Source organism: Lactuca virosa, chromosome 7, assembly GCF_052849685.1.
Source record: "Lactuca virosa cultivar CGN04683 chromosome 7, Lactuca_virosa_CGN04683_v6, whole genome shotgun sequence".
NCBI classification, from domain to species: domain Eukaryota; kingdom Viridiplantae; phylum Streptophyta; class Magnoliopsida; order Asterales; family Asteraceae; genus Lactuca; species Lactuca virosa.
Window position 1 is genome coordinate 243,966,718 of NC_136432.1, and position 72,089 is coordinate 244,038,806.

General features: G+C 36.0%; 4 protein-coding genes and 1 non-coding gene across 6 annotated transcripts; 2 read left to right on the forward strand and 3 right to left on the reverse strand.

Annotated features, from left to right (window-relative positions):
* The first annotated feature begins 16,530 nt into the window (after positions 1–16,530).
* Positions 16,531–16,603, forward strand: TRNAR-UCU (transfer RNA arginine (anticodon UCU)). The gene has a single exon. It is a non-coding gene; the product is annotated as a tRNA-Arg (tRNA).
* A 248-nt stretch (positions 16,604–16,851) lies between these two features.
* LOC145127679 (RAF-like serine/threonine-protein kinase 24) lies at positions 16,852–17,940 on the forward strand. The gene is made up of 2 exons (XM_079062829.1): positions 16,852–17,047; positions 17,285–17,940. Exons 1-2 carry the CDS (start codon positions 16,852–16,854, stop codon positions 17,938–17,940), a joined length of 852 nt encoding a protein of 283 aa, XP_078918955.1.
* Positions 17,941–20,975: 3,035 nt separating this feature from the next.
* PUR2 (Glycinamide ribonucleotide (GAR) synthetase) lies at positions 20,976–23,708 on the reverse strand. The gene is made up of 4 exons (XM_079061044.1): positions 23,499–23,708; positions 22,321–22,935; positions 21,582–22,112; positions 20,976–21,475 (listed from the first exon to the last, which is right to left on the reverse strand). The coding sequence occupies exons 2-4, from the start codon at positions 22,912–22,914 to the stop codon at positions 21,062–21,064; spliced, it is 1,539 nt and encodes a 512-aa protein (XP_078917170.1). The 5' UTR covers positions 22,915–22,935; positions 23,499–23,708; the 3' UTR covers positions 20,976–21,061.
* A 3,439-nt stretch (positions 23,709–27,147) lies between these two features.
* Positions 27,148–31,435, reverse strand: LOC145125761 (FAD/NAD(P)-binding oxidoreductase family protein). Its single transcript, XM_079061184.1, has 9 exons — positions 31,128–31,435; positions 30,711–30,934; positions 30,441–30,551; positions 30,209–30,262; positions 29,745–30,032; positions 29,356–29,547; positions 29,111–29,269; positions 28,477–28,713; positions 27,148–27,720 (listed from the first exon to the last, which is right to left on the reverse strand). Exons 1-9 carry the CDS (start codon positions 31,315–31,317, stop codon positions 27,406–27,408), a joined length of 1,770 nt encoding a protein of 589 aa, XP_078917310.1. The 5' UTR covers positions 31,318–31,435; the 3' UTR covers positions 27,148–27,405.
* Positions 31,436–32,140: 705 nt separating this feature from the next.
* Positions 32,141–36,844, reverse strand: LOC145125760 (regulator of nonsense transcripts UPF3-like). 2 transcript variants are annotated; one of them, XM_079061183.1, is made up of 13 exons: positions 36,298–36,844; positions 35,389–35,495; positions 35,196–35,291; positions 35,013–35,111; positions 34,840–34,919; positions 34,650–34,769; positions 34,447–34,567; positions 34,247–34,320; positions 33,856–34,171; positions 33,656–33,727; positions 33,091–33,194; positions 32,948–32,999; positions 32,141–32,790 (listed from the first exon to the last, which is right to left on the reverse strand). In XM_079061183.1, the coding sequence occupies exons 1-12, from the start codon at positions 36,435–36,437 to the stop codon at positions 32,961–32,963; spliced, it is 1,368 nt and encodes a 455-aa protein (XP_078917309.1). In that variant the 5' UTR covers positions 36,438–36,844; the 3' UTR covers positions 32,141–32,790; positions 32,948–32,960. The 2 variants fall into 2 exon arrangements, with proteins under 2 accessions (XP_078917309.1, XP_078917308.1); XM_079061182.1 differs by having other exon boundaries at positions 33,091–33,206.
* Positions 36,845–72,089: the final 35,245 nt, after the last annotated feature.

A 72,089-nucleotide genomic window follows, 5' to 3' on the forward strand; every position in this document is an offset into this window, starting at 1 on the left:
TGGCTTCAGGACTAAAGGAACTCGGCGAGTCGCAAGGTTGACTCGGCGAGTCGCATGAAGATGAGCCTGGACCCGACGAGTTGGATGAACAACTCGGCGAGTCCGATGAAGATTGCCGTAAACTCGACGAGTTGTATGAACAACTCGGCGAGTTGGTTGAGATTTCCCCAATATATGTATGCGTGTGTAACCGTCGAGTTGCAAGAAGGAAACTCGACGAGTGGCCTTAGGGTTTCGATCGTAAACCGAACGAACTCGACGAGTGGACCGGGTGGACTGAAGGCCCGGTGCGGGCGGTCCAGTCATACTGTAGACTCGGAGAGTGGACCGGGTGGACTGAAGGCCCGGTGCGGGCGGACCAGTCACATTGTATACTCAAGATGCATGGTTGTTCTGTTTTTTTTGATATGATATGATTATGGTTATATGAGGTTGGTATATTGGGGGTAACTCACTAAGCTTTCGGGCTTACAGTTTCAGTTTATTGTTTCAGGTTCAGCGGAGGGTCGCGGGTAGGCGAAGGCGTGACCGTACACTTCCTCGATTTACGATTATGATTTCTGGGAACTCTGATGTATAAACTATTTTGAAAACAAATTGTCATAATTGAATGGTTTCAAATGAATCAAGAAGTTTTAAATTGGCTCGAATTTTTGGGATGTTACAGATCACAAACGAGATGTAAATAACCATTCAAGTTAACTTGGTACTCTCGATGTCATTTATCATCTCGTTTTAATGTGTCGATTAACCACGCGCGCTCCATTAATCAACGATAATTTTCGAGACACCCATTACCATATTTATTAGTGTGTCGGTTAACCACACACGTTCCACTAACAACTTATAAAGTTTAATGTGCATTTTCATGAATTAGCATACAAATTCACATTTTTCCTAAAGTAACTATGATGATTCACTAGATCTTTTCTAATTCCGCACATGTCATCATAATCAACACCACTACAATTGGTATCAGAGCGGGTGTTCTTGATTTGATTAAGAATTTATCCATGATGGCATTCTAGATTTGGTGATTCTTCATGTTCTTATTTTTCTTCGTGATTAGAGAGTGTTTTGTGTTCTAGAAATCTAATTTTTCCTTGATTTGATCCATAATTCGATTTTCTCTCTCTAGAATACTTGTTTGTACCACTTTCTCTCACTAGAATTTGGTACATATTCACTTTCTCTCTCTAGAGATCTCCTTGATTTTCACTTTCTCTCTCTAGAAAACCCAAGTTTATATCGTTTGATTTAAAAGAAAAGAAGCAATTATGGAGAAATGGTTGATTCGGAATGAAAATTTTCTACATGAATCCACTTCTTTTGAATTCATTCTTTATCGCTTAACTGTTGGATTGCAAAGTGAATATGCACTCATTTCAAATGGATAAAAGAATGGGAAGCAAGAATTAATTGGTCATCCAATTTATCAAACCAAAGATTTGTTTCATCGATTGATTACAATGTATCAAGAAAGATGAAGAAATAAGAAAGAAGGTGAAGTCATAAAAGGAATTTTTCTTTCTGAATGTAAATATGGAAGCAATAAACTTGAATATTATGCAAATTGTCGTGAAGCTCAGGAACATGCTCTTGATGATCATCATCGTGTTCTTGATGTTCTTGATGTTCAAGAAAAAGAGTTCAAGTTGATCCTCGTGATGAAAAAGTTTTTTGCTCGATTGGAGTTCAAACCGATGATATTTTGTGTTCTTGTGATTCTGAAACATCCCAAAAACACAGTCTGAAAATTTCGTTTTAAATCAGTAATAAACCATATTCATCAAACGTCATATAAGAATCATAAACAATGTATCTCAAAATATCATAACAACTGTCAAATATATCAGAGTATAAACATCCCAGGCTAAACAAATGGTGTGTGCACTGCAATCTTTCCGAGCTCCTCTTTTGAGAACTGAGTACCTGAAACCAAAACTGAAAACTGTAAGCACGAAGCTTAGTGAGTCTCCCCAACTACCACATACCATACAATAACATATAAATCACATACTGGGCCTCGCCCACTGCATCGGACCGAAGTCCGGAACTAACCAGGGCCTTGCCCTCTGCATCGGACCGAAGTCCGGAACTAACCAGGGCCTTGCCCTCTGCATCGGACCGAAGTCCGGAAACTGCATCGGACCGAAGTCTGGAACTAACCAGGGCCTTGCCCTCTGCATCGGACCGAAGTCCGGAACTAACCAGGGCCTTGCCCTCTGCATTAGACCGAAGTCCAGAACTGATTGAACATAGCATAGCATAATCATAACTACTAGCATAAACACAGATACTGCATACTGCATCGGACCGAAGTCCGGAACACATAACACAAAGTCATACTTGAATCACAAAAACATCAAGCACACTGAACTACTGCATCAGACCGAAGTCTAGAACTGACTGAACATAGCATAACATGATCATGACATATAATATGAACACATATACTGCATACTGCATCGGACCATAGTCCGGAACACATAACACATACCATGCCTGTATCACAAAGACACCAAGCATACTGAACTACTGCATCGGACTGAAGTCCGGAACTACTGCTTACTTAAACGGGTCGGCATTGTGGCTGTAGACCCGTTTCTACTGAAAGGAAACTCACCTCGCACTGCTGAAGTCCCGTAGACACAATCCCATACTGCTGAAGTCCCGCAGACTCAACCCCAGCTGCTGGATGACAGATTCCCAAACTGTCAACACCAAAATAACACCCAATTAATAATTGGGTTCCAACTCATAACCATAAGTCCATACTTGGGTAAAAGACTACTTTACCCCTATCTTAGCTTGACTCCAGCCCAAGGCCCAAACCAAAGGCCCAAAAGTCTAATAATGGACCGAGGCCCAACTATGGCCCATCTATGGCCCAATTTTCCAAATTGGGCCCAATCCTTTATATGGGCCTTACTCTAAAGCCTAACTAATTACTCTAGTCCATTTGATTATTCCTGGATGGTCCATTAATAAACCAATTACCGAAACCCAATCGAAAGGCCCAACTCAAGGCCCAAGTGAAACTAGGGTTTCACATAAAATGACGATTAGGGTTAAATGTTTCATACTTAACCCATTAAGGACTTAATCCATTAAGTCCTTTACTCTACTAGATAAGTGCTATGAAGTGATTGGGCTTAATACACAATCCAATCTCAATGGCCCAAGAGTGGGTCCAATAAGTCTAAGGCCCAATTACTCACAATTAGGGTTTTCTAAACCCTAATTAGGGTTTCCACTCAAACATGGCCCAATAGGCCCAAAATTAATCTTTAAGCCCATTAGGGTTTTTGCTAGTAGGGCACCACCCACTACCACCTCGGGTAGTGGTGGTCAACGGCGGCACACGGCGGCGGCCACCACCTTACGGTGGTGGTTACTATTATTTTTATTATTATTGCTAATTACAATTACAGTTACAAGGCTTTAATCCAAAATTACACACACACTAACTAACACACACACACACAGCCACTCTAGTGGTGGCCGGTGGTGGTAGAGGGTGGCAGCCACCACCCTACGGTGGTGGCAGCAGCTTTTCCGGCCAATCTAAACTATACACACACTTCTCGGCTTATCGTAGCACCCATAACCTCACATACCCCAAGTTGAATCATGAAAAACGCACCCACAGCCACCCTCCACGGTGGCTAGTGGCGACAGATTAAGGCATCACAGCGGCAGCGACATCAATGGTGGTTAAGAGCGGCAACGATTGGCGGCAGGTGGATCTGGGGAGCACCGGTGAAGCAACGACAGACGGAAGAAGGAGGGAAGGGGGTCCGACGGCGCTGTCAAGGACTAGAAATGGCAGCAGCAGCGAACTCGGGATGGCACTCGTCACGTGATACCGACGACTGGATGAAGAGCTCAGCCTCGTGGATAGCAGCACCAGCGGCCACGGTCATCAGCCGGCGACACCGATAGGCACGACCGACGACCGGTTAGAGGAAGGAGGGGTTACGCTACCTCCGACGGTGGCAACGGCAGCCACCCCGATTCTTGACTTCATTGGCGGCGGGAGCCGCAGCGGTCTCCGACGGACTCTATGTCGGCAGCGGTGTTGTGGCTAGGCGACTTCAACCTCAGCAATGGAGGTGTCGGAGACGAAGAGGGAGGCATAAGGTGGAGAGGTGTGGCGGCTGAAAAATGGTTGGCTAGGGTTAGGGTTTGCGGATCCTTAATACCCGCCTCCATTCATAAGTTTGCCATAATGGCAAGATAGGCCCCTTCCCATCCGAGTTCCTTTCATATTTAGGCCATATATTACCATTTAAACCTCATCCATGTAAATCCTTTACAATTTAAATCCGGATTTTACTAAAACAGCCCCCATCTTCTAAAATCTTCACAAAACTAATCCAAAATTTATTTAAATAAACGGGGCGTTACAACTCTCCCCCACTTAAATTAGATTTCGTCCTCGAAATCACTTCTTACCATTCCTTATACACCCAACCACTATAGTAACATGGTCACTATTATGGGTACACCCTAGCCTTCACAGGGTGGCTGTGATCAATCTTCGCAAAGCCCTAAAACCTGCAGGCGAACTAATTTCCCCGTAACAGATCACATCTACTCATCTGAATTCTGCTTTCTCGAGATGGTCTGGATCCATAACCGACCACTCTTACTGACTCATTATTGTTGAATCCAATCCACTTGTCTCTCAGCTGCCTACTCATCTTCTGATAGTTCAAGGTTCCCACTAAAAAAACAGGATCACAGACCTAATTATCTCTGCAGATCACTTGTACCTGGCCAAGGCTCAGATACTCCTGCTGTGAGTGACTTGTCACTCCTCAAATCACCTAGCTATTCTGTCCGTACTCGCAACTTGTAGCACAAATGCTAACACTACCCAAACGCTGAAACTGCTCGAACACTAAACTGCCTGAAGCAGTATGCTGCTACATAGTTGCTTCCCAAAATCTCCTGAGGCCTGCCTGGCCTCAACTCGTTCGCCAATCATCTGAAATACTGGGTTCCGGCCCGGCTGCGGAGCTAAAGGACTCCCTACTTAGTCGTCTCGCACGACTTCTGATCGAAATCCTTCTTTGGAACTCGTTGTCACTAGTTAACATGCCACTGCGGTTCTAACAACCTCCCGGTCCAATCGATCGGGCCCAAGCGTCGAATCTTGACGTCACCAAATCCAAGACTAAAAGTGATTTCTACCTAACCAATGGTAGCTCTATAACACAAGAAATCTCATACAGTCCATTGCTTCCCTGATCTAATAACTGTAGTGTCACTCCTACAATCGTGTCACTGGCTCAACCTGATCTAATCCGTCTAGGTAACCCCGAAATCCAATCCGTGGATTTCCATATCCTCACTGCTACAGCCGAACTGGTGGGTACTACTGTCCTTCCCGCGTCCTAACAACGCACTCACGCTATCTACCAACCTAGTGAATGCTACGGCTACATCCGGAGACTTACAACACTCTATCACTATCTACTGCTAGTGAATGCTACGGCTACTCCCGCAGACTTACAACACTCTATCACTGTCTGCTGCTAGTGAAGGCTACGGCTACTCTCGCAGACTTACAACACTCTATCACTATCTGGCTGCTAGTGAATGCTACGGCTACACCCGCAGACTTACAACACTCTAACACTGTCTGACTACTAGTGAATGCTACGGCTACACCCGCAGACCTACAACACTCTAACACGATCTGGCTGCTAGTGAATGCTACGGCTACACCCGCAGACTTACAACACTCTAACACTATCTGACTGCTAGTGAATGCTACGGCTACACCCACAGACTTACAACACTCTAACACGATCTGGCTGCTAGTGAATGCTATGGCTACACCCGCAGACTTACAACACTCTAATACTATCTGGCCGCTAGTGAATGCTACGGCTACACCCGCAGACTTACAACACTCTAACACTATCTATATTGGATCGAACACGCGCTTGAACCGCACTCAGCTGAACTCATGTCCTGTCTGCAATCCCCAACCTGATTCCCTAAGGCTTGCTAGCAAACATTATGGGAACGCGATCTCCTTATTGGCAAGTTTTTCCAAACTTTCATCTCACACTATCATCAAACCATACAGCCGCTTGAGCTGTCTTCCTTCCAAACAAAGATGCGAAACTTATCCCAATTTCAAAACTGCTCCTACTTCTGAATCCTTAGATGATTCTCCCCCACTTTGATTCAGCTAATGCCTTATAGCCCCCAAAACTGGAAAAATTCTCAATTCTTCCTACCCTCCAGTGACCAATCTGCTAGAACTCACGCTTATCCTTGCTAGGGTTTCAACACCAGCTAATCCAAAAGATTACACAACTTCTAAAAATCCGAATAAATCTCCGGTAATAACCCGCTAGACCCAGGAAGCTCCGAATCTCAATTGGAGACCTCGGAATCTCCCACTGCATCACGGCCTCTATCTGGGCCGGATCGACTAGAATATCCTTCTGATTGACAAGGTGCCCAAGAAATTGCACCCCGCGCAACCAGAACTCACAATTGAAGAACCTTGCGAAAATTCGCTCCCTCCTCAAAGTCTCTAGCACCTCCCTCAGGTGCTTCTCGTGCTGCTCCTCAGTCTTGGAATAAACCAAGATGACGTTGTGCTTTCCCAATCCCGTAATCTGGGGAATTGGTCTATCACTATTCACTAATGATTCTCGGTATGCAATTGGCATATGACATTTCTTTACAATATAATTCAGACACAAACCGAGGATAACTCAGGGCTACACTTACTCAAACCCTTAAAACGAAAGACTCCATCGTGCAGTTTCCCGCATGTGCTGTACTGAATCTAACCCTGCTGGTCCCTCGAAAGCTGATCTAAAATCTAGGGTCTTCTCCCGAGACACCTCATTATAAGCAACTGATCTAATTCCCTCTTACCAATGTGCTCCAAGTCCATATCTCGTTCTCAAGCTCAAGAAGCCATATCATTCAGGGTCTTGCACCCCGAGATACTCATGATCTCCCTGCTATCATTCTACAGTATGTTCTGATAACTTACCTTCTTCATTTTCTCATCTACTGCATACTGTGGTACCATATAAGCTCTTTTCCGAGACTTGGCAGTGACCTCTGCCACAGTCTCAGTCGTCTGGTGGAGATCTAACGACTCATTCGCCAACTGTTGCGCCTCAATCGCCTGGGCACACTCTGCCCAGAATCTGGTCTAAAAGTCATCCCATGACACAACATCAACCGCATCATCACTCAACTCACTGCCAACCTCTTCCTATCAATCTCGTGCTCTATCCCTTAGGAGACAGGAAGTAAGTAAGATCTTGTCTCCTTTCAAGACAACGTCTGGTACGAAAAGTGTTGGTGACATCTGCCAACCATCTACTACTAACAATGGGGTTCCTAACCCCCATGACAATCTGAAGCCTCACAAACTCTGAATTCCCGAAACATCAACGTACGGGTCTCTATCATGACTGATATCTCAGTGCAGAATGCACTCGGCCTCTCATCACAAATCTCTATAATGCCCTCCTTGATCACACTGAGGATCACAGGAGTCTGGTCAATGATACTGCGCGTAATTCTCAGATGGAATGAACTCCCTCATCTGATCATCAATCTGCCCGGCTCCAGAGTCTGCGTCTGATCCCTAGTCGACACCAGAACTACCATCTAGTCTACCACGTAGTGTCACTATACTCGGCAACATACCATCACTAACATCACAATACTCATCCAAACTCGAGGGATCTCACACACTACAAGTTCCCTGGTCTTATCTCAGCCTTCCTTGGTTCGAGTACGGATCCTCTGCTTTCAGTAGTACGGGCCCATACTACCTTCCACATCTATCCGTACTTTCCTCAAGTACTGCCTCAACTCCACCAAGTCACTACTACTGCTACTGATCTCTGCTACTCTCATCCTAGGCTTGCCCTAGGGAAATCTCTAACTTCACCCAAACCAGTCCTCAGCTGCTGAAGGCCTCCTTGTAATGCCAATTAGCCATCACCTGAATACCATCACATGTGACGAGGCTCAGATAATCCTTCGAGTAACAGACTCGTCCCTACAACGGTTAGACTCAAACAAGAGCTGCGCAATAGGGCCAAATCCAGCACTCTGAGATTATTCAACCCTGATCACATGTGACGTGACGTATTCACCTAACGGCAAACTCCCATCACTCAGATTCCCACAAAGCACAAAGCAAGCAGCATTCAGACACGGGAAACTATTCGAGCAATTCTATCCTCGTGACAAGAAACTGTACTAGCATACAATGCTAAGCTCATACTTATCAGGCATAACCTAAACAGGCTATCCTACTACTGTCTACTCAATACTAGCATGCAATTCTCATAAAGCTGGAACACATAAAGCAGGCACATAAGGCATCCTCCTAGATCCTTAGTCCTATTCTAGCATGTTGTTCTACTAAAACTGAAACTGATAATCATAACATGAACTTGTATGGGTAATTTGGGAGTACTTACTTGAGCTCGGCTGATTGCATGCACCACACCCTTTTCTCTTTTCAAAATTCTTTTCGCTTTTTCTAAAACTCTTTTCTTTATACTTTTTCTAAAATTGTTTTCTTTTCTCAAAATTCTTGTGTAAACATGGTTTTTCTCTTGAAAACTTTATACCACTTCCTTAGTTTGAGTTCAGACACACCTAAAAGTGTGCCCGAATCCCTCAAACCAAGGCTCTGATACCAACTTGAAACATCCCAAAAACACAGTCTGAAAATTTCGTTTTAAATCAGTAATAAACCATATTCATCAAACGTCATATAAGAATCATAAACAATGTATCTCAAAATATCATAACAACTGTCAAATATATCAGAGTAGAAACATCCCAGGCTAAACAAATGGTGTGTGCACTGCAATCTTTCCGAGCTCCTCTTTTGAGAACTGAGTACCTGAAACCAAAACTGAAAACTGTAAGCACGAAGCTTAGTGAGTCTCCCCAACTACCACATACCATACAATAACATATAAAGCACATATTGGGCCTCGCCCACTGCATCGGACCGAAGTCCGGAACTAACCAGGGCCTTGCCCTCTGCATCGAACCGAAGTCCGGAAACTGCATCGGACCGAAGTCCGGAACTAACCAGGACCTTGCCCTCTGCATCGGACCGAAGTCCGGAAACTGCATCGAACCGAAGTCCGGAACTAACCAGGGCCTTGCCCTCTGCATTGGACCGAAGTCCGGAACTAACTGAACATAGCATAGCATAATCATAACTACTAGCATAAACACAGATACTGCATACTGCATCGGACCGAAGTCCGGAACACATAACACAAAGTCATACTTGAATCACAAAGACATCAAGCACACTGAACTACTGCATCAGACCGAAGTCTGGAACTGACTGAACATAGCATAACATGATCATGACATATAATATGAACACATATACTGCATGCTGCATCGGACCATAGTCTGAAACACATAACACATACCATGCTTGTATCACAAAGACACCAAGCATACTGAACTACTGCATCGGACTGGAGTCCGGAACTACTGCTAACTTAAACGGGTCGGCATTGTGGTTGTAGACCCGTTCCTACTGAAAGGAAACTCACCTCGCACTGCTGAAGTCCCGTAGACACAATCCCATACTGCTGAAGTCCCGCAGACTTAACCCCAGCTGCTGGATGACAGATTCCCGAACTGTCAACACCAAAATAACACCCAATTAATAATTGGGTTCCAACTCATAACCATAAGTCCATACTTGGGTAAAAGACTACTTTACCCCTATCTTAGCTTGACTCCAGCCCAAGGCCCAAACCAAAGGCCCAAAAGTCTAATAATGGACCGAGGCCTAACTATGGCCCATCTATGAAAATTGGGCCCAATCCTTCATATGGGCCTTACTCTAAAGCCCAACTAATTACTCTAGTCCATTTGATTATTCTTGGATGGTCCATTAATAAACCAATTACCGAAACCCAATCGAAAGGCCCAACTCAAGGCTAGGGTTTCACATAAAATGACGATTAGGGTTAAATGTTTCATACTTAACCCATTAAGGACTTAATCCATTAAGTCCTTTACTCTACTAGATAAGTGCTATGAAGTGATTGGGCTTAATACACAATCCAATCTCAATGGCCCAAGAGTGGGTCCAATAAGTCTAAGGCCCAATTACTCACAATTAGGGTTTTCTAAACCCTAATTAGGGTTTCCACTCAAACATGGCCCAATAGGCCCAAAATTAATCTTTAAGCCCATTAGGGTTTTTGCTAGTAGGGCACCACCCACTACCACCTCGGGTAGTGGTGGTCAACGGCGGCACACGGCGGCGGCCACCACCTTACGGTGGTGGTTACTATTATTTTTATTATTATTGCTAATTACAATTACAGTTACAAGGCTTTAATCCAAAATTACGCACACACTAACTAACACACACACACAGCCACTCTAGTGGTGGTCGGTGGTGGTAGAGGGTGGCAGCCACCACCCTACGGTGGTGGCAGCAGCTTTTCCGGCCAATCTAAACTATACACACACTTCTTGGCTTATCGCATCACCCATAACCTCACATATCCCAAGTTGAATCATGAAAAACGCACCCACAGCCACCCTCCACGGTGGCTAGTGCGGCAGATTTAGGCATCACAGCGGCGGCGACATCAATGGTGGTTAAGAGCGGCAACGATTGGCGGCAGGTGGATCTGGGGAGCACCGGTGAAGCAACGACAGACGAAAGAAGGAGGGAAGGGGGTCCGACGGCGCTGTCGAGGACTGGAAATGGCAGCAGCAGCGAACTCGGGATGGCACTCGTCACGTGATACCGACGACTGGATGAAGAGCTCATCCTCGCGGATAGCAGCACCAACAGCCACGGTCATCAGTCGGCGACACCGATAGGCACGACCGACGACCGGTTAGAGGAAGGAGGGGTTACGCTACCTCCGACGGTGGCAACGGCAGCCACCCCGATTCTTGACTTCATTGGCGGCGGGAGCCGCAGCGGTCTCCGACGGACTCTATGTCGGCAGCGGTGTTGTGGCTAGGCGACTTCAACCTCAGCAATGGAGGTGTCGGAGACGAAGAGGGAGGCATAAGGTGGAGCGGTGTGGCGGCTGAAAAATGGTTGGCTAGGGTTAGGGTTTGCGGATCCTTAATACCCGCCTCCATTCATAAGTTTGCCATAATGGCAAGATAGGCCCCTTCCCATCCGAGTTCCTTTCATATTTAGGCCATAATTTACCATTTAAACCTCATCCATGTAAATCCTTTACAATTTAAATCCGGATTTTACTAAAACAGCCCCCATCTTCTAAAATCTTCACAAAACTAATCCAAAATTTATTTAAACGGGGCGTTACAGATTCGTTTGAAGGAATGATTCCTTATCGGAAGCCGGTGATCCAAGAAAATCACAAGTATCAAACTCCAAAAGATTTTATTCAAACTCACAAAGTTGAAGTTGTGGAAAGTGGGTTTGTTCATGAAATCAAATCTTCAAGATGCAAAAAGATGAGAAAGAAAAAGAAGAATAAGATTAAATGGAAAAACAAGCGGGTTTATTCACAAAAATCGTCGAATATTGTTGTGAATCCAAAATTCGTGAAGCAAATTTGGGTTCCAAAGCAACAATCTCCAAATGTTGCATTGAATTTGAAGTCAAAACCCAAAAGTGTTGGTGGTTCTTATGAAGATATTCTTGGATCGTTAAAGAACACGAATAAGAGTTGTACAACACGTATCGTGGGTGGTACAATGTTCAAATTGAAGATTTTCTCATTCCAACAAAAGAACCAAGATCTTCTAAATTTAATTCGTTCGTTGAAAATGGAACTCGATTCGTCAAATTTATATGGTTTTGAATTTATATTTTTTGTATTAAACTGTAATTTATTGTAATAATAAGCTGTGAATTTTATGTTTTAACATTTGAATTAACTGCATTAAGCTGTGAATTTTTTTATTTAAATTGTGAATTGACTATATTAAACTGTGAGTTTTTTATTTAAATTGGAAGAAATGATGGTTACGATGCTGATACAGATGGTTGGTGGATTTAGGTAGATACCATAGTATGTTCCTGTTATCCATGCTACTTGATTTATACTTGGATTTAGATCAATATAATATTCAAATCGGTATATTACGTTGCATAATGCAATTATATCAAGATGAAAGGCAAATGAGCTATAAGTTTAGCCGCTAACCCTTGTTAGATTAATAATTTACTTGTTTTAATACCGTGTCAATATATTTTATGGTTATAATATTATTATGAATGAAAAATATGATAATTTATTGAAAGGGGCGGATTTAGGGGGTTTTTAGGTGGCTGGTGTAACCTCTCAAAAAAATTTGCAACACAAAGTAAATTCTTTGAAAAAATAATGTAAATTTTCCGATATACAACCTCTAAAATTATGTGTGCTACCCCTGAGATTTTGTTCCACATCCGCCACTGCTTACTCGTATATATACGAAAGATATGATATATACACCAAATCAATCAATATAAAAAACCGAACACATAGCATCTAAACCATGATTATGTCATTTTTAACAAATTTAAATAATTGGTTTTGAAAAGTTACTTCTTCATATACCCTCCACTCACCACTCCGAAAGAGAAAAGAACAACAACAACAAAGGAAGAATGAAAGGGTATTCAAAGATGCAGCTGATCGACGACAGTCCCACAAGCACCAGATCCAAACCCCCAACAAGTTCAAATTCCCAATACGACGACTATAACAATCATCATGAACTGCAACAAAAAGAAGAAGATAAGAGCTTCCCCAATGCAACAAGTTCTATTCCTGATACCAGGTTTAATCGAGAGAAAAAGATCAGTAGTAACCTGCAAACAACAGTGAAAAAGGCTTTCTCCATGAGAAGATCTTCATCTATTTCTGAAAAGTATTGCAGGATCCATGATCATTCTTTGAATCTTCAATCCGAATGCGAAGATGAAGAAGAATCGCAGGTAAAAGGATCTACAAACAAGAAGGGAAGTGTTCTAAAAGCCTGTAAGCGCATTTTTCGAATTTGATTTCAGAGATCAAACAAATTAATAAATAATAACTTTGCATGTTAAAAATTACTTTTAAACACCAATCCATCTAAAACTACATGTTTTAAATACATGACATGCCATTTTATTTATGCAATGAAACTAATTAAAGCTTGTTATTATTGTAAGAGAATTCCAGCTAAGTTTTAAATGAATCACAATAAAAGTTTTATGTTATCATACAGTTTTTTATTCTATGCTGTAGTGATTATAAGTTGTAAACTTTTGTGGTTTTTTTTTTTTGGGCTAAATGTAACGCTTCAGTTACCCGTATGCTAATTTCATTTCTGCTTCCCATGTTCATTTTGTAAATTCGAATGATTAATAGTTGATTGATCATCCATGAATATTATACATTGTAATTGTAAAGTTTTATACAATCATAGTGTTTTCATGTCTTTATCTAAATGAGTGGTGGAATCAAAATTGAATAAAATGACGCACATAAGTTTTTTACAATTGTATTAGATATTTAGAACCATAAAATTGATAGATCAATAACTTGGATTAATAATTAAAAACAGTTATTACAATATTAAGTAAACAATAGTCAATTATCTTGTTTACAACGTTATTTGAACCTATGACAAAAGAAATGATTCAAACAACAAAAGAGAATGCTACAAAAGTCAAATTTGTTTCTTTCAACTACTTTTCCTGGCTTTAATTCAAACAAGAAGAATTAAAAATTAGTAATATATTTCAATTAAAACATATTTTAGTTCAAACTAATCTGAATTAACTAAACATATTTTTTCTTTCAATTAAACCACAAATTGAAATTAATAATAACCTTTTAAACAAAAATTAATTCGTTAACTTATGATCATACTAGACGAATTACAATCTTGATTTTTTTTAGTGGTTAGAAGTTAGTATCACCAAGTTAGTAAAATTGATCACCGTCCGGATTACTCGAGACCTCCAATTTAAAATACAAAGTCTCTATCAAGTGGGCTAGTCTCACATTGACGTTTAATTAAGTATACAGAGCTTTTAACTCAATGGTATCAGGTACTGTCATATTCCTTGAGGTTGAGGGTTCAAGTCTCTTTGGAGAGATAGATATGGACTTAGGAATAGTTTATAAGATTAGATTAGTTTGTTGTTAAAAAAACGGTTAGGTTTTAGATTTAAAAATATAAAAAAGAATAACTATTAGAAAAACAGTCTTAAGATTATTTTGATTTATGGTTATTTAAAACCATATTTATTTCAACCATTAAATTAAGTATATATTAGTTTAAAAGTTGAAGAGTTAGTTTTAACTTAGACTAATAAATGATTTTAATGTATTTAAAAATCAAATTAACGAGGTTAAAGTGAATGATTAAATTAAGTTACTGATTATGTGTGGTTAAGTTTTTTTTTAGAACGGCAAATCTACACTACTCCTAATACCACCTATGTCTCCAATGAGACTTGAACCCTCAACTCTAGGAGGGAGGGCAACACCGGTGCCGCTGGGCTAGAAGCTCTTTAGTATGTGTGGTTAAGTAGTTGAAAGTTACCAAATGGCTTATAGCCCAGCGGTATCAGGTGGTGCCCTCCCTCTTTGAGGTCGAGGGTTCAAGTCTCATCGTGAACATAGGTGGAATAGGTGTTGTTAGCTTAGGAGTAGATTAGATTTGTTTGTTCAAAAAAAAGTAGTCGAAAGTTTAAGAGTTCGTGTAACTTTCAAATGAATATTATGCATTAAGATGACATTTGTTATAAAATAAAAACCTAACATTGGTGAATAATTGAAAAAAATACCCATTTTAACAATCTTGACATTAATATTTCTTCTCAGGTGTTTGTTTTATAGTTTCGACATTTATTATCATTTCTATTATTAATTATTAACAATTTTTTATAGGTTTAAGTTGTGCAAGTAGGTTGTTCGAGCTATGTGTTTCTTCATAAAAGCCCAATTATTGTTTTATTGCAACTCATGTGTTTAATTCTTTATTTGTTAGTGTTGATTTAAGAAAATCGTTGCATTGATCACTTTCAAGAATATGAAACATGTGAATGGAAAACAACAATAGAATTAAAAACCAAAAGATACAACTTATGCAACAAACCAACAACAATTAACGATCATAAAATATAAAGTTTCTTGCAACATCTTTAAAAAAACATCAACACATTCAAATATTTCATTAAAACATCTTAGAATATATAATAAAAAACTTTCAATTTCCTCAAAAGGCGATAAACTCATCAGGTCATTAAAGTGAATTTCTACATCTCAATATGAATGTCGTCGCAAAAACTTGCATATAATTTAAAACGTGAGGTAATATTCAACCTAAATATTCATTCAATCTCATAATGTTTATAAATCAGTTCAACGATTATACATATCGTATTTCAAGTAGAGTTGAAATCGTAAAGCTTGAAGTTAAATGCTCACCCTTGATTGCTCCATTAACCAATTCAATTTTACCCCTAATAATAAAAACTTATAAGAAATAGATGGTCTAGAGCCTTGACTTTCAAAATAATTGCTAGTACCTATATGCTTAATAAAACATTACATGTGTTAATTTTTAAAATAGATACTAGCAAGTTCTCAAACTTAAGAGCTACTTTTATTCATCATTAAAAAATAAATAAATAAAACAATATGTGAATAAACAATAAAGAAACCTATTGTTTTGGTAAATATACATTAAAAAGTTTGGCTCTGTCCATTTTCAAAGTCAAGTAATAAATTAGATAAAAATATCGTGTTTTTTTTATAGATTATTGAACTTCAATATTGACAACTTATGACTTGGATTTACATCCAAACACACAGCAAAAAACAATTAATCAGACAATAGAAGGATTTTCTTTTGGTTTAGGATATGTGTTTTTGTAGAAGTCAGTGTTTATAGGCTAACTACACTTGTTGAAGGGAAATTTCAAAAGTCAAATTAAATTGTATAAGTTGAATAGTCCTGAAAGTTTAATATGCATAATGTTTAAAGAAAAATGTTTGTTTTATAAGATATATAGACATAGATACTGCAATTCTTTGAACATCTTTTTAGTCTGAGAGGAGTTGTGCTGACACCATCGAACTCCATCTCAACCTTCTCTACATCAACCTCATTTTGCTGACAGAATTTGTCACACAGCCAAGAGACAACAAGCAAGAAGGAAAAAAGATGAAGAAATGATAAGAAAGAGTACGGGTGAGGGATTTGAGAGACTCGACATCAGCATTTCGAGATCTCGCATTTCCGAAACGAAGGGTCGGTGTTTGCCGAGGTGACTAAGCAAGTATTGAGCTCCTGCTAAAGTCACTCCCACAGCCTTATGGCTCATTGACTTTGCACTTGTGTAAACGTATAAGCTTGTTAATATGTACCAATTTTATTAAATGAAATAATTTCATTTGGCTCTATTAAAATTGTTTTGCAAAAACAAGACGCAAAAAGCTTAATATATCTGTGAATTGAGTTAAGATAATTTATATAAATATACTGGAGGAGAAGAAACAACAAGCGCCCATGGCCTAATGGATAAGGCGTCTGACTTCTAATCAGGCGATTGTGGGTTCGAGTCCCACTGGGCGTGTCCTTTGTTTTTTTTTTAAATATTTTTATTTATTTTAAAAAATAAAAAATAAGACGCACAAAAAAAAAACAGTTAATTCCAGCAACTCACCGGAGGCCATTTTGTATATATGAACAGTTATGAACTTATGAATCGTGAGTTCAAAATTCATACAACAACTACATGAACTTCGAAATCCAAGAACATCACTTCCGAATCTCTCTCATTTTTTTGTGGATTTCACATTAATAACTTGAAATTATACAAAAATGTCGATCACAGGCGTTAATGTCGAATCAGTATCGAGTTGCAGAGCGGGATCGGCGCCGGAGACTCCGAAAAACCGGGTGAAGTTTATGTGCAGTCATGGCGGCAAGTTCCTCCCTCGCCCCGCCGACGGCCGTATCAAGTACGTCGGCGGTGAAACCCGCCTCATCTGCGTTCCTCGCGACATTACGTTCCCCGGTACTATTTTCTTGAACCCTAACATTACAGAAACTCTACATTTTAACGATCAAATTAGGGTTTCAGTTTTTCGTTGTTGCAGTTAGAACAGTTTATCATATCAATCGCTCGTACTCGTATGTTTGTGAAAAAAGTACAAATTAATTTGTTCATCATTTGGTTCTTCATAAAATATCAACAGATGATCTGTAATTCTTTCCTATTCATCTAACGTCTAACTTTGAATTTAAATTGTAGAACTCATGAAGAAGCTTACTACCATGTTCAATGGTGATCGAATGATCCTCAAGTACCAGTTCATCCCAGAAGATCTTGATGTCTTGGTAACAGTAAAATCCGATGAAGATATCCGCCACATGATTGCAGAATGTGATCAATTCTCATCACCAAGACTCCGAGCCTTCCTTTTCTCATCAAACCCCAACAAGATCCAATCCATGGATCACAACTCCTTTGAACGAAGCTACATAAATTCCATCAATGGCATCATCATCCACCCATCACCAACATACAACACCTACAACACCTTCAACCCGCCACTCCCCGTTTACACAACCCACACAACCGTCACCATCTCCACCACCTGCTCCTCCTCAAGAGCACCACCGGAGACCACCGTCACCTGTTCCACCACTAACCCTGAAGTTACTGTTTACCATGGTAAACTTAGTGAACTGCCCAGAAACCATAGCTCCCCTAGCTTGTGTGATCTTGGTCTAAGCAACCATCAGAATCCGGTGAACCACCTCCACCACCAACCGCCGCCACCGCCTCATCATTTCCATCCCCACCAACCTCCAAAACTGCCGCTTAATCGTCACCCTCATACGGCTTCTACCTCTGAGAATCTTGGTAGGATGAGGTCGGGATCGTCAAGCTTAGGACATTTGTGAAATCAAGATCTATGAACACAAAAATGGTTAGATATGTCTAAGCCTTGGTGTGAATACTATTGTTAGAAATCACGTACAAATGTAGATAGAATATATTGGCAACAATTTATTGATATTTTTGTACTTAATTCGTTCGAAATCATGTGTGGTCCTTGTTGTTGGAAAAAAAAATACTAATATAATATTACCAATTTTTGGAAAGAATATAATTTGTTAAAAGAATTCAAATATGAGATAATTGGAATTTGACACGTTTTGATCGGCTAAAAAGGTAAAAATGGAATTGAATTCCTTCTACTACCTGTAGGCTATAGGAACAACGAAATCCATCAAATATGAAGCAAACATGTGAATACGTGATGGAATGGAATCATCAATTTTAATTATGTCAAATGCCTACCGGAATTAACAAACCAGAAAAGTCGATGTTACATATATTAGTTTTGGTGAAGTCATAAATCAAATATTTTGGCATTAGCGTTGTTGTAAACTTTTTTTCAACCGTTTATTTTTTTCAAAGAATATCAATAAACATTTCCCAATTCAAGAATTATGACTAAAGAAACATGAAAAATATATATATAATAATCAAAAGTAATTAAGATTAATCTATTATTACGTTTTTGCCCCTTCACGTATTAACTAATCATTTGATCACATCCACAAGATTAATTAATATATATAGCATTCTCAATAGATTTATTTCTCACTTTGTATCCAACATGTAGATTCAAAACCTCATAAATTAAAAATATTGTTAATGTTTTATGATCTACCGTATATTTCTAGATAATCATCAACATGGTACAATATGGGGCCTTATACCACGAAATTACCATTTTTTTTCAAAACGATCAGTAAATAATCATTTATTTCGCAAAGTGATATTTGCATATTCCATTTACTTTTGTAAATTATTTTTATGACCATAACAAAAACATTATCCATAATTTTGCACTAGAAAGGTTATCCCGCTACGCGGGGGCCAGAAGCTTTCAATGTTGTTTCTGAATTGATAAATATGACAGACATAGAAAGTGCAAGGATGAAAAGTCCGGGCTTTGCCCCGGACAAAAAATGTAAAAGTTTTGACTGCAAGGACCAGAAGTGTGAAAATGGCTAAAGAATTAAAGGGGTAGGAATTAGCAACTTTTTAGAAAAGGGATCAAAGTTGTCAAACCGTTAAAGTTTTGTGGCCAAACTTTAAATATTAAAAGGTTCCAAAAAAGTATAAAAATATTGATTGCAAGGACCAAAAGTGTCAAAATGGGTAAAGAATAATGACCAAAGTTGCCAAAAAACATCCAAATTTAGTATTCCTAACTTCCAATAATAATACAGGGACCAATTCTGCCAAAAAAATGGGAAGTTGAATGGAACACAAACAAAAGCACATGAATAAATTAATTAAAGAAATACAGTGACCGGATATGTAAATCAAGGGACCAAACTTGGACAAAGTATCCCAAGTTTACTATTCCTTTCTTCCACAACTTATATATATATAATAATAATCACCTTTTGCATTTATATTTATTTCAATTTGAAATATAATCCAAATCATGCTTAAATGTTTTGACATCACTTTTTTAATTTATATTTTTCTGATTATTTTTTTTCGAAGTCATTGATTTCCAAATAAATTTATATCGAAAAATCACTCTTTGGCAAACTTATTTATATTTTCCAGGAAAGTTACTCATATTTTGTAGAAATACGTGTTAATTTGCTAAATAATTAGCAAATGAAATGTTTTTCTTAGTAATGTCCATTCATAAAGAAATTCTACAAAACAAAAAAAATTGTAAATACATAGTTATTTTATATTAGTCTCCCAAAAATGGTTATTTCGTCGTATGACACTTTAGAGTTTGATAACCCCTAGAATATTTCGAACAGTACTTTATTCATGAAATAAGAAAAGTAACAAAGTAAAATAAAAAATAAAAAACCTAAACCTGACCAAAGTCCAAACCGTTTGAAAAGCCCATTTTAGGTCTGCTTTGTTTTTCCGTCATGGTGATTGGTAAAGGTGTGCACGATGCGGTTTACAGTTAAACTGCAAAACACAACGCATGTGCAGTTTGAGGTTTTCAGAAACCGCACTACAAAACTTCTAAACTATATTATGCGGTGCGGTGCAGACGTTTTGGATGCGGTTTTATAAACAACTAAAAATATTGTGTGTTTTAGTTTTACATACATTAGTATATAACTACGTTATATGATTGTTTATCCTTATAACGAAAAACAAGATTAGTCAAATGTATTTTACTTGATATTATTTTTAATAGTAAAAAACAACAGCAAAAGTTGTCTAGGGATTTGTAACGGGGTTGGGTAAGGATGCGTAGGAGTATATGTGTCATGTGTGGGTGTGTTGGGTGTGGTTGGGTTTAAGGTGGGTAGGCGTGGGTACGGTGTAGGTGTTAGATTGTGTATTTTAGAAACTTTTTGAATTGAAAAAACTAGGTAGTTATTAGTTTTTCAAGTTTTTTGTAATTTTGGAAAACAATAACTTTTTCATTTTTTGCAAATTATTTAGAAAAATTTTGAACTAAATGTTTTTCGAAAATTCATTTTTCTAGAAAAAAATTCCGGAAACAAATCATTTTCCATAACTAAACACACCACCACCAGAGGTTCAAAACGGTATTTTTCTACTTTTAATTTTTAGAAAAAAGAAAATTGTTACATCCAAGGGGTGAAAACTGGTCTTGAGGTTACACCTCCAAAATTTTGTATGAACAAACTTAAGAAATAATGGATGGAAACAACAATTTTACACAAAATTTTGTATCAAAATCAGTTTTTTGCAAGCGTATTTATTTTTTAGCTTGTTCCAGAATCCAGGCAATATTGAGGGAGGAGTGCTAGAAATGGGATAGGATCCATTTCCAACTTATTTGTATTTTTCTGTTTGGTTTGTAATTTTGTTGAAGAGATTGAATAATACATACATACATACCACAAAATTTAAATAATATATATTTCAAATTTAATAATAGATTAACCTTCTACTTGTGTAACTTCACTAACGAGAAAAATCATAGGAATTAAATTCAAAGGGTTTCAGGAAGGAATGTTGAAACAAATCATCCATAAAAAATACTTTCAAAACTTATTTTGAGGAAAATTGTTTCAAAGGAAGTGCTCTCCACCCAATATCTTTCCTATAAAACCCTCCTTCCCATTTAATCTCTTCAACAGCTCGATAAGCTCTCTCTCTTGCTTCTTCAAGATCTTTCCCTTTTGCTGTCACACCCAAAACCCTGCCACCTGTCGCCACGTAATCCCCCTCCGCATCGACAGCTGTCCCCGCATGAAATATCTTAACGCCAGGAGCCGCCACCTCAGCATCTTCAAGATTCCGAATCTTGGTTCCCTTTACATAGCTTCCAGGGTATCCATTGCTGGCCATCACCACCACCATGGCTGACCCGTGGGCCCACTCCAAACTCACCGAGTTTAGTTCCCCTTTACAGGCTGCCAGCAAAACTTGTGCTAAATCCGACTCCAAACGAACCATCAACACCTGCCAACATGTAAATAAAAAAAAAGTTTATATTCAAGAAACAGTCTGATAGTTGTTGATTGAGTCAGGTGAATATCAGTGTAGTATCAAACAGTCTGAATCTGACCTGGCATTCAGGATCTCCAAATCGGACATTATACTCGATTAATTTCGGTAATCCGGATTTTTTTTCAATCATGAGTCCAGCATAAAGAACCCCAACAAACTTACACCCCTCTTTTGACATCCCTTTAACAGTAGGAAGAATGATGGACTCCATAACCAAAGATTGAAGTTCTTGAGTCAAAACGGGTGCAGGACAATATGCGCCCATGCCACCTGTGTTTGGACCCGTGTCCGCATCACCAACCCGTTTATGATCTTGGGCGGATTCTAAAGGTAAGGCATTCTCACCATCAACAATAGCAAAAAAAGAGGCTTCTTCACCTTCTAGAAACTCTTCCACAATTATGGAAGAACCCGCGTCCCCAAATGACCCTGAGACAAGAATTGAGTCTACTGCTTGGAATGCTTCGTGTAGTGTCATGGCTACAATCACTCCTTTCCCTGCTGCTAGCCCATCTGCTTTCACCACAATTGGAGCACCTTGTTCTTTTATGTATGTTTTTGCAGCTAATGGGTCCTTAAATGTTGCATACTGCAATATCATCAATAAACAATGATTAGATAATTCTAAAATGGTTTATTTGCTATGGAAACCAAACAGGTTCAGGGTTCAAGGTTCAAGGCCCCTAAATAACCCTAAATTGTGAAACCCTAAAACCCTGAACTTTGCCTAAACCCTAAATCCTGAACTTTGAAACACCAAACCCTAAACCCTAAGAAAAGAATGAAAAGGTACAAACCTTGGCAGTTGGAATTCCGTATTTATCACATAAAGTCTTCATGAAATTCTTGGAACCTTCCAAAGCAGCGGCTTCTGATGAAGGGCCAAAAGCGTGTATGCCAGCTTTAAGAAGGTCATTTGTAAGACCTGCAACTAAAGGAGCTTCGGGACCCACCACCACAAGTCCAACACCCCACTTTCTACAAAAAGCTATCACAGCTTCACTATCGAAGATATCAAGATCTTCAATACACGTGGCATCCCCTGAGTTTGAAATGCCAGCATTTCCAGGGGCACAGAAGACAGCATCACAGGATTGAGAGCGTTTCAAGGCGTAACAAAGTGAGTGTTCTCTTCCTCCACCACCAATCACCAATACCGTCACTCTTTCTTGTAGATGATCTGAAGAAATGCTGTTGAAAATGGTGGTGTAGGATTTGAAGCGGTTTAAACAGTAGGAATTGTTTTGGGAATGAAAAGTTTTTGATGATTTCAAATTGTTGGTTTGTAGGAAGAAGAGTTGGGAAATTTTGTTTGGAAACTGTCTCTGATTTGATACAGGAAGATGACCTAACTTCATTGAAGCTCCAAGATTATGTGAAATGCAGGCCATTTCTAGTGTTGCAAGGAGAATCTGTAGCAAAAAATGAAAAATATTAGTGTCAAACATAAAAGGACAGATTGTGTTACAAAGTAACAAACTTTACTATTTCTTTACCAAAATAGGGAATACACTTACTCCAGACGTTATTTCTACGTAGAAGCTTTTATTCATTCAGCACTTAACCAGAAAACAAAAAGAAACAAGCTCTGAGATTATAGTATAATCATGGTGGTCTAGAACTTGCCAGATAATCAGAAATCTTTTAATTTTTCGTCTGAGAAGTAGTAAGTTTGCAATCAGAATTCAGATTAGTGCTTTTTGTATGTAATATGAAATAAAATTGAAACAGTTTTACAGCAAAATGTGTTACAGACCTAAACTTATAAAGCAAAACCATGGATCTTTTTGAGGATGTAAACATGTTTAACAGCAAACACATAAGAACTAACAAGCACTCGACTTTAGCAATTAAAAACACATGGTAGCATTTTGCCACACGATAAACATCTAAATTTTCATTTGGGCAAATCATCGAACACTTGGCATGCGATACGAAACAATTAGAACTTAAAAACAAAGAGAGATATTTTTACCTTATTAGCAGCAAAGTTCTTTCAATGGAATTGAAAATTGTGTTGCATTCGAAGAGGAAGCGCTTGTAGTATAGACGAAACCTTGATTCCTCGAGAGAACGCGCAGTTATATATATCTATGGGCCAGACCACCGGAGAGATGATACCATGTCCTGACTCGTATTCGCACTCACCGAGGTTATGGTAAAGATTGTACGTTGTGCTTATATGTTAGTATTTTAGCAGTGGATTCGATTTTGAAGGCTTAGGGGAAGACAAACGTTTGCAAAGTACTCCTTTTAGTTTCTATATTGTCACTACGCATTTCTAAAATTTTAATATTTACAATTTCAGTCCTTTATATGAATAATATTGTAACATTATCATATTTTATCTTTCAAAAGACTAAACTGCACAAATGGTCCCTGTGGTTTGCTCAAAATTGCCACTTTGGTCCAAAAAAGTTTGGACTAGCACCAGAGGTCCAAAGTTTTCATTTTGTTGCTTGTTTGGTCCAATCTGTTTTTATTTTTTTCAAAATGACGAATTTACCCCTGTTAATATGATTTTCTTTTTCTTATTTTTTTTTTCTGATTTTCTGATTTAAAAAAATAAAAAATAAAAATAAAAATGAAATAAATCTCTCTCTCTCTCTCTCTTATTTATTTTTCTGATTTTCAGATTTAAAAAATAAAATAAAAATAAATCTCTCTCTCTCTCTCTCTCTCTCTCTCTTATGTATTTGAGTATGTGTTTATCGTGTGAAAAATATTCCAGCACAATGCTCTTGAACTTGGAACCCACCTTCAATCTCTCGCCCACCAGAGCAGTCACTGGAGCCGGAGGAGACGAGGTCAGACCAAGATCCAGGTGCTCGATGAAACACCTAAAAGAAGAAGGATCGTCATCGCCACCACCGTCAACCACAACCGCCTTCAACCCTACCTTCAGCCCCACCACCAACCTCCGGCAGGAAAATCCTTATCCGAAGACGAAGGGCTCCCCCCCCCCCTTCCTCCCTCCCTCGTTAAAGCTTGGTGAACAAACCTGGGTAACGGAGAAGACGCAGGGCGGCGACCTAGGGTTTCAGACGCGTCAAGTTTCTCGTTTATCTACTGCATTTATCGCACTGGTGTTATGCTTGTCTAATGGTGGTTGTAATTTCTAGTGGGTGGAGGAGGGGATCTTGATCGAACCTTTCATCCTCAAATCAAAAATCCGACTATTATTTCTAACCTTGAAGATAAAGATAATTGTGATTTTTTCCATATTTTGGGGTTTCTCCTCCTGCCTCCATGTGGGAGAATTCCGACATCATTCTTCTGAAATTTCATAAGGCAGGAGACATTAGGGTTCAAAAACGATGATGGATTCTAGTGTTCAATCTTTCCGATGATGAAACTAATCTTTCAGAAGATGAAACTGTTGTGTTCTTTGATTCCAAAGAACAAAAAATGGATGCAGGTGGATTTGTCATCGCTGAGTTGAATCAGATGTAGATTCCCCTCTATCTCCGGCTGTATAAACGATGGTGATGGTGGTGGAGTGGGGAGGCGCTGAATGTTACTAGATTTTTATGTGTAGGGGTTTCCGGCGAGAGGAGGGATGAGAGGAACATATTTCTGATTGGAGGCCAAATTTCTTTTGGTTGCGGAGGTGGAAGACGAATTGAGAGAGAGAGAGAGAGAGAGAGGGAGAGAGGGTTTTGTCCTTTTTAATTTCTTTTTAATTTTTGAGAGAGAGAGGGTTTTGTCTTTTTTAATTTCTGTGGTTAGCTGGAAAAGAAATAAATAAACTGAAAAAGAAAAAGGTAAGGGCAAAATTGTCATTATAAAAAAGATCAATAGAAGTTGGACCATACTCGCAACAAAATGAAAACTTTAGACCTATGGTGCTAGTCCAAAACTTTTTGGACTAAAGTGGCAATTTTCAGCAAACCACAGAGACCATTTGTGCAGTTTTGTCCTTTCAAAATAATGTTTTTAGGTGTAATTCCAAGAAATATTATACTTATAATCTTTAACAACCTTCTTCAAATTTTGCAAGTGTAATGTTTTTAAGTAAACATATTATAAATGCTTTAAAATATGTTATATGTGGTTTTTTTTTTGGGTATTCAACTATAATGGTTTTTTCTATAAGAAATCGCACGTTAAACATCATATTTTGTGTTAATATTTTTTTCAAGGGGAAAATACAAATCTAACCATAATTGCTAATTACTTATCAAATAATAGCAAAAAAAAACTCTTACCCAAAAATAGCCCACAAAAGAGTAGTCAACCTATAGTTGACTACGGTCAACAGCAGTTGACTACGGTCAACGGACGTTGACTACTCTTTTGTGGTAATTCATCTACTGTTTCGCCAATTCGTCTACTGTTTCGTGTTTTGTATATATATATTTTTTCATTTCTAAGATACAAAACCGTAGGTTTTTTAAAACCTACGGTTTCCTCTCGTTTTAGCTACAGTTTTGGGAAAAAAATACGGTTTTTTTTAAGTCTACTGTTTTGAATTCTCAAAAAATTTTAATAAAATAATTCTACATCTTATAAACACTCTTTTTAATACTCTATATCACAAAAAAAAAAAAAAATAAATAAAATAAAACCGTAGCTTTTTTGACAAAACAGTATAGATTAAACCCTAAAACAGTATACTTAAAAAAAAATAAAAATAATAAAAATAAAAAAACGGAATACCCAAAACCGTAGGTTACGGTTTGGGAAACCGTAGCTAAAACGAGAGGAAACCGTAGGTTTTAAAAAACCTACGGTTTTGTATCTTAGAAATGAAAAAAAAAATTATACAAAACACGAAACAGTAGACGAATTTGCGAAACACTAGACGAATATAGAAACCTACGGTTTCATGGGCTATATTTGGACATTTACTAATTTTTGGCAAAAAATTGTTAATCACTTCCTTAATTTGGCTAGATTAGTAATTGCCCCTTTTTTTAAATCAATGATTAATGACTTATGTAATAAAACTATGATTAGTAAAAATATCATAATAGCGAAAGCCAAATCATATTTTAGATAAATAAATCTTTTCTTTATTATAACTTATAACATTTATCTTGTTAATTTTGAAAGTACTTATTAGAAATGTTTCACAAAATTCAAACACGATACTTACAAAATAGAAGTAAAAACAAGGGGGAAAACGTAAAATCAATTTGGATATTTTGTGGTTTAACCGGTCAGTAAAACTCAAGTTTGACAATTTTTGTACATTTTAGATACTTTTATTAACAAAATAAACTAACAAAACTAATATATAATGGCCACAAAATTATAAAAAATATATGCGCATATCTTGCCCTAAAAACACAAGTTTTGGCTATTATTTTTCTGGGATACCGTTTATGTTTAAGATATCTTATGTTTCATATAATATATAGTTGATAAAACTGTATTTATTTATCAGGTATTAATGTGTTTCCTTCGTGTATACATATGAAACAACCATATAATAGACCCCATAGTTAATGTTATAATTTTCATGATTAATACTAATGCATAGATAATATTAGTATATTACCATGAAAAGCCTTTGAAATATTCTACAAAAAATGTTACGTTTATTTTCAACTAGTTGAGATAATATTTGGACATTGAGAACTTGAGATCATATTTGTAAATTTGTATTTAAATACTATCTATTCTACTTGAAAGTCTAAAATTTATTCAATTTATTCTGAATTTCTTCACATAACACTACACCAAAAGAAGGATAAAATTCAATAGTGACAGTATTTGATTCTATACAGAATTTGATATACATTTTGTTCGCTATAAATGTCAAACTCCATACATGACACGGAATGGAATTTCAAATTCCAATTCCGCCATGGAGTGGAATCTCCAATTCCAATTCCATTCAAGAAGAATCCCAAGTGAGATAACTCACCTTAGTCCTACTATATCCCTACAGCATCAAGAAGTTGGGAGTGTTGAGAAACAGAAACTAGTGAATTAGCAACAATGGCACCACTAGCAGCAACAGCAGGGACTCCGATTCCAGGGAATGTGGAATCCCCGCAGCAATAAAGCTGCGGAATCGGAGTCGGGTGTCCAGGGAAAGACTCTTTCCCAGCTTCTATTGCTGGCCCATATGTTCCTCTGTTCCTTCTAAGAAATCTTTGGTGTGTTAATGGAGTTCCAACTAACTTCACCTCACATTTATCCCTACTAAAACCTGGACCAAGTGACCGTTCCACAGCTTTCCACATTACCTGCCATCAAAATTCCAATATTGCCCTTTTAATATATTTCACTTAAACCTCAATAATATTGTTAAATGTCTTTGAAATGGATGAAATCTACCAAAGGAATTGTAATCTGTCACGCATTTGGTTGGCAGGAAATGGGATGGAATTCGATTACATTTATTTGCTTGGTTTATATGGGGGTATTTTGGTCTTTTAACAGATAAGAGAAGGAATGAAATATTATTTCTTTCGATCCACCCCTAGGAATGATGAAATCCATCAAACATGGAATTCAAAAGAATCTGAAGAAATTGAATTTCGTCCATTTGGCAACCAAACACAACATGGAACGGAATCTCGAATTCCACTTCTAGGGATTCCGTATACCAAACACACCCTAAGGGGAGTGTTTGGTTTGCGGATACCAATGGAATCTAACGGAATTGAATTTTGCGATTCCATTCCATGGTGTGTTTGGTTGCCAAATGGACGGAATTCCATTTCTTCAGATTCCTTTGAATTTCACGTTTGATGTATTTTACCATTTCTAGTGGCTCATGAATAAAATTATATTCCATTCTTCATTTTTTATTCAAAAGACCAAAATACCCTCATGAAACATATTGAAATAGTGAAAAATTACTAGATTATTCCATTTTTGTTATTGAATTCTATTCCATTTCCTGCCAACCAAACGCGTGACAAATTCCAATTCCTTAGACAGATTCCATTCATCCGCTTATCATTTTATGATAATAGAGCCGGAATCAGTGATTCCACCTCGGATCGCTCGGCTTTAAGTTGCTTGTATTCGTTGCTTCTACGGTCAAGACCTTCCCAAAGTTGAAATGGTTCGGTTCCCGGGGTGTAGGCATGTAAAACATGCTTTCCTTGAGGGGCTAAATCCGGACTTAGTACACTTGGCACAGATATCAACACCACATTTTGATCCGCATCAACTCCACGATTCCAATCATTCACAACTATATGATGAATTCCTAAATCATCCCGTATTCCCTAATAATTATGTAAATAAACACTTTTAGATATAAAAAAAGGACTAAATGAAAGAAATAGCAATGTACTTTCATATACTCGTGTATTATAGCATACTACATTCATTTCTTTCTACTACAACATTGTACTTTCATTCTATTTCTTCTTAAGGTATTATACTATAAAAAATCTACCTAACTACACCATTGCAATTCCGACTTTTTCTTATTAGGACATTATACTTTGAAAAATCTAAAACTTGTTGTATTGATGTTGCTATAATTGGATAGAAATTTCAAAGTAGAATGTCATAATAGGAAGAAATGCAAGCATGTGTAAAAGTGCATTGCTATTTATTGCATATAATCCTAGAAAGAATTAAACATAAATTGGAATTGCCCATATTTTAAATGCTCACCTCTGCATCAAATCCCAAATGAAGATGCATAAACGACTCACATTGCTTTGTATTTTGAATCCTTTCTTCATATGATTTTGGAACTGCTTCTTTAGGTAGTAACTTTATGGTGTCCCACATGGATGCATTGCTTACAACAGCCTTCTTTGCACGCACAAACTAAAAAAAAAATGCAAAAATAATTTATTATAAGTAAACAAATTAACTTAATTCATATGGATAAAGTATGAGTCCCTTTGACTCACTTGACCACTTCTTAGCTTGACACCTATAGCTCGACCATTTTCAATGACTATATTCTCCACATGGCTTCTTAGAGAGATTCTTCCACCAAATTTTTGTAATCCTCTAACAAGAGCCTCAACAAGTGCTCCAGTTCCACCAACAGGGTATTCTAAACTACAACCTGGTTTATACCATTCTGCAAACATGTAAATCTGCAAATATGTGGATATATATACAGGTAAAAGATTAGACATTTAGAAAACTAAAAAGAATAGAATGGATTCTGTTTGGTTGGAATGGAATGGATGAGGACATGTGGTAATGGAATAGCCCATTCCATTCCTTCCTCAATTCCATCATACCAAAAACTACCTTAACAAACTTGTTAATGTATGATATGATTATGTACCATTTCTGCTGAAAGAACACCATCGGATTTCACTCCAGCAAGTAAGAAAGACAAAAGATCCACCCAATTCCTAATGAAAGGATCTTTGAGTCCCAATGAATCAACAATTTCCGAAAAAGGGCGTAAAAGCTTTGTGGCACCAAGAACACCTTGAGGTCCCATTTTTGCAAATGATTTTAGGAGTGGATATGCATATCTAACTCCAGCAGTAGAAACAACTCCCAAATCACCTCGAATAGATAGAGGTGGCAAAGCCATGGCAGCTGCAGATAATGGAAGTATTGCATCCTGTTTAAAAGGAAGTATTTGTATTACCTTTCCATTTTTGGTTATTTTTGTGATTAGTCCTTTTTTAACCACTCAGGCAAAGTATAATGGTTTAATCCCTTCAAAAACTATCTAAGAGACTAAATTGATACGTTGTGCTTTGAATGTATAAAGAAAAGAAAGTGAATGTCACTCACAAGAAGCTTTCTCCATTCCAAAACAGCATTTGGACCAGCATACGTCTCTAAGTCCTGAAATGGATTCCAAAAAAGAAATCTTGAATAAGAACATGTTTCCCACTATTCATAGTACACTTGAGTAACATAATTCATAATTGTAAAGATACTAAAGTTAGTTTTGGATTATCTGAAGTCTTTTTGTTGTGTGAAAATTACAGTGCTACAACAACATGAACAAATACTAGTTTACCTTGAAAAATTCTGTAGGACCAATGCGTGATAGAAATTCTCCTTCGGGTACATAAACCATCCATGAGTCATATTTGACACAGGGAATGGACTCTCCCAAAGCATCCAAAACCTGTAAAACCATCAACAGCTTAAAAAAAAAACAAACATAGCTACAAATACATATCATATCATGAATCATGAGTAGTATCATTTGTTGCATAAGGAAGATTTGTGCATGTTTGGTGGTTTTGGAGAATGGTATGAAAAGTATGAAAGATATAACAAATACTTGTGCAAGAGGATTCGCCTGGAGACCTCTAGATTGAAATCCGGAAAACAGAGAAGGCCCAGAATCGAATTTGTAATCTTTAATTTCAAACGAATGTGCAGCACCACCTGGTAGATCATGGCTTTCAAGAACTATAACATCTTTCCCGTATCTAGCTAGAAGTCCTGCACAGCATAGTCCACCAAGACCACTCCCTATAACAACAACATCTGCTTCTGGCTTCCCTGCGTAGATCATAATCATATCATATGATTTCTGATTGTTTTTACATCTGGTGCATACCAGTAGCTATGGCGGAAGGTAAATTACTCAATTTGGTAAAACCACTCGTTAAAATTAAGGATTCATGTACTGTAACGAACAGAAAGATTGCCCCCAAATAGAAATTAGAAATGTAGAATGTTAATTCAGTCGGACCTGGGAAGGGTTTCGGTTGTGTAATTGTAGAAGAGGAGGAAGATGAAGCCGCCTCATCAGTAACATTGGAAGATGTTCGCGCGAAAATGGTTGAACTACGGTGTTTGGTGTTGTATACGAATTTGGGTGTGTTGAAAGAAGGAGATGGTTTGTTGTAGATGGTTCCTAAAGTAGCTGTCAAAGCCGCCATTAACAGGAAGAAAAGATTAGCACAGAGATGAAGATGAAAAGGGTCTTGGAGATTATTGAATTGATGAAGCTCATTTTCAATCCATTGTGGGTGATTTTTGTAGTTTGAAAAAGGACACGAAGCACTCACTACAGTCTACTCCTGTAGCCACTCAACTTTCAAGTTTCAGTAAGGTTTACTTTTTTGTTTCACTTTAGAAAAACAAAAAATAAAGTTTTTCATACATTTATTTATGGATCCTACTAAATAAATTAAATACTATTATAATTATAAAAAGTATGAGTATTATGGTGTCCAAAACAGTGAAGCCCCTTAACAGGAAACTGGGTTGCTAAGGATGTTGTTATCTCTTCGGAGGGCGTTATAGCATACTGTCCTATCAGATGTTAGTGTCCGCTGTCGTTCATATATATATATATATATATATATATATATATATATATATATATATATATATATATAACAAATTTATAAGCAAATTAAAAACGTTTTGAGACGAAAAATCCCGCATAGCAATTTTTTTTTTTTACTTTTACAAACTTATTTCATCCAAAACTCATATTATGTATGCTCTAAATGTTGCATTATACTTGTATAAAGCACAAACATAAATTATATTACAAAAAAATGACTTATTTTACATGTGTTGAAGTTGTGGATGATGAAGAACCCATTAGTCTTTATTATTACCAATACACCACATCTAACCGATTTAAAGCCAGCCTAATCTCTTAATGGAACCATTAAGATTACAATGTGAACAAGAAAAAGCCCCTAATGATGTAATAGAATTATAGCATAAGCAAAGTACTATACAAACACATTTAGATTACCAAATCATGATTATCAAATAAAGATAAAACACAACACAATCATTTCCTTTGATGAAACAAAACCAAAACCAAACCCAAACCACAAAGGCTTGTTGGCATCATGGCCTAATCACAAACCAGAGTTACAGGAACACCATAATAAAATCATGCTCATATCTCCCCATCACCATCTCTCTATTTGCAAGTGCAACATATAACATAACATAACATAACACACCCACCATTTTGAGGTTAGTATTTACAAACAATCAGCCTTCAATTTCATTTCACCTATTTTATATTTATATTAAAGGTAAACCACCCAACCCAACATCTCTTATATTTTAGGATAATCATAACCATAATCATAAGAATCCCCACTCACTCACTCACCTTTTTTTTTGTTTTTTGTTCAACAAAAAAACACATCCTGTTCCGCTTTCCTTTTTCCTTTTTCCTTTTTCATGTTTCCGTTTGTAACTTGTAAGTAGGGGGGGTAGAATCGTAATCTCACCCGTTCACAGGGTCCCACAGAAAAAAAGCCTTCTTTGCTTAACCATCTTTTTTTGCTTCCTAGCAAAACAAAACTTTCTTGGATGCAATCAATCACGTTTATGCTCCCAACTCCCAATACTGTAAAAAATCCAATCTCTGAACTCAACTGCAATAAATAAATAAAACTGGGTTGGAGAAGTTTACAAGATAAACAGTGACTAATATTATTTTTTGGACCTAACTTAAGACTACCAAAGTCAAACATTGCATTTGCATCAAATATTATAAAAAATAATAATAAAAAGAATGAGAGAAAATGTTACCTTACTAACAAGACTAAGAACCAGAGCTTGACTTCTGAACCCAGACCTGTTTCTGCATATTCACATCACATATTAATATTAATATTAATATTAGTATTAATATTAATAAATTAAAAATGATAATCTAGAAATTAATTTTATACCTCATGAGAAGCATAGCCACTAGAAACTCCTTTTTTTGAACCATCTGCATCCTTAGTGTTGTTATATGATGATGGCCCACGCCTTCCACCATGTTTATGGGAGCCTGCATATTTATCTACATAAAGTAATTTCTTTCTCATTTCCTTGTCATAATTCATAAATTAATTAAGGTCATATATCATATCATATATAAAGGAATGGAATCAGCCATTACAATCCATGATCATGTTTGGTTTGAATATAGAAATAGAATTATATTCACTTGAATCTATACATTATAACTAACCAAAACAAAAAGATTAAACATAGTAAAAACTCACCAAATCCCAAATATATTATTATAACAAATAATATTTTTTTGGGAAAAAAAAAACGGTTTCAATAATAAAAATACATGATGGAATGGAACAAAAACACGTCCTAATGAAGAAGTGAAAATCAACAAACAGGGGTTTTTTTCATTCCATTCCTGATTCCATTGCATTTATACTATTCACACGTGTGTATCATAAAATGTATTAGCATTTTAAATTTTCAAAAAAAAAAAAAAAAAAAAAAACTAACCATTATCAGGTGAGAAATGACCACCACGTCCACTTCCACCCCTCATGTCATACTTTCCCTCTCCATGAGTTCCTATGAAACCATGTCTATTTTCAGCACAATTATATGGTAAAAGCCAAATATATAAATATAAATAACATTAGGAGTCTTTTTGGTTGGATGGAATGGAATGAAGCATTCCATTCCAAAGTCCATCATACCTTCTGAAGAATCTGGTTTGGATTGAGAAAGTGAAGATGAAAGAGATTCATCATCAGAATGCCTAAGTGGGGTCCACACACCACGCTCAGGTCTATCCTTGTTCCTAGTACTACGTTTCTCCATGTCATCTTGCAAACTGTTATATGGTGGAGGAGGTCTAGGGGGTTTTCTGTCAATTTCCCGATTTAAATTTTGTTGTGAATCTTTGTTAATAAGTATGCTTCTAATCACCCTTCCACTACTACCCTGACCCTCCCTTTGTTTTGGAGCACCAGACCCATGGGATATTTTCACAGATGACAAACCACTGCTTATCTGAAAATGGTAATTATTAGTTAACTACTTATTACTATTCTTTTTTTTTTAATTAATAAAAGAGTCAAAACTTACAAGGGGTATTTCCTTTTCTTTTCCCTTCAGCAGCAGAATTTTCTTTTTCCCAATATCAGGAGTTCCAGAAGAACCTTCACAAATTTATAAATATGTTAACAAATTAATTTTGGAAGAAAAAAAGAGTGATGAGTAATAATATATATATATATATATATATATATATATATATATATATATATATATATATATATATATACCTCGTCCTTCCTCCAGTACAACACTTCCAGAAACAGGCTGTTGATCATTAGGTTTATGGACCTGAACATATGTTGACTTTTCTTTACCACTTCTACCCTTCCCCGTATCCCTTGGGACATACTGTTTTAATAACAAAAAGACATTAATACCCATTGAAAGATGTTAGCTTTTTAATCTTTATTATGTAAAAAGATTCAGATACCATGGTGGTTGAAGTCCTTCTTCTTTCAGAACCACGTTTTAATGCAGGAGAATTTGATGTTGAAGATGATGATGATGCACCACTACCCCTTCTCATTAACTTCCCATTAGGCAATGACCTCTGGAATTATTAAAATATAAGTTGAGAATATATATTTTATTCTGAAGGGGTATAAGTGTAAAATTCCTACCCGAGATCCACCCTTGGCTGCTCTTTTTTGGCGAATAAAATCCATTAAAGGAGTAACTATAGGCGCCTCCTTAGCATTACCTTCAAAATCAAAGTTTTAACTCAAATTAAATGTTAATTTAAATCTTATTATTATTATTATTAATTATTATTATTAACAGATTTAATACTAACCAGCTCGTTCGGCTTCCTTTCTTTCCAATTGTATCTCTGCACTAGGAAGATTCTCAACAGGCTTTGAAATTAACTCGAGGAATTCAAGATATTCAGGATCTATATTGTTCATTAAAAAGTTAATTATAAATTTATAATTATAAAAAATAGAAAAGGGTAAGTGGGGAATCATCTTAACAATACCTTTGTCTATGGTGCCTTCACGTCCATCTTTCTTAGACCATTGTTTTGGAACGCGTTGTGAAGGTGCATACTCAACAATAGTTTTGAATTGGGTGCCTGAAAAATGGAAAAAAAAAAAAAAAATCCCTAATTTTCAATTTGGGAATCCAATTTGAAACCCTAGAATTGCCTAAATGTAGAGTTTCAGTATTACCCTTTTCATTAACAAACACGTGTCCATCAAAGAACTCTGCAAACTCAATGACATCATCTGGATGCTTAAAGTCAATGTAGGCTCTGGAATAGGATTGACACTTCAGACTGAAAACACATTCAATGGAAATTGTTACAACAACTACAAGTATGTCAAAAAGGGGCGATTTGATTTTCAATATATGTAAGCACCAAATTTACCACTTTTTCTACATTTTTAGATAGAGTCTCTAAACATCAGTTCCAATCAAGTTCCATAAACAATTATGATAAGTTTGATTACAAGTGAAATCACTTTAAGATCTAAGGATCGATTTTTAACTATGTCTTTACTGAGACATCATTTTACTAAAAATGAACACCAAGATAAATAACAGACACTAATTTCACAGTTAAGTACTATGAATCCATTTTTCACCACCAGTCCAAGGCCAGTCAAATGCCCAAATAGTAGCAAATAATAAACAGGAAGCAAAACACATATAAACGAACAGAATGATGAGTTCTTTCTTCACAAACTAACAAGCCACCTTGCTTAATGTTTGTCAACTGTGCTTAATACTCCATCTACCATTCTTTCTGACTATTGTCTAGCATGTCTCTAGTTCTCTACATAAGCTTCTTTGGATTCCTTCTGACAGCTACAAAACGTTGTCTTACTTCAATTCTAATCTCAGCTAAAAACCAAAATACCCTGAAACCTCCAAGGTTTATAAAGCGTGAAAGGCAAGCAATTCGAACGAAAAGAATCTACATGGTCCAAAAACCAAACTCTAAACGCCTATAACTTACTTTTTTCTTTCAAAATCTATGAGTAAATAATAACCCAAACCCCAAAATCACTTAAAATTTAACTTCAAGGAAGTAGCACTAAGCTGAAGCTCAAAGAAAAAGCACGTAAAACCCTAACCTGTTCTTCCCGGAACGGAAACAGAACCAGTTGTAACGACCGGAAAAACGGGCATCAATTTGCTCCATGAGCGCTGACTGAGAAATGTTGTGTGGCAAGTGCCGAAGCACAGCCTTCGTTCGATCCAACGAACCCTTCATTCGCGCTTATAACTTTTTTTTTCCACAAATAGAAAAGACAAACACTATAAAAAAAATATTTTACCGGTGAGCTTGGAACCCCAGAAAAATGTTATTCGTCGAATATTTCTTGAATTACATCTTCCCCGAGGCTTCGATCGAAGATTGTTTTGTGCCCTAATTTTTCAATTTTTAGCCGAAACAAGTGCCATGGAGGCATGCAAATAAAAACCAGGAAATAGAAAGTCAGAAAGCAGAGAGGGATTGAAGGAAATACAGGTTTTGGGTGTGGATTGTGAATATGGAGGTGAAGTCTGTATGAGTGTTTCGTATGGTTTTGGGGTGCATATTGAATATTGATTGTATTTGCAGAAACGAAAATTCCCAAATACGACTTGAAACCTTTTAATAGGTTTTGTTTGGGTGTTCAAGATTGGGGGTTAATCACATAAAAAGAAGGTTAAACAAAGACAGCCAATGCCAATGTATTTCGTTTTCTTTTTCTTTGTTTATTCATTATTTTCTATTTATATTTGGAAAACTTAACTGTTATAACAATTGATACCTTGTTAAATTGTAACGTTTTTATATATTTTTTTTCATTATTTATATGTGATTATAACCATGAAATATCTTGCTAATGTGGTAAAATTTGATTTAAAGATCTTTGTTATATAAAACACTTTGATATTTCACTTTTCTTATAAAAGATTTTTTCTCGTTTCAAAGTTTTGTTTCCTTAAACCGGTTATGTCAAAAAGTCAAGAATGTAACGACACAACAAAAATTTGACGACAGCGATTCTTATTGCCTAAGAAGAGGGTACGGGGAGGTGACAAATGGCCAGTTTTGGAATTGATGATTTCAAAACAATTATATAATCATGTATAACGGAAGCAAATTAACAATTTAAATTTTCATTATCCTAATAGTCATGTTGGTTAGAATAAAATAAATCAACTGTAAACAACCATAAGGGGTTCAAAAATTACCACATCACTTGTTAGTATCCATTATTGTCGGAAAACAATTGCAACGAATAAGTAACCTCTACAAATATCAACACAACATAGTAACAACACCTACTAGACAAAACATATCAAGACTAGTATCTCTTGCATTTTCATTGGTTTCGAGGAACATAACGAGATGAGAGAGAGCAAGTGTTGGCGTCTCTCGCGTGTAAAGAAAGGAGTTTACGAGGGTTTTGATTGCTTGATATTTTATGCAACTATAACATAAACAACTTTCTTAAATAATTATATTTCGCAAGTCTTTTACTTACCTTCCGAGTAAAACCTCAATCTCGAGGTTAGTTAATTTGGGAAAAATGATATAAAATCCTTAACATTTATATATTTTTCATGGTTTTATCCTAACATCAAAAAATTTACTATTAAAACTCAAAACTCGTTATACCTTTTTTAAATACGGTGTATTGCATGTTACATCTTTTTTACAATTAAAGCTCAAAACTTTTTATAATGGTTTGGTTATATACTAAGCGTTTAATCCACTTTGATATGAAACTCTTCATGGTTTCACTCGTTGATGGTTGATTTACTTAAAACTGTGAAGTCATTAATGATGTACTTAAAATCGTATGTATAATTCTGGTAACTCAAAATTTTAAACTTCATTATAAGAGAATATATAGATAAGCACTTAAATTCTTAAATAAAGTAATAATCTTTGATGAAATCACATCATCAATATATAAGTTGAACCAAGTAACTAGCATATGGTAAAAATGAATATTTGTGTGATTTTCTCTCTTGAATCATTATATTGAAAACTTAAAAGTTTGTTTAACAATGGAGGTTTTTGGAGAAAGTTAATAGATTATTATCAAAAATGGCCGATACTTATATATATATATATATATATATATATATATATATATATATATATATATATATATATATATATATATATATATATAAACAAAATCTCCAGATAGTACCAATATTATGGGTCAGTTTATTAAATAGTCTCAAATTATTATTTTTTTTACAAAAAAAGTCCTAAAAATCGGTAAAAGGTTACATTATGGCCCTTTTTCCGGTTCAGCTGATATCAAATTAATTTATGACTATTTCGTAAACTGACTCAAAATATTGAGACTTTTCAGCAAAAACCTTTATTTTTTTTTTGATTATTTTATTAAAAACACAAATAAATATATTATTTTTTAAGTTCGTAATTATTAACATTATTAAATAAGTATATGTATAAATACATTTTAAATACATTTTAAATACATATTTATACATATAAAATATAGTTATGTGTAAAAATAAGTATAAATATAATAAATATATATTGAAAATTGTTTTTATATACTTTTACACCTTAATAAAAGTTTTTAAAGTTCTTGTTTCATTTAAACGTTTTTAAAGCCTACTAGAGGTCTCTTAAAAAACACATTCGAAATACATAGATGTTTGAGATGAATCAATAAATAAAAAATAATATGAGTTCAAAAGCAATAGAAAGAAGCTAACGATGAAAAAAATTGTGTTTTTTTAATCAAAATGTAGTCAATTTTGATGGTTCTATACCTACTATTACATATATGACAACCATATATTCACTTTTCCACACACACACATATATATATATATATATATATATATATATATATATATATATATACAATTCAGACACGCATCAGGAAAACTTAGAGGTGCTCTGGCGGCCTCCAAAAGATGCCCCGACGTATTTACAGATTCAGCAAGTATTTTTGACTTCATCTATTAAGTCCACGCTTCTAACTCTCAGATTTGGATCCAAATGATGTCTTAATGTATAATGTTTCCAACTTTATTCATTATAACACCCCAAACCAACTATATCTAAAGCCATGGATTACAAAAAGTCCAAGATTACATTTTTCTTCAAGCATAAAGTAAAGAGAGCACATGTGTGTACTCTAAACTTCACCAAAAGGTCGGATCTGAAGCCAAATATGATTCTAAGATCATGGAATTGTACAAACGTCACAGATCAATCCACAAAAAGGACCAAAACATCAACTAATGGACTAAAACTCCAAATACTCTTAGATCCAAATGTGAAAACCAATAATGCTTGAATCTTTAAGACATAACAAGGTCCAGAAGATGAATTAGGTTGATTTCTTCAATTACAAAGCTTCAATGCCAAATCGTTCAAGAATACATCACTCTAAAGCCATAAAACACAACAATATAAATGATAGGAGAGAGGATGAGCTCAAAACTATGAAAAGGGAGGCTATGGTTCCTTCAAGATCGGTCTAGGGTTAATGTATGTTGAGAAATGACAAACCCTTGGATTTAACGCACCTTAAATAGCCTCAAAACCCTAAAAACACGTTTAGCCCATGGTCCTGGGCTACCCTGGTGCCCCCTAAATGGCACCCTGACGCCTTCAGTATAAATCCACAGATTTTTCAAATTTACAAATTTCTATGATTAATTCCTTCAAGCTTCATCCTTCATTTCTACCATTCCTTGGACTTTAAAACCACCAATCAAAGTATGGGAAAAGTATAATTGAGACTCGAGTGTTATAAATGTTGGATTAAGGTGTCTAAGCCAGTAACTAAATTGGTATATTCTTGTAATTAGAAGCAAAGTCCTTTTTGGATTGCCCTCATAACTAGAACTTGATTAGAATGACATTTATAGAGATATGATGATTTATTATATTATTATATGATTAATAAACTAATTGGAAATTATGAGGAAATGACTTGTTAATATATTTTATGATTAATATGTTAATTGGAAATAAACAGTTGGTTAGTTAATTTATTATGTGATTAATAAATTAATATGAGATCAATTGTTACAGTAATTGATTTGTTAGTTTATATGACTAATAAATTAATGAGAAATCAATTAGAATTATTTAATTATTAATCAAAATAAATCTGGGATTAATTAGAATGAATTAAAGGTGCAAGGGGTGAATTGTAATTGTTCAATAGTTGAACAAAAGAGGCGGCTCTAGGACCATCCTAGGGTGGACAGTTTTGGGAGCCTTTCTAGGGTTTCCAGAAGCCTCCTAGATGTATATAAGGAAAGGATTTGAATTGGATTTAAATCCATTATTTAATTATTCAAATATTTCTTTGTCCCTAAGTTACCTAAACTATAAATAAGACCCCTTTGACATCAATTTTTGTGGTTCTCTCTTCAAAGAGGGTTGTGAACGAAATTCTCCTTTCTCTTAAAGTGTCTTTTATAGGGTTTGGGTGTGAGCCATTAGAGGCATTGTAACGCCCGTAGATCCGGGTTAGTCAATTTAGAGACGATAAGCATAAAAAATGACTTTTTGATGGAAGATTATTTAGAAGGATTAATCTTAACTAAGTTGTAGTATATGTTACAAGTATTCCGTACATATAAAGAACACCAAAATCCGAGTTATAACGAAGAAGTTATGACCTGTCGAAGTTTCGCGACAGAACCGGCACGACACAGCGCGACGTAAATAGTGAATTTACGATAGAGTGATAATTGGATTTAGCAATCAAAACCAAAGTCGTAGAGTACGTTAAACCGAGAGCGTGCATGAAAAGAACGCCCAAATCTGACTTCGTATGAGGAAGTTATGATTTTTCGAAGTTTCAGCTTAGCAGTGTACAGCCCGAAGTTCGAATATGAGATCGAGCGATATTTAGCCGAAACAATCTAAACGAGAATTGAATATCTCGTCGATAGTAGTCCAACGGTGAAAAGACAGACGAAAACGGACGTCATACGAAGGAGTTATGATTTTCTAACGGAGTTTTCCTGTCCGCGCCTACTAAAAATAATATAATAAAAATATAATAAATATAAAGTCAAAACTAGCCGACGAAGTCTAAACGAGAGTTGTAGAGCATAATCTCACCTACGCGCGCATATAAAGAACGTCGAAAACGGAGCTCGTATGCCAAAGATATGAATTTCTGAAGTTCGGGGCACGAAACCCGATACTGTGTCAAAGTTCACGACGTGAACACTGTGTTCACGACGTGAACCCATAAATGACGTCACCTGGACTCTGCCAGACCCCACTTTTGATGACGCATCCAGTGACGATCAAGCCCACGACGTGGGAGTACTTTTCACGACGTGAATTTCCAGAAAATGGCCCTATAAATAGAATTGAAGGGGCAGTCGGCCATGGTTGTTAATTTACTCTTCTCTCACCCATATTACCTCGATTTACGTGCAAAGAAGTACCCCCGAAGCCCCGGTATCATCCCGAGACCCTAAGCGGGTCCCGAAGCTCCGAAGATCCCAGAAGAAAAGAGTTTCCGAGTCGAAGCTCTGCCCGCGAGAAGCCCGGTGTGTGAAGATATCCCAGTTTCACCGAAGAGTTACTACTTGGAGAGCTGTAGTGTTGTCCGATAATCGCTTATTCAAGTGAGTGTGTAGTTACTTTCTTCTAACACATAAATATGAAGTATTTGCTATGAAATACGTGCTATGTGTTTGCATATTGTTGTTTATTTGAGATGAGTGTGGAATGGATGTTTTATATAGGTTTTAAATGAGTTAAACTATATATATATATATATATATATATATATATATATATATATATATATATATATTTGTATCTACAAATATGTTGGGTAGAACATGGGTAGATGAGATTGTTGGTGTGTGATAAAAGATGAGTCGGATAATGAGAAAAAAAGGGTGAGGAGGTTAGTTTTAGATCTGGGAGTATGGATCAGATCAGGAGGTTAGTTTTAGATCTGGGAGTATGGATCGTATCAGGAGGTTAGTTTTAGATCCGGGAGTACGGATTATGTATTTTTGAACTATACGTTCATCCGATAAGGTATCATGTTAGTCCCTTTCATGGACATGATTTTAATACAAGTATTGATTAAAGTATTAAATATATATGTATGTGAAATATTTGTTATTGCCCGAAATACGTGTTAGATATATATTTGATGATATACAACGTGCGAATCAGTTATGGTTCAATATGTGTTAAGATGTGAATATATGATATTATTACTTAAAACTCTGTGTTAAGTATACACTAGTTAGTGTTGCCTAAACGGAGATAGTATCGAAAATTGATTATAAACTTCGTAGGTTTGCCTAGTGATGGGTTAAGACTTAAAAAGGGATGTTTAGTTCAATTAAGTTTGGAAATTGGGTAGCCTCTTATTAAGAGTACGTGTGTGGTGAGATCGATGATCGGTGGAGTACGTCTTACGTACAAAAGTACATTTTATGTACGAAGTCCTTTTCAAAGCCATGTGTCTTTGGTGCTGCTTGCGCCGAGGTATTATTATGTTCTCGGGTACGAGTCCTACGCATACCAGAGTACTATAATGTGCCAGAAGTACTATCATGTACAAAGTCTTTTTGACACTATTGTGTGTCGGTTACTGGAGCGTACGGGAATACTCTATTAGTATTTCCCCATACTTTTTATTTTGAAAGAGCTTTGGAGTCATCGTTTCTTTCTTTTATGGAGTGATGGAACGAACTTCATATGTCAGCGTTTCTTTTCACGAAGTAATTGAGGGAACTTCGTAGACTGCCTAATAAAGTGTGTCGGTAATAGACCACTAATAGGTATGTCTGGTGTTATATTGTTGGATAGGGTGAGTCTGGGGGTAAAATACCTCACGATATTCGGACCACGGCTAGGCATTTTTATCTAGATAACTACCCCTGACTTAATTGTCTTGTGGTTCTTTTTACGAACGGAGGTTCGTGGTGAAACTTATTCCATTCCCCTCATTTGATGTCTTTATTGATCCTCGTTTGCTGCCAGGGAATTTCCGAAGCAGCTTCGTCAGTTCGTTGTTCATATCGATTCCTTAGACTAGATCTCGTAAGATCATTGTGTAGGGTCAGTATGTGGGGATCGACGGGATGGGATATATTGTTTTAGAAATATGATATATATGTGTTAATTAATAATATTGGTCTTGCCGGATTTAGATATACATTATTATCACATTGTTTTTGAACTAGGTGTTCATTAAGTATTTTGAACAAAGTGTTCACTAGCTGTTTTTGAACTAGGTGTTCATTAAGTATTTTGAACTCACTAGATGTTTTGAACTTATGTGTTCATCAGGTATTTTCGAACTGAGTGTTTAATGGACGTTTTGAACTATGTGTTTATCAGGTGTTTTTGAACTATGTGTAAGGTCTATGTTTTATTGTTTATGCTTTTATGTCTGTATCGGAACATGACATCCCGAGTTTTGTTATCTAATGAAAATACATTTCTTTAAAAAATGCTTTGGTAAATCTTATTTTATCATATTTCGTTTTGGGAACAAATTCCGCAACTCTTTTAAATCAATGGATTTACTCTGAAATTATTTTAAAAGCATAAATGAAACCGGTCTTTTCTGGCCGTGATTTTGGGGATGTCACAGGCATCATCATTTTGGTGCTAGCTTTCCATGCTCTTCAAATGAGGGATTGAAGTAACTTTTTTGCTACAACAAGTTTGAGGCATGTAAACCCTTAACGTTAATTTATAGATTTCGAAATTACTAGGGTTTATGCTAGGTTTTATTAATTCAAAGTATGTTGCCTTAATGTGAATACATAGATCCTAATTAGGTTGTATGTGCCCAATCCTAATTATTAAGTGTTTTTCCGCTTGAGCATTTTTGTTGTAACCTAATAAACCCATCAGTGGTATCAAAGCTAATTGGTATGTCTAACATTGAAATCACATTAGTTGAATTGAATAAAAATAATTATGCCAAACTGAGTTCACGACATGACAGTGTATTTGTCATAACGTGAACTCAGTACATTCCATAATTTCGGGATTACTTGCATAATTTGATTTATGTGATTGTTATTTGGTAATTATCTACTTAGAAAACAGTTAGAATCTGATTGTTCATGCTTTAGATGATTAAATAAAATCCCTAAATATTAGGAGACTAGGTGTGAGATCTGTGTACTACACGGGTTAATTAAAACAAATGTTAAACCAAATGACATTTGACTTAGCGGTAAGGAGTGACTCTCTCAAATGAGAGGTCATGAGTTCAAGTCTCTTAGGAGACATATATGTTATTTAGGAGTAGATTAGTTAGTTTGTCGTTTCAAAAAAAAATTAAAACAAATGTTAAATATGACGTTTAAATAATAAACATTTTTAAAAATAAAATTTAAAAATAAACACAAACGAAATGATGAATAAGTAAATCTACGATTGTTATTTTTAATTAATATATAAAATGGTTTCAAAATATCGGTAATGATATTTAACTCAACATTAATGGTAATATTATCATGTTTATACAATGATATATAAAATTTAATAAACTTAAAAAGAAAAAAGATAATTATACATGGTGATATGAAAGGCTTATAATAATATAACTGACATGTTATTTCAAGTTATTTATATAGTCACCAAAAATAAAAGGTTCATCGATCCAAATGGTTGAGAATTCAAATTTTGATTTAAACAAAAGATGTAAAATAATATATATATATATATGTATATATATATATATATATATATATATATATATATATATATATATATATTGTGCAAGAAACAGAAAGTATGTTATGAATTCACATCAAATTTGTTAAACTTCATAGGAGCAAGAAACAGAAAGTATGTTATGAATTGACATCAAATTTGTTAAATTGACAATGTTTAGGGGCTTCAACTGGAAGTTAAAAAAAATCACTTGTACTTGTCAGAAAAATGTCAGGTATTAACGCGTACCTCTTAATAAGCAACCATTGTGTATGAAGTGTAAGAATATTCAATGATCAAGATGCAATTATAAACAATTAGGTTGAATATTCTTTGAAATTCCATCAATTAGTTTAGTGTCTTCACTCTTCATATAATGATCCAAGATTTTTTGCTTAAATTATTAAGTTAGATTGTCCAGATTAAGTCAAAACTAACAATCATGTATAGATGTCGAGATTAAGGGATTACCTCATTAAGCCCATTAATTTAGAAAGAAACAGCTCCTTAGTCCTATTTTCAAACAGTTTTCAGAAACAAAATAGTTGCAGACATCCCACTGTTAAGTACCGTTCAAGTTTGAACCCCAATACCTAAAATAAAAATTGAGATATAACTTAAGCCTTGTTCCACTTTAAAAATATATATTGTTGACTCTTTGTTTATTTCTTTTTCTTATATAAACAATAACTTATAAAGCAGAAAACATTATATCCACTTTAATTTAGTGTCTGTTAAATTGTATAATATTATTTGCCAAAAAACTCATAATATTGACTACCCATATATGTGTTAGTTACACTGGAAATCATACCCTTTCATATTGCCATCTTCAAATACAAAATTTTTGCCTAGACGCCGAATGCAAATTCACCAGGTTCTAAATTCCACTAAAGCATAGTAAAGACCATGGGTTCATAAAATCAATAATCAAAACCTTGAAATTAAATATAAGCAAATCAATAAACAAATTCTTACCATGTTTGAAGCATCCGAAACTTTTGCAATAAATCATTCGTGATCCAGATTCGGTCCGTCATCTTCCTAAAGCAACATAACCCCAATATTTTAGCTCATTGTTTAAAAAAAGAAATCTTTAATTTGCATCTTAAAATCAAGGTTCAAGAGGCGAGAATACAGTGAAAAAAATAAAGACAACTCACTTAGACAGATAAAAGATGGTAATATGGTGTTACCTTACAGGTAGTTATATAAATGTACAATACAAATGTCTCACAGTAATGTGCAAGACATATACAAGAGGAAGGTGAGGGCTTAAGAAAAAAACCCAAAATTAAGAAGAAACTCACCTTTATTGGCATATAAACCATTGCATTATGTATAACCACATACATTTCTACATCATTTTTCCATTTATCATATCCAACACTTGAAACCTGCGATAAAAACAATCACCACCCAAAACCTACATCAGAAAAGCAATTAAACACGCCATATATATATTCTTTTGGAAGAAAATCAAGAACTTATAAAAAGGTAACCATATCATATGAAAGCTTTGCACGGTTCAGACAGAGGAAAGTTTCTCAAACCCTGCTTAATGGCCCATTCTACTACATATCTAAAAGAAAAAGAGTAGAAGAAAAGAAGGGGTGAGAAATGGTTTGTAACATAGTTTACCTGAAAATCATGTAATAGGATGGTGATTTCACTGAGCTTTGGTCAAAACTGCAAGCCCAAGAAAAATCACAACCATGAGAAACTCCTCTTATACAAACCACTTATATAAAAAAAAAGAACAAACCTGAAGTCACCTGAAAATAGAAAATTATGAAAAAAAACATGAAATCGAACCTTGTTTCCTTACGGATAGAAAATCCAAAATTCGAATTAGTGAATTACTCTTATGAAATTGAAACTTTGTTTTTGGTGGCGTCTGTGGGTGGAAAATGCTTTTACATCATAATGCAGTTGAGGCTAGGCATTTTTAGACTGAAAAATGGGCCTAGCTAGTTTATGACCAAGTACTTCAAATGATAGGAATTACTATAGAGATACATGCTTTACATTTCGTTACCAAATACCAATTTTAGTGAAAATAGGGACTCGTAAATGAATGCAACAAAGATGGGGTTATTGTTGACTCCATTGACCTTCTTTCCCACCTTCACACATGCTTCAAACCATATTTTCTGTAAACACCAGAAAATCCGATATTTTCCGTAATAGTAGTTGAGAGTTTTGTTGCAAATCTAGTATTAAAGCATGTGTGTTCCTGTTTTGACAGTGTATAAAGAAAGTAACCCAGAAAATCCTATATTTTCTGTGAAATGTAATATATAGTGTATATTCCCCAGAAAATCCCATATTTTCTGTTTATAAAAGTGTTGTGGTCTTAAAACCCTAAGACCCGAGTAATGAAAATGTATAGTTCGTACTTTGTATCACGAGTATAGTATTTGTATTTCGTAAATTTATTATGTTTGTTAATCTCTATGTGAGTCGCTATAACCATACTTGATATGACTGATATGCCTGTCATGACGTTCTTCAGGCGTCGGTTACGATAAAACATTTGTCACCCTAGACTGGCCCGTCTAGCTGTAGTGAACAGCTCAGGTGCGGGGGTGTCAACTCCGTATAGATCTATACACAAATTCTCGCTCTCCCTCCAGGAGACTCTGGTTATAACTACAGGACTGATGTTGTACACTAGGTAGATACGAATGAAGGCGTGTCTCACAAGAGCCTTAACTAAATCTACGCGAATAGTGTATCACATTATTTATCGTTTTAAATAACGTTTCGAGTATGCATTATAAAAATATATTTGTTTTTATCAAAATGCCAAATACTTATTTGTCATTGACCCGCTTAATATAGTATGTGTCATAAAGGCCCAATTAGGAATGAATTACTAAGCATGACCCAATAAGCATGTGAATGAGTAAATAAGGCCCAATTAGAGTAAAAATGTCATAAATAGTCCGTTTATTATCAAAATGATCGTTTTAGCTCAATTAGTACCAAAATGTCATAAAAGGCCCACTTTTATTAAAAATAGCCATTTTGGCCCAACTAAACCGAAATTGACAATAAAGGCCCACTTGTTGTCAAAATGCCATTTTTGGCCCATTAAAAACTGAAATTTCACGACAATTGCCCATTTTCATTAAAAATGACATTTTAGACCCATTATGGCTGAAAGTTATAACAAAGGCCCATTTTTGTTAAAAATGGCACTTTAGGCCCATTATGGCCGAAAATTTACAATTAAGGCCCATTTTTGTTAAAATTGTATTTTAGGCCCATTATGGCCGAAAATTTACAATTAGGGCCCATTTTTGTTAAAATGACAATTTAAGTCCATTAAGGCCAAAAATTACATTTTAGGCCCATGAAACCGTGAATTTCCAAATAAGGCCCATTTTTATGAAAAATGACCATTTTAGCCCGTTAAAACCGAAGGCCCAAAAAGAAGCCCATTTTGTCAAAAATAACACTTTTGAACCCCATAAAACAGTGAATGTCATAAAAACCCATTTAATCCAAAAATGACTCTTTTGACCCCTCTAAAATCGTGAGTATCATAAAAAGGCTCAGTTTTGCTTATTTGTCAAATATGGCCCCTCATTAGGTTTTCTTTAGTTTTATAGTTTCCTTTAACATGTTTAGTCCTTTCAACATCATAATGAGTTACATAAAGTAACTTGTTTTCCTAATATCTTCAAGACTTGGAAGATATATCGAGTTTATGAGTGTTTGACAAAGTTTCATAACATATTTACACAACATATCATGAAAATACACACAAGCATGCATAAATACTTAGATTTAACACAAAACCAACTTGTATTCTCCCCCAAAAGTTAGTAAATCACGAAAAAGAAGGGGTATGAAGCTCACATTGGTGTTAGTTGGGTTTGGAAAAGGAGAATGAAGGAGATTTCGGCCTAGCTAACTCCTTTGGGAAGATTTTCGAACTTAAGAGGTTCTAGGAGGCTTGAACACGAAATGAAGGTAGTTATGAGAGTAAATTCTTAGCACAAAATGGAATACAACATCTTGAGTATGATAATGACTTACTAAAAGAGATGAACTTGATGAAAACTTGTTGAAACATACACCACCTCAAGGGTTATTGGAGGAAAAATGAAGGAGTTCTTGAAGGTTTAGAGAGGAATTTAGATGTGGAATGAAGTTTGAATAAATTTTGTGAAGGAAAGAATGGCCTTCGGCTGAGTTTAAGGAGAGAGAAGAGAGAGGATTAACTTGGTCATTACATGGAGGTTTAGAGAGTTTGAACTTAGAAACACATGAGACAAATTGCATGGATATACAACATGCATTAGTGAGGTGTCAAGTATTAGGATAATCACATTTCTTTTTCCTTTTTTTTTCTTATCAAAACCGAAGATATGAGGGGGGGGGGGGGAAGAAGAAAAGAATTTTAGGCTTGGAATTGAATAGCAACCGAAAATATGTGGACCAATAAGAAATCTTTTCGGTCCATTGGGCCCACATACAAGCTTACGGCCCAAAAGGGGTAAAAGGAATGGGTTTTCGGCCCAATGTGGTTAAATGAGTGAGTTTTCGGCCCATAGAAACAAAGTGAGTGATTTTCGGCCCAATAAGGCCCATGAAGAGTCTTATGGCCCAAAATACTATTGTTTAATGAATGTGGGTCCAACTAGGGCCCAAATGTCGATTCTTGGCCCAAAAGAATCAAGTTGAGGGGTTACTGACCCATTAGGCCCAATAAGAGAATCATGGTCCAATAAGAGGTTTGAACCGGGAAGTTAGGGTTTCAAGCCCAAAGTTGAGTGAATGCAACATATTAAATTAGGTTTAGAGCTTTCACGAGTGAGTTTTGACTTGAATTGTCGTTTGTGAACGAATAACTTGCATTATATCAAAATTAGGGTTACAAGATACGCTAAAAGTTATTTACACATGAACAAAACTTCCTAGCCCAAAAATGCTAGTTGTGACAGTACGTGTGAAATCCTTATGTATCTTACCAAACTTACCAATCTGACGTATTATTTTGATGTGTATCTCAGGTGACTGTTAGTAGGTGATATTTTAGAGATGCTTGAGGGTTTTATGCTTTTAGCCATAGAGTTATGTTTGGTTGCTACGTGTAAGCTTTTACTTACAAGTTGATATACATGAGTTGACATCATGTAGATTTTTAGTAATATATGCTTTTAAAAAAATTGAAATCAAGGAATTTCCATTGTCAAATAAATGATTTGTTTTAATAATTGAGATTAAATTGGTTCTAAAAATAGCAAAAAATGAAGGATGCCATATTTTCGCTGGCCACCACCTACTTGCCCTTTTCCACTTCTAACAAAAATACATAATAGAAGTACGACTTCCCGATATCTATACGAAAAATAGTTATCTTTGGAAATTTTTCAAAAAACACCAATTATACTACTTTGGAACGTAAAATGTACGACTTCCCGACATCCAAAGGTCAAGTGTGATATGTGCATAAGAAGCACTTGTTGTAAAGACTACAATGAAAAAATATTAGCTCAAACGAAGTACCTAAGAGAGAGTTATGAATGCTCAAAATTGGATCATTTTTCATAAATTTCACAAGATAGCCTAATTTGGAGCTAAAAAAATTATGACTTCCTGACACCTAAATTTGGAGTGTGATATGTCCATGAATAACCCTTATTACAAAGAAAACAATGAAAACAAAAATAAGCTCAAACGAAGTTCGTATGAAAAAGTTACAAAACTTCAAAGTTGGCTAAAATGTGACATTTTTGCAGGTTGGCACAAAAATCTAGGTGTCACCTACTGGAATGTAGATTATTTGGCTAATTTTTCTATTTATTGGCTAAATTTTGAAAAGTGGTTCGCAAGATTAGCTTGATTTGTCTTTTTTTTCTCTCTTGTTTATGATAATGGACAACTTTATGTTTAGTTAATGACTTATAAAGTTAATAGTCTAAAATATCACATGAGATAAAATTCGATAGACTTATGAAATCCGATAGATAGAGACAAAGTTAATTGTTTAAAAGTATAACATCATTCATTTTCATAATTGGTCTAACACCTTGTTCCCAAGCTTTAGCAAGGAAAGGAGAAGAAATTGACATAAAATATTGAAAATAAAGACGGGAAAATAAAATGAAAGAAAATTGTATTTTATGTTTTTGAGTTGGAGATCAGTGTAAGGAAAATAAACATTTTTTTTATTTCTTTTCAAATCCTTCCATATTAAAAAAAAAGACTACCATTCCACTTCCTTTCATTAAAAAAACTCATGAACACCATTTTTTTTTCTTTTCACTTTCATCTATTTTCCTTTCCTTTTAAGTTGAACTCGGAACAGAATGTAAATATATTTTTATGTAATCGGTTAAAATGGATGTGAACACACAACTTTTAGGCATACCTTAAAAAAAAACTCTTACGGAGGAGGGAGTCAACAAGTTGCATTATATCAAAGAATTATATGCATATTCACGGTTTCCTAGCCCACAACTTACCCCGTGAGAGGATTCCCTCCTCCCTTACGCATTGTTCCCGAGTTCTACTTAAGGAGAAAAAATGGGAGGATACGGAAGGAAAGTGAGGGGCGTCGAAGGAAAATCATGTTCCCGAGTTTGGAAGGAAAGTGAGAGGAGGGGAAGGATTTTGGAGCCATATTTTTCTCTCAAATTGGGCGGATTTGGGAAGAAAGTGAGGGGAAGGAAAATTTTAAATTTTATTTTCCTCCCCCTCTCTTTTTTTCTGTCAAAATTTTCCTTCCCATGAATTTACAAAAAACTCGGGAACAAGGCGTTTGGCCCCTAGATAAAAAATAATAATAATAATAATAATAATAATAATAATAATAATAATAATAATAAATTAATGTTTAGCTTTTAAACTTGCATATCAATAAGCCATCTCAAGTTGCCTATCAAAAAAACTAACTTTAAAGCTAGTTTATAATCCAAATTAAGCTATTTATATGGTTTCACCGAACATCAAATTGCAATAAAATAAGCTACCTTATATATGCATGATTTTTTGTAAACGACATGACAAATCGTAAAATATTGTCAATAGTTTATTATAAATAGTTAGAAAACCAATTTAATTAAGCTTTGCTAATTTGAATACAAGGGCAGGGTTGGGCAAAAAGGTTGCCTTTGCACGTTGACAAATTCTTTGAGGTTTGAGTGATATCTATTTCATGTGAAATATAAAGTGTTTGCACATTAATATGTTATCACACACACACAAGAAGCATCAACCAAGTGGATTTAACTAAATCTTTAGTAGCTAGTTTAAAAATTGGGTGACAATATGTATATACATAATCACCCATTTGTTTCAATAGTACATTTCAATCTCATGAATCAAATTTACAAACTTTAACTACTTCAAAATATTGCAATATTGCAGTACTTCACACAAATAACAATCTTTTTCTATAAAACAAACAAGATAGAGAAAGAATATGTAAAAGAAGAGGAAGAAAGTAAGAAGAGAAGTTTTGTGTCTTGGTCATATCAATACAAATTTTAACTACATTCACATTCACATTCACATCTTCTACTCATTTTCTACTTTTGGCTACCCGAAAGAATCTCCTTTTACACCTACACCCCAATCAAATAGTAGTATAAATCATTTCATAATCATGGAATTAAAAAAACAAAAACAAAAACCCTAAATCATTTCTTTTATGACTTAATCTGAACATAATGACTTAATGGGTTAAGCAAAAAACCTGGCTTCATGGATTAAGACACTTCTTTTTTCCTCTCACTTTAAAATCTTGAGGAGTATTGTGACATTTGTTTTTTGGAATGTAAGGGCAAAATGGTCATTTAGTCTCATTCAGACGTAAGTCCAGAAGAAAAAATAAAAAAATAGACCTTGTTTATGCAAACATATTATATTGATATCATTACCCATTCAACCACTTTACCCATACAAGACTTAATGGGAAAAAAACAGCTTCCAATACTTAATGGGTAAAATGGTCATTTAGTGACGATCATGATACCAGTTATAAAATACCTAATCATTGAAAGAAAAAAAAAATTGGAAATTTTGAAATATGAGAAAAGAAGCTACCTCGATTGGATGGAGCAGATCAGTCCCGAAGACCAAGTTCAACCTCAAGCTCATCATCTTCTTCAAAGAGCTTTAATAAACGAGCATACTGTTCTTCACGTTTCTTCTTTTGCCATAGCCTGAAAAGGAAAAAAGACAAACCCACAACTGCTGCAATTGCTATGCATAGCATCAGTATTGTAGATCCTTTCATGCCACTTGAATGATCATCAGTTTTAGTCTCGTTTTTGGACTTTGAATCATCTGAAAAGCCTGTTATAACATAAAAGAAAGATATTGTTCCTTAGTTAGTCTCAACAGATGAACAACTCATACATAGATCATATCATAGTCTTCTCCATATCTGCTATTACTACATTCTTAAAGCCTTGAAACAAATACAGAATGGACCATCAAATTCGTTCCTAATACCTCACCTAATGCATTATGAAACCATATATTCAGATACAACTCAACTGTTCTTAACACATACACAGAGAAATGTAGAAATCAGCATAAACCCTAGAACACGTACCAGATCACAATTTAGAACAACATACATAGATAAAACTAATTCGATCTTTAGGGCATCAAAACATCCCTAAAAGCTTCTAAAAACTCGAATGTTTACCGATTAACAAGCGTTAACATAAGAGTGACATCACAGAACGTTATTTTGATATAAATCGAAGTGATTTACGAAAAAATGTAAAAATGAGAAGAGTTATAAATTGATATGATAAACAAACCTGAGAGAAATTGTACAGAAATTAAGGACAATAACAATAAGAACCGCAGCGATCTCCGATGTGAGATCTCAGTCATCTTTCTATCTCTCTTGTCCTTCCTCTCTGTATCTCTCTCCTCCTTCCTTCCTTCCTTTCTCTCTGTTTCTCTCTCTTGCTTTCCTCCGCGTCTCCTGCGTGTGAAAATATCGATGCAAAATTACGCCATTCTTTTTAACAAAATGGCAAATAACCCCCTTTTCTTTCTACATATTACAAAACCACGCCTTCCATGAGTTCTTGTTACATAAAGTCACTTCATAATTATTTGTTTTAGTTTACAAATAATAAATATATGATCGTTAGGAGTCTTCCCACATATTACTTAGTTTAATTCAAAATGTTCCATCAGGTAGATGAACTTAAGAGATAAGAAGAAGATTTTTATTGGGCGGCTCGTCAGATACGATGCAAAATCAATTGGATTTTATGAGACAAAATATTAGCATCAAAAGGTGTAAGACGGTTAAAGGTGACGCGTTTAAAACACAAAATATTGTACTATTACTAAATGACTGTGGTGAATTAGAGCTGAAAAACAATCTTTGAGGTGTAAAGTTATACATGGATTACACAATTTTGAAAGAAAGCCGTGGAGATCTAGCGAAAAAACATTGACCGGAGTTTGACAAAAAATAAACAAGGTTCTAATCGACCTTGATAGCCTTGGAATACCCTTTGATGATATATTTTCTGTAACAATCGAGTTTCAGGTACTCTTCAACATTGGAATTGGTTTTAGAAAAATTTGCATTTTTGGTCCCTGAGTATGCTGGGCGTAACATGGGGTACGTTGGGCGTACTCCTTAAGTGGGTCGCGGGTGTTGAAGGCGTACGTTGGGCGTACCCATGAGTACGTCGGACATATGTAAGCAGACCATAAACCCTATAGGGTTTGGCCCCTATTTAAATGCCATTATGGACCTTCAGGCTGCCACCTCATCAACATCCTTCCCTCTAAAGACTCCCCACGAAACCCTAACATTTTCTTGTGTGTTCTTGAGCCTTGGAAGTAAACTTTTGGTGTTTTTGTGCATTGTGAAGAAGTAGGAGCTTGGTGATCAAGCATTGGTTGGAGTGGAGCTTGAAGATCCAGAATCCTCATCATCTTGGCAAGTCTCGAAAGGTATAAAGTTGCAACCTTGTTGATTCATCTATTAGATCTAGATAATTTGGAGTCCTTGGCATATTTTGGCCCCTTGAGTGGCTTCTTGTGAGTATAAGCTACTCTAGAAGCTTAGGATGTTAGATCTTAGTGTTTATGAGATCTCTTGTGCATAAAAATGGTAGCTTTATGGGTTTAACTCAACCATGCAAGGGTTGATGTTCATTTCATGAGGTTAGAGTGCTAAAGTTGGGTTTTGGGGCTTATTAAGCCATGCATAAGCTTAAAGCTTCCAACTTTATGGACTAAGACCTTTTTTTATAGTAGATCTAAAGTTTGGACGAAAAGGTCTTAAGGGATTAAGCCATCCAAAGAAGGATTGGCTCATAGACCAGTACGTCGGGCGTGCTTCCATGTACGCTGCACGTATGTAACACTTCAAAAATCACAATTTCAAAACCAATCATTAATCAACATTGTTTACAAAAAGAGTCATTGTTTCAAAAGCATTATTTCATATCAGAGTTTTCCCAAGACCCAGTGACATAAAACAGGAAGTTGTGTACGATCACGTCTTTGCCTTCCCACGATCCTCTGAAGTACATGAAATGATAAACTAAAAATTGTAAGCCAAATCTTAGTGAGTTTCCCCAAAGTACCAACACACCATATAATAAACAAGAGAAAATTTCATATATATCCTTCTAAACATTAAGTATTAAGTCAATGTCCTTATAAAACTTTAAATTACGTATATATCATTCTAAAAGTATAATATTTACATATATATATATATATATATATATATATATATATATATATATATATATATATATATATATATATATATATATATATATCCAAAATTTTATTTTAATTAAAATTAAACTAATATCATATTAAAAAATTTATCTAAAATTCCAAATCACAAATGGTGTTACTAAAATACCATTTCTAAATATAAAATTAAGATTAAACCATTTAATTAGGATTAGGGATTTGAAAAGCTTCAAATCGTGTTCTTTTACTCTTCTTTCTTCTCCTACCGTGGCTTTTCTTTTTCTCCCCTTATTCTCTGCAACATCGTTCTTCTCAATGAGCGGACATGCACGGTGGCTCTGTTGAAGCAGGCAGTCGGCATCACCCAAAGTAGAAGAAGAGAGGAAGTTCTTTGGGCATCCGTTATTAGAGGGAGAAGTATCTAAACTTGTTGAATGATATTTGCACAGTGAAGTGATTGCTATGGCCAAATCAATATGGGTAAAATTCAAATCTTTAGTTCACAGCCGATTTTAGTGTATATGTGTAAAGTACATTAGCATGAATATTACTGAAACTGTTTTGGTTTCAGGTTATTGTTTTTAAGTCTTTGAAAACAAATGGTGATCATTTTGTCTTTAGAAAATTAACATCCGAGCAATTCACGATATTAACAATATTTTCAAAACTTTCAATGTTTAATAATAGTGTATATTAAGGTTAAGTAACATGTCTGGACATTGAACATTACGACCACATTCACGTTAATATCATAGCCTTATCAGATTGTACATTCCTACACAAGAATGGGTAACTTCTAGTTGCTTCTAGTGGCGACCCTCTTCTTAATCTAATCTATCTAATAGAAAAACATCAAATGCAAAGCATGATTAATTTAGACAATGTAATTTGTTGAAAATTTATACAAATATCGGATACAGTGGTGATTCCTGGTGTCCAACTTAATTGACAGAAGTTGTAAAGGTTATATTTGCACTTGTTATGCTTTTAATACGGGTAAATAAATTATTGTGCTTTAGGTTTTTGCTATTACAATTTACACATGGTTGTAAGAGGATACGACATTACCTATTATGTTCAGAGTAAGAAGATGTGAACTGATTGCATTCATGGAGACGAGATACATGATGAAGAAGACGATATATGTACATTGAAGGCGCCTTAACTAATTGAAGAGATATACGTAATTTGGATAGGGATTTTTGTCACACCCCCAAACCAAGGATGGCGGAAACGTCCGGGGGTGGAGGACTTCATGTATAGTATCATAACAACAATTGTACTAGTAATTGAAGCAAACACAACCAACATATATATAATTGAAAAAGTGACATCATTGTATGAATTACATGTTTACGAATCAATTACAATATGTTGACAAAATATGAAATAGTAGACGCCTTAGCGCCCCATCCTCAAAAGCACTTGGTTACCTGTTTAATGATTTCCTGAGAATACAAGTTGTTTGAAAAAGTGTCAACACAAAGGTTGGTGAGTTCATAAGCTTTTGTTTGGTATTATTAAAAGCCTTTCGTTTGTAAAAGTAGTATTTGTGTTAGAAAATCCAATATTTTCCTTAATGTGTAAATGTAGTCTTAAAACCCAAAGACCGAAATGTACAAGTAATTTGTCATATTTATAGTAAAACAATGCAAGTTTAAATCGACATAAACTCGTTAAATTTTAATGAAGTTCCCGTAAATTCCAATGTTTATTAATACTTTATGTGAGTTTATTATAACCATACTATGACCAAGGTTGCCTAAAACGACGTTCTTCAGGCGTCGGAAATGTTATGACATTTGTCACCCCAGACCTATCGGTCTAACTGTTGCATGCAGTTTAGGTGTGGGTTTGTCAAACCCAATATAGATCTATACACAACTATCACGCTCTCCCTCAAGGAGACTCTGGTTACAATACAGGACTTAATGGTAATTTGAAGTAAATGTCTCACAAAGTCATTAACGGAATTACGTGTTATGAAAACTTGGTACCATATGGCCGTACCTTGCTTAATGAAAATATCCTTTGTATAAATGTACCCTTTTTAAATGTATGTGTTATGTAATGTATCATAAACTATACCTATTATAGTTTATCAACCAAGGGTAGTACGTAGTAATGTATGCAAACTATATTCAAAATAGTTTATTAAATGTTTGAATGTATCGGTTGTACTTTGATTATAATCACTTGTTATTCTTTATATTTTATATGTCTAAATCCATTTGTAAACTGATGTGTGTCTAAATATTAAGATAAAATGTCATATATTGCAATAACATATAATCACATAAAGATATACACCTTGCTCAACATGTTACAAGGTGAAATGAAATTGACAGCAACTTTTCGTTGAATACAGTTTCTGTTACTGTTCTTAGAAAATTTATAGAAAAATCATCAAAGCTCTAAATCCAAATCCGCAAATTCTGAGAGTTTGGAATATGAGTCTAGTTTGTTCGTAAATTTTATCATGATTTTTAGTGATCTCTAACAGAGGTGAAAATGTTCATAATCACAGACTGGTCCGGGTTTGCCTCTGAAATGATAGGCAGTTTTGTAAAAATCACCATAAATTGTAGAAAAATCATATGGAGATGTGAAAATAGTCATTTTAAAGCTAAGAGTTTGAACTACTTGCACCTGGAACAGTTTTGAAAACTAAAATATTTAAGTTGACCAAAACAGTCCGTGATCGAAGTTCATCTTTTCTGATGTAATCTGTTAGAAAAAGTTTAATTGTGTTCTTGATGATTTTACTTGTATTCCCCCCTTAAAACTTAAGAAAACATGTAAATGTAGGGGTATGAACTCACCTTATGTGTTCTTAGAGGATGGATGTTGGAGAAGAGAAGTGTTCAACTCAAAAACACTTAGAAGATGCCTTGACGAATCGAGAACCAAGAGTGGAAGAAAGCTTGATGATTAACCTTGGAAGTCTTGAAATTGAGAGAGAATGGTGTAGAAAATGAGTGACTTAAGCCTTGTATTTATACTAGTAAGAATTACTATTCATATATAATTCTTTAATAATAAGTGTTAAATGTTGACATTCTCCATATAACTAGTTAGTGTATATGACATATTCATGATGTAATCATGACAAATGTTTCTAGAAGATGGTTAATACTAATTGGCTAATAATAGTAATTTTTAAAACGTAAATAGTAAATAGTAGGTAGTAAATAGTAAATAGTAAATAGTAAATAGTAAATATGATGAGATTTTTACAATTGTCATATTTGTAAACCTCGTTAAGCCATGTTTAAGAGTCTTACACAGCCCCCGATAATTGTGCAATAGTGTTTTATCGCTTTGGTTCGTTGTTTAGCACTGTTAAGGCTAAGGAAAATCAAACACATGAATTTTCCAAATGATGTTTTCTCATTAAAATAGCGAATTGTACAACGTAAACCTTAACATACAAGGGTTAATGGAGTTGACCGGTTTGACTTGTTGACTTTGTTTGACTTTGACTTGACCGAAATTTGACGGTTGTCACAATTTTTTTTCGGAACGAATCTGTCTAGGTATTTAATTTAGGATTTAATTTGTGAAGGGTATTTTGGTAAACTCATATATAATTTCGAAATTTAGTTAAGTTCTTTAATATAAATTTTATATAATCCTAATTAAAAAATGATTTTGGATATAAATGTAATTTTTATAGTTTTAGATGGATATATATGTAATTTTAAAGTTTATAAGGATATTGACATAATACTTAAAGTTTAGAAGGATATATATGAAATTTTCCCTTAAAAGCATACAAATATGAGCAGCCAGCTTGACTGGATCGCCTCATAGGGCCTACAGCCTATCCGGACCCCTCTACGAGCCTCCGACATGACTGGACCACCTCGCAGGGCTTACAGCCTATCCGGACCGCTTCACGGGCAGACAGTCTGACTGGACCACCTTGTAGGGCCTACAACCTATCCAGTCGTCCCTGGGTGTATTGGCCTACAACACAAAGCATGACCGTCTCAACCCAACACAACATGTCAACATATGCAACAAATAAACATAAACATAGAACCAACAAATACAGATAATCATATGGATCTACCGAACAGTCATATACTAGCATAGTACTATCCTAACCAAGATAAATAATCTAGTGGGCCAGCCTTGGTACCTTCGAACCACGGGTATAATGAGGAAAACTCACCTCTCAGTCTGAATAAATCCTTGCTCCGACAACCGACTCTAGCCGACTCCTAAGCATCAAAACGTTTCCTATTCTAAATTAATAACAATTTCTTAAAAATACCCTTGGTCAAAACTGGTCAAAATCAACAAAGTCCACTGATTCAACCCAACCGAGTCAACTCAGGCCTCATACGTGGGGCGTACTTCGGGTGTACGTGGGTCATATTCGTGTCCGAGGCATCGGGGCTCAACCTGAGTACGCACAACGTACCATTTAGTACGCCCAACGGACGCACAAGTTTTCTTCTTAACCCCTTAAGAGCCTAATACTTTGACTTTTTACGTCCAAATGCAGATCCAAGACCAAAATACCACTGAGAGTCATAAAGTTTCAAACTTTATGACTTTGCATGCCCATTAAGTGCTTACTACACAAAATCCCAACTTCTTAACACCTTAAGACCTTCTAGAGCATGCATGGGAAAGAACTAAGCATCAATATCACATTTTTATGATTCAAGATCCCTCATTGGGTCTGAAAGGACAACATATTTGATCAAGAGCATGCCATGCTCAAGAATCACAAAGGTTGGGACCAAAAATGTCCTAAATGGAGGAATATCTAGATCTACATGAAAGGATGGTCAAGCTAGGAGATTTTTACCTCTTGGAGGCTACTAGCAAGTAGGGAATCCCAGATCCAAGCTTCTTCCAAACTCCGAAGTCCTTCTACCACCTTCTTATTCTTCAAGAACACTACCAAAACACACAAATGAGCTCAAAATACACTCTTCTCACTAAGGGCTAGCTAGAGGGACGATCTTTGGATGGAGGTTGATTATGGTGAAGGTCTTGGGGCCATAAAGATGTTTAAATAGGGTCTAAACCCTAAATTACGGTTTGAAACCCTCGGACATACGTCCCGCATACGCAATGTACGCCCAGCGTATAAGGCCCCACGCATGTACATCTTGCGTACGAAGCGTACGCCCAATGTACTAAGTCTTCGACCAAAATTACCAAAATGCAACTATGGGCCATTTTGCAATCCTCCTCATGAACAAGGGCCGAAATGCAATATTCTTCACATGTAGGGTTAAAATCGAAGTTACCTCATCATCGGGATGTTACAACGTACTGGGTTCGAATTCCATAACTTGGTCAAGGGTGAGTACACGGGGCATACGAGCTTGGTACGCTCAACGTATTCCCAACTGTGAGTTTAGAAAGTTGGGCCATTTGGGCTTCAGTTGCTTTTGGGTTGGGTCTCGGTTTTGGGACGATTAAGGGAAAGGGTAAAGTTGGCCTTTTTACCCTAAGGAGTCGGGTTTAATGTATTAGATTCTCGGTTATGGTTTATGACCTAATTATTGGTTAGGATATTATTTGGTTGATTAGTATGGGGATTCTCTGGTTCAGCAGCCTGAGCAATTATTAGTTTATCAACGGATCAAGGTGAGTTTGCTTACTATACTATAGGATACTAGGGTAGTATGTGGTTGTTGCCTTTGTGACTCTTATTGTATGCATGTATGCTTGTTTGCTATATGTATGTGGGGTGAAATAGACCCAGGGGTGAAATAGACTCGGTACAACCTTGAGCTGTCATTTGAGTTGAAATAGAGTCAAAGGTGAAATAGACCCGGGGGTAAAATAGACTCAGTATAGCCGTGAGCTGTCATGTGAGTTGAAATAGACTCGGGGGTAACCTTAAGCTGACATTTATGTATGATATGTGGTATTTTGGGGAACTCACTAAGCTTCGTGCTTAAGGTTTTTAATTTATGTTTCAGGTACTTCCGTTCGAAGGGGAAGAGCCCGAGATGATCGCATTGCACACACCATGTTTTTTTGCTATATATGACTCTGGTGTACTTTTGGATGATTATTGACATACTATGATTCCCCTTATGATTTTATAAACATGTTTGATTAATGGCGTTATTAAAACAAAGATGAAAATTTTTATCATAAATTTTTGGGATGTTACAAGTTGGTATCAGAGCCTTGGTTTGAGGGATTTGGGCATACTCTCGAGTGATTTTGAACTCAAACAGATGGTTTGGTAGATCTTCTTATAAAAAGAAAGGTTTTATTAAATGATTTTCTAATAAAAGAAAGGGGTGTGGTTCATGCAACCGAACGAGCTCAAGTAAGTTTTCCCAAAATACCCTTACATGTTCTATGTGATATGTTGTGAATTGAGAATTTGTGAATCACATGCTAGATTAGGGATAAGGATCTACTCAGGATTGCATGATACAATGCTAGGAGAGATGCCTTTATAGGCCTACTGTATGAGCTTGTAGACTTGCATGCTAGTATTGGATGAGTTGCTTGATAGGATGACATATTTAGGTAATGCTTTGAATCAGATTACTCAATGCCCAAATGTTGCTTGATTTGTGCTTTTAGGAGTTATCATTAATATTAGCTAACATGAAAGAGAATGCGTTAAGTTACTGATAACGTGCCCTCCAGAATGGGCCAGAAGTTGCACTCAGACGCGCCAAGAATACCCCAAGACAGAATTACACCCGGTGTAGCCAGCCTGACAGAACCTTGCGACCGCGGGCACCTCCTAAGCATAGGACACCCACAGAAAAGGTCTAGCCCCACCAGGGGCGCCTTCTACTCCGCGAAAAATCATAACAGCTCCAGATGAGAAAGGGTATGCTCATCGCATTACCACCTGAACCAATCGTTGGCTCTAACAGAACGAGGAGCACGATTGTCCAATCAGCGCGCCCGATCCTATTGGGTCTGATGCTCCTGTCTCGTACAGACTGTTAGGGGACCTCAATATAAAAGGCCTCCTCCAGCACCTGGAAGAGTAAGTTGCTCTCTCCGAGTTCACTCCATACAATCCAAGTCTACCTACTGACTTGACTGTCGTAGCGTTTTCCCGAGACCTCCTCCCGGAGAACGGCTGAAGACTTCTCCCTGTTATGACCTTGCAGAATCACTGGAGTTCCCAAAACCACCGAAGAACATTGTTGGAGAACCATGTCGCATCGGTTACATATTACTAGGATTGGATAATTTTAGAAGGTTATGTTTAATCCTATTGCACAACTCTTGTTTGAGTCCAACTGTGGTAGTGTGACACCTATTAGTCAAAGAATTATCTGGTGTCAGTAATATGTAATTGCATTCGTGATCTAGTTAGCTGGTGTCGGAGGGAGTTCCTTCTGCAGCTGATAGCGGAGAGTGGTGGGATGGTAGTCCGAGGAGGACCTAGGAGATGATTTGGTGCACTGAGCCTTGCTTTGCTAGAGATTTTCTGGACTAATAGGGAAGTAAATTGGAGAATTCGGGGTGATCTTTGAGGAAAGTACGAATAGATGTGGAAGGTAGTATTAGGCCCATACTATTGGAAGTAGAGAATCTGTACTCGATTCTAGGAAAGTCACGATGATACCAGAGAGCTTGTAGAATGTGGGGTTCCTTGAATGTGTTATGATGGTTTTTATGGTTTATTTTCAGCATGGTGATCACTCGAGGAGGTTCTGGTGGTGGTACGGGTGCTGGTGATGGTTCTGGTGCCGATAGTGGTTCGGGTTTTGGCTCTGGGGCCATATACATGGATGATCAGATGCGAGAGTTCATTTCGTCAGAGATTACTCGCAATATTATTGAGCAGACTCATGTGATCTTAGGTACGATCAAGGAGGGTATCATGGAGGTTCTGGATGAACGCTTGGGCACTATTTGTTCTGAGATTGTGGCGATGGTGGGAGCTCGCTCTTTGACTTTCCGAGAGTTTCGGGCATGTAGGGCTCCAGAGTTCTTCGGGAAGAAGGACCTTATTATGAGCAATCACTGGTTAGAGGATATCACAAATACCTTCCGTACTAGCTTCTGCCTCGAGGGGTCGAAGGTCAGATTTACATCCTGTCTTCTGAAAGACAGAGCTTGTGACTGGTGGGAGGACGTTGACCACACTCTAGGAGGTGAGGCGGTTGAGTCAATGTCTTGGCAGGATTTTATGATGAGGTTTTGAGCTGAGTTCGCACCTGTGATTGAGGTCCATCAGTTGGCAAGGGAGTTTCATGATCTTTTCCAGACTACTGAAACGATGGCGAAGATCACCGCCTTGTTTCGCAAGAGGGCCTTGTTGGTGTCGCAGTATGTGGCGGAAGAGGAGATAAAGAAGGCGAGATATCATGACATGTTGATGAGCAGTATCAAACATTTTGTGAGCATATCCAGTTGCAGGACGCTGAATGACATGGTGGCGAGAGCCAGAGAAAGGGAGATTGATATAGAGATGGAGAAGAAGAGGATGTCAGATCAGGTTCAGGGTTGAGAGTGTAACACCCTGTTCCAAATAGTTTCCTAATGAGGGGTGGTGACCAAAGATCGGGTATCCTCAACCTTAGGGCCATTGAGGAAAAGATATTTAGACCCATTTGGGTGTGGGCAATGTAATTTAGATGATCTGGGAGTTCGGTTTGTGTTTTGGAGCCAAGGGGTATATCGGTGAAGTGTTAGTTCCAGATTTTATGGAAATTAGATTTTAGTTCGGTAAGTTTAAGGCAAGTATGAGTTGATAGAAGCGTAGAGATTCTCGTTACCTCTTCGTGTATATAAGGATAATCGAAAATGGACTTATAACGAAGAAGTTATGGCATTTGGAAGTTTGGTGGTTTTAGGGTTAAACCGAGTACGCGGGGCATACACAAGTGTACGCAAGGCATACTAGTGTTAAGGCCAGTATGCGAGGCATACATTGGAGTACGTTGGGCATACTAGGGAGAAGGATCGCGACACTTAAGGGGAGTACGCTAAGCGTAATGGGAGTACGCAGGGCGTACTCCAGCTTCATGCAAACCCTAAATGAGGGTGTTGGATCCTATTTAACCTCCTTATCTTGTCACCTAACCCTAATTCATTCAGCCTCCATCCCTTTTTAACCCTAGATTCGAACCCTAAGTGCATTTTGGTGATTTTGATCTTGGAAAGTTATTTGTGGGTGTTTTGTGGTGAAGAAGAAGAAGACGAAGACTTAGAGGAGTGGCTTGAGCTTGTAGATCCAGGAGTATCTTCCCATTTGCAAGTTTTCTAAGGTAAAAAGCTTATAGCTTGATGATCATTTTGGTTGGATCTACTTTATGGTGTTTCTTTGGCATTTTTGAGTCCCTTGAAGTAAAGGTGAGCTTTTGATCTACTCCAGAAGTAGTGGATGTTAGATCTTGTTAGATTAGGTGTTTAAGCTCATAACTATAATTGGTATAAAATTAAATTTATGGTAGCACAATCCTTTTGGGTTGCCCTCAAACCTAGCAATTGAATAGGATAACTTAGAGAGAGAAAGAGAGAGAGAGAGAGAGAATGATTTATTAATTTATTGTATGGTTAATAAATTAATTAGAAATCAAAATAAATAAAATTTTAATATATTATGAGAATAATATATTAATTGGAAATAATATTATTTAATTAATAATTAATCAGAAATTAATTTAATTAATTTTGGGATTAATTGGATTAATCAAAGTAGGAGGACTTGACAATGTTCAATAGTTGACCATTGAGGAATTCTAGAACCTCCCATAAAGAGGGGGAATGAAATATAGAAAGTTTCTAGGGTTTCCTTGGGCTCTAAGGGTGCCTTGGATGCCTTAGGGAGGAAGTTAAGGGATTAGGGCTATCTTGGAGATACTTGCCTTATCCAATACCTTCCTAACACCTATATAAAGCCCTCTTTGGGTTTAATTTCGTCCATGCCTTATTCCTTAGAGGAAACTCCGATTTTTGCTTCTATTCTCCTCCCTCTCTTCAAGTTCCTTGGTTGCTAGGGTTTGGGTGTGAACTATTAGAGGTGCGACACTTGTGGCGCTTGCTACCAAAGGTTTTCAAGTAAAGATTCAAGATTGTTTACAATAAAAATCTTAAAGGTATGTTTCTCCTAACCCTATTTGTATTTTTGATTATATGCTAGTGTTCTAGGGTTTCTATTTTGTTGTTCAAAGTTTTATGTTCAATTAGAGAAAACATAGATCAAGTATTAGGGTTGCATGCACACATAGAATTTTATATGTTTTTCTTAAAACCCATCAATTGTATCAGAGCATGGGTTTAGTTTTCTATTGAATTGATACAATGTTTGAACTTGAACAAGGAGAAGCAAACATAATCATCATTCTGTTCTGCCAACACGACGTGGTGTTCTTCCACCACGACATGTTGACCTGCGAAATCGTCCAAACACGGCATGGTGATTGTTTACCACGGCTTGTTGGACAGTCAGATCCACATAATTTGGATTTTTTGCATATCTCATTAAATTGATTAGGATAATTACCTTAAATAATGTTTTAAATAAGTAAAACTGAATAATTATCTAAGTAATTGGATATCCTTATCTTGAATTCATGATTGATTTATTTTTAATTTAACTAACTGAATATTAATTTCGAAATTTTAAAATATAAACCTAGTATTTTGAAAAGTTTGAAATACATCCTTATGGATCTTATTATTAATTTAATTAAATGATTAGTAAAAAAATAATAAATAGATCCATAAGATGGTTTAAATTTAATTAAATTAAAAGTTTAATTTATTAAAAGATCAAACTCTTGCAATTTTAAAATGTTTAAAAATTAACCTTATACTATGTATATATAATTTAAAGTTTAATATATATTATATGTATAAGAATAGTCAGTCGAACCGCTAGTACGCCTCATTCACGAAGCTAGTCTATAAGGGGGTATAAGAAAACTGCCTATAAAATGGTAGTTGAATGGGTGTCCACTCTCACTCACCGCTTTCTTGATTAGTGGATGGTCGTTAGCTGAACGGGTTTGATAGGACAATTAATTCTCATTAATAAGTATAATGCGATTAAAAAGTAACTAAACTATTTTTCTAAAATCCCACTCTTAGTTACTTTAGAAAAAAATGTGAATTTGTATGTTAATCCATGAAATTGCACATTACACTTTATAGGTCGTTAGTGGAGTGTGTGTGGTTAACCATCACACTAATCGGGACTAATAGAGGGTGGTGATAGGTGTCTCGAAAATTAATATTGATTAATGGAGCATGTGTGGTTAACCAACACATTAAAACGAGATGATAAATGACATCGAGAGTACCAAGCTAATTTGCATGGTTATTCACATCTCGTTTGTGATCCTCGGCATCCTAGTCACAAAAGTGAGAGCATAATCTAAGATTAAACATGCCATTGATTAGATTCAATGAATCTCAAAAGACCTAGGAGTTTCATAAGATTGAAACTGGTAAAAGCCTTACCTACCTAAAATAGATTCTAATTTGATTACGACGTCCCTCTTCAAAGTTCGAATCGAAAATATGGATCCTAGCCTTAACTTAAATTTATGGGTTAATAATTAAGGATTAAATATCAACTAACTTGACTTCTTTTTTCTATAGATGTCAAGTCAACACAATAATGGTCTTCATCTACCTTCTGAAGATGATCTTCCACATTCTGATCAAGGTGAAAGTATGTTCCCTTATTCGAACAATGATGGAAATAGATATCATGCTTCTCCAACTCTTCGTCTTCCTCCTCCAATAGTTGTCCCTATGTCACGAGTTGAAAGATACGAAACTACTTAAGCCCTATTGGGATGCAAACATAAAGATGGAAATTTTTGTGTGTACGCATGTTCTGAAAATGAAATCGTACATTGACAAATTGGAAAGATTGGGTGTCGTTTTATATAGGGAGCAAGCCATTGATTGGGTTCTTCTTTCACTTCCTAAGTCATATGAATAGTTCATCGAGAACTTTTATATGATCGACATCGACGTAACCCTAGTTTATCTGACATATATGTTAATTGTTGCTGAAGCAGAAATGCTTAAGAGCATAAGTGAAACAAAAGTGTGTGAAGGATCTAAATCCAAAGTTTCCATGGATATGGACAATGGTGGTCCAGAAAAGATTTCTATTCCCAATGTAAAGGGATCGGCCAAGGTCAAACTGTTTGATCGTATGGTAAAGAGAAATGCTAGTTCTGAGATAGTACCATGTGCTAAACCTAAAGAGTCCATATGTTTCTATTACGAATTGAAGGGACATTGGTTGCAAAGCTGCACAAACTACCTGAGAGATCTTAGAGATAGTAAAGTCAAGTCGTGTGACTCTACTTCAGGTACATGCATTATCTAACTCCATTATTTTTTAATAAAGTCCTATTCATAGACTCTTAATACATAATGTGATGATCACATTTTGATGGTATTGCAGGATCTAAGAGAAAGAAGGAAGCTTAAGAAGAGTGAGCTGATTCTGATCGTGAGATATGGATTTTGGTCGCATGGTTCGATGATCAGGTTTTTGAAGCTACTACTTAGGAGTTATGATAATTTAATAGATTGCTTAGGAAATGTCTAGAAACATAGTTTTCATGATGCATTATAAGGACAAGTTCCAAATTTTCGTTTATTATCAATCAAAGTGAAATTTTGGTTGGTTTACTTTATATTTCCTTGCAATGGCATTTATGAAAATTTTGGTCACATTTCTATCATTACCAATATTAATTGTGGATTTGATTCTTATTATTTCACTTGTAGTAAATGTCATAATTGACTAAGTTATAAAGAATTCTCATCACCCAAGTTTCAATTGGATAGAAACATGGAGTCCTACAATTCGAATTGTGTGATGTATGAGAATCTTGATATTTGGAAGATTATGACTAATTCATTGATCACATGTTTTATGTGAGTCAAAGTGAAGGAGTAATGAATCTAGTCCATTGATATGGACGATTCAAATCTGCCACAAAGGATGAAAATTCTATTTGTCATGATATACTGATGATTCAGTAAATATGGTTGCGTTTATAAGATTAAGCATAATTCTAACATTTTGAAAAGGGTTTTTCAAAGAGTGACATAATGAATAAGAAGAATCTGTTAGGCAGAAAGATAAAGGTTTCTCCAATCTGAAAGGAAAGGAAAGTACTTTAGTATCGTGTTTTGTGATCATCTTAATGATTGTGGAACTATATCTCAGTTGATCCTCGAAGAACATCTTAGTGCAATTGTTTGACTAAGAATAGGAATCGAATATTGTTGAAATGGTTCAATCGAGAGATGGCTCATACTTTGTTTCTAATCAAGTTGTAGAGCCATGCTCTAGTTACTACACATCGTATCTTGAAACTTATTTCATACTAAGAAGGTTTATAATACCTCATGAAATGTGGAGTAATAACGTTTTCTTACTCTAGCTCATTTGGATTTGGAAGTTGTGATGTTTTGGTTAAAACAAAGTATAAACTAAGACCAATTCTATGAAATGTTTTCTTGTAAAGAATCCACACTAACTTTTGAATATTTGTTGTTGCTCTTCAAGTAATGTTCCATAAGAGAGAAAATTATATGTCAAGAAGTCCGTGAGAGTCTTATTGATCTTGAGAGTTTCAGGAATCAATCGAGAATAAACCTTTTAGTTATCACTAGCACACGAGCTAAGGTTGATAACCTATCGTGTTAAGTTGACACATTCTTGTTTCTGTGCACCTTCCAAGTTGAGTTGGCAATACTTATGAGTTCTATGGTTCTCATTTGACTGCAAAAGGCAGAGCACATTGGTCAATGAAAGTACATTGATCAATATTGGTGAACTACTTAACAACATGGAAGCACCGGTAGGCCCTTCTGCTACTAGATGGCAAGAAATTAAGAATAAGCAAAGTTCAGTTCATGAAAGCTAAATTTGAATTTGGTTTTGTCATAAAACTTGTCTTATGATTGTAGGTTGGAAATGACAGATTCACATGGATGGGAACATATACACCCTAAAAATGTAGGTGGCAAAAGGTTTCTCTCTAATTCATGAATGATTATGAGGAAACACTTTCGCTAGTAGATTTTAAAGATCTGATAAGTATCATTATGGTTAGTAGTTGTGTTAATCGCATTCTCAAATTTGTAATATAATTACGGCATCCCTTTTCATAGTTCGAATTGTGAGAAATGGCAAGGAATTGTTTGAACTTTCAAGACATATGGTTATAAGTTTTGAAAGGGTTTAAACACGTGTAAGCTATCCAATGAAGGTGTATAAACTTAAGAAGTATAGTTGAAGACTTATTGAAGCATCACGTATTTGAAATTTGTACTTTAGTAAGGAAGTCAAGAGTATTGATTTGTAGAAGTCCAGTTGATTTCTGGATATCAAAGCTAGTTGGAGCATAATTGTTATGCTTGTAACGTCTTGTTTCGAATTGTTCCCATGTTGGGGATGGTGATTAGGGATTGGGTATTAGCAGGCTTTGGACCCTTAGGTAATTGAGATTCGGACTCAGTTGGGGTTCGATAAGGTAATTCGGATGGTTTAAGTATTCGGTTTGTGTTTTGGAATCAAAGGGCAATTCGGTAATTTGTCAGCTCGGGCTTTTATGGGAAGTGGATGTTCGTTCGGGAATCTTATGGCAAGTATGAGTTGATGATAGTGTAGAGCGTCTTGATACTTTCTCATGGATACAAGGATAGTCGAAATTGGAGTTGTATCGAGAAAGTTATGGCCTTCGGGATGAATTCTCAATACCTTTTCATTTTAGCCCTTGAAGTATCTCTTTTTTGCAAATGAGGACCTTCCATACACTCGACTTACATATGTGTATGCTTGGCGTACACTTGAGCATGCATCACGGAGCTGAGGCTCGTACGCAGGGCGTACGAGCATGTACACGGGGCGTACGAGGCCAGAGACCAAAAACCCTAATTTCATGACTTGCACCCTATTTAAAAAACCTTATATCTTTTGTACCAAACCTTAATCAGCCTCCATAGCCCCATCTCGTCCTAAATCCCTAGTTTTGCAAGGAAGTGTGAGATTTGAGCTTGAAGGTGTGTTTGGTGGCCTTTCTAGAGGGCGTACAAGAAGAAGGTGCTGTTCAAGACTTGATCAAGGAAGGAGCTTTTGGACCCTGCATCTAGAGCATCTTGGAGATCTTTTGAAGGTAAAAAGCTTGCATCTTGTCTATCCTCCTTGCTTGTTGAGTTAGGGTTTTCTAGAGTCCACTTTTGAGTCTATAAATCATCTCTTGTGAGTTTGGGCAACTCCAGAGGTTATGAGGGCTAGATATGAGACTCTTGGACTTGGTTATTGTATAAAATGTAATCTTGATGTCTTCTATGGCTTCATGCATGAGTTAAGACCTTTGGAAAGGTCTTAATGTGGTAGATTGAGTTGTTGGGATCTTATTTAGCATGCAAAGGCATAAAGTTGCCAACTTTATGCCTTAGGATCATTCAATCGACCAAGATCTGGAATTTGAGTGAAGAGCTTGCATGTATTAATCACTTAATGGATTTTGTGCATGAGCGGTTTGTACGTTGGGCGTGCTATGTTGTACACTGCGCGTACAACCCCTTTGCCCAGTACACTAAGCGTACAGAAGAGGTATGTTGGGTGTACACTCTCAGGAAGATTTGGGCCTTGGCGGACTTCGGATCTTTGGTCTCGAATGGTTTTGGGCCTGGACTTGCTGGTGTTTGGGCCTATTGGACTTTGATGCTAGGCACCTAGGCCCATTAGTAAGGGAATGACCTTTGGGCCTTATTGGGCCTTGTGGTGTCATTTCGGGTTTGGGCCATCGTTGGGCTTGTATTGCTTGGGGTTTTTTGTTGGACCAACTGTGATTATGTGTTTGGATTAGGTAAAAGTTTTTGGGCTTTAGGGTAAGGCCCATGAAAGGGTTGGGCCCAATTTAGAAAATTGGGCCATAAGTGGGCTTTGGTTGACTTTTGGTTTGTGGGCCTTTAGGGTTTGGGCCTTAGTCTTGGTCTAACCTAGGTGAGGGGTAAAATGGTCTTTTGACCCCATATATGGATTATTAGACTAGGTTTGGAACCCGATTGTTAAATTGGGTGTTATTTGTTTGATAGGGTGGGGATTTTTAGCAAATCTACAGTCAGAGAGTATCCGTGGGATTCAGATGTCCGAGGTGAGTCTTCTCACTATATCTATGGGTCGAAGGCACCAATTCCGGCCCATTACGTGTTACGTGGTATGTTAATTGTTTATGTGATGCTTGCATGTAAGGCCATGGGGGGAGCCCATGACACTTGGATATCAGACCTTGGGGGGAGCCCATGACTTTCCAGGTAAAGACCATGGGGGAGCCCATGGCACTTGGATATCAGACTATGGGGGGAGTCCATGGCATTCCATATAAAGACCATATGGGGAGCTCATGGCAACTATATGTTTGTTGCATGATAATATGTGGTTATATGTTGTATGGTATTTTGGGGAACTCACTAAGCTTTGTGCTTACGGTTTTTAACTTATGTTTCAGGTACTCCGGTTTTCATTTGGAAGGGCTCGGGATG

Excerpts from the sequence above, each read along its gene's own strand:
- LOC145125760 (XM_079061182.1), bottom strand. The coding sequence starts at position 36,437 with ATGAAGGGTTCGTTGGATCGAACGAAGGCTGTGCTTCGGCACTTGCCA. Across the intron at positions 35,292-35,388 it reads CGTGTTTGTTAATGAAAAGG|GCACCCAATTCAAAACTATT; the intron begins GTAATACTGAAA and ends TCCATTTTTCAG. Across the intron at positions 34,920-35,012 it reads AAAGGAAGCCGAACGAGCTG|GTAATGCTAAGGAGGCGCCT; the intron begins GTTAGTATTAAA and ends TTGATTTTGAAG.
- LOC145125761 (XM_079061184.1), bottom strand. The coding sequence starts at position 31,317 with ATGGCGGCTTTGACAGCTACTTTAGGAACCATCTACAACAAACCATCT. Across the intron at positions 30,935-31,127 it reads ACAACCGAAACCCTTCCCAG|GGAAGCCAGAAGCAGATGTT; the intron begins GTCCGACTGAAT and ends TGATCTACGCAG. Across the intron at positions 29,548-29,744 it reads GTGTTCTTTCAGCAGAAATG|ATTTACATGTTTGCAGAATG; the intron begins GTACATAATCAT and ends ACATATTTGCAG.
- PUR2 (XM_079061044.1), bottom strand. The coding sequence starts at position 22,914 with ATGGCCTGCATTTCACATAATCTTGGAGCTTCAATGAAGTTAGGTCAT. Across the intron at positions 22,113-22,320 it reads ACGGAATTCCAACTGCCAAG|TATGCAACATTTAAGGACCC; the intron begins GTTTGTACCTTT and ends ATGATATTGCAG. Across the intron at positions 21,476-21,581 it reads TTGGAGATCCTGAATGCCAG|GTGTTGATGGTTCGTTTGGA; the intron begins GTCAGATTCAGA and ends ACATGTTGGCAG.
- LOC145127679 (XM_079062829.1), top strand. The coding sequence starts at position 16,852 with ATGTCGATCACAGGCGTTAATGTCGAATCAGTATCGAGTTGCAGAGCG. Across the intron at positions 17,048-17,284 it reads TCGCGACATTACGTTCCCCG|AACTCATGAAGAAGCTTACT; the intron begins GTACTATTTTCT and ends TTTAAATTGTAG.